The 72,089-nt window shown below is 41.8% G+C and overlaps 1 long non-coding RNA gene across 1 annotated transcript; it reads right to left on the bottom strand.

The window, feature by feature from the left end:
* Positions 1–40,093: 40,093 nt before the first annotated feature.
* LOC133375443 (uncharacterized) lies at positions 40,094–48,748 on the bottom strand. Its single transcript, XR_009760232.1, has 3 exons — positions 48,500–48,748; positions 48,010–48,052; positions 40,094–40,213 (listed from the first exon to the last, which is right to left on the bottom strand). It is a non-coding gene; the product is annotated as an uncharacterized LOC133375443 (long non-coding RNA).
* Positions 48,749–72,089: the final 23,341 nt, after the last annotated feature.

Raw genomic sequence — 72,089 nt, 5'->3', positions numbered from 1 at the left:
TGGGTGGATGAGGTAAGTTGGCCCCAAAAGCAGCCCATATCCTGCCCCTGGGCCCTAAAGCCATGACGTGCAGGCCTCCAGAGCCACCAATCACCTCCAAATGTGCCTAAGGGGGCCATCTAGCTGTCCTTACCTATGTTGATTCCCACACCTTGCTGTGCAAGTGACCAGACAGCCTAAACCATCTCAGGGAATTAACCTTAACATTGTCGAATTAGCCAAATTAGCCAAAATAACCTAGTAGCCATGACGCCCCCTAACCTGATTCCATCCAACCACCACAGTGTGGAGTAGGCAAAAAACCTGTCGGCCAACAAGGGTGGGCAAGATAAAAATTCCCACTCGGCCTCGAAGTGACCCAAATCACACCATAGCAACAGGAGGGCGGGGTGGGCGACATGCTAAGAGGAGGTTTAGGGGGCAGCACGGGCTTAAATAAGTCCCGATTCCCCACCTCCATGTGTGATGTGTGACTGCTGCCCTCCTCTAAAATGACGGCCAGCGCTTCAATCCCTGGATGAAACTATGTCCCGCCCACCCAGGCTGCGCTCAGGTGAGCACAGCGGGGCTTTGCTATCAGTCTACTTGCATATCTGTTTTTATCGTTTATAAAATTGGTGGGAGCAGAGTAATTTGCCCTGTCCAACTTTCTTACTTTCCAAGTTGCTTTTTTCACAATGGGATCTTTATTACAGAGATGCCCTGTTTGTATTTTTATGAAGAATGCAATGCCTAGGTATGAACATGTGGGCAATGTAGTAGAAATATTTCATGTGCCTGATCCAGTGCCTGCAAGGGGAAGAGGACCATCACCGCCCAGGGAGGGAGAGCCATCTGCTTGCTTTGCTGCTGCTGCTTGGTCAACATCTCTGCTCTCTCCTTCTTGGGCTCCTGCTCTGCACGTGGGCACCTTGCAGGACCAGGCCCCAGGTACTCAGCCAGCTGTGCCTGATACTGTTCCACCTGTCCCTTCTTTGGAGGTGATATATAAGCCGGCTGGCTGAGGGGGCTTGGGAGATCCAGTGCCTGCAAGGCAAGAGGACCATCACCGCCCAGGGAGGGACAGCCATCTGCCTGCTTTGCTGCTGCTGCTTGGCCAACATCTCTGCTGTCTCCTTCTTGGGCTCCTGCTCTGCACGTGGGCACCTTGCAGGACCAGGCCCCAGGTGGCGTTATACATGGGAAGAAGAACGGTCTTAGAGCTGGCGTTTGGGCGCACAGAATATGGGACTGTGTCTTCTGTGTGGGTTTGAAGTGGATGAATGGGTGTTATATGAGTGTATGTTGTGAATGAATGTGTATTTTTATGTATATGAGTTTTTTGTATTTATAGTTTATCATGTGCCTCGGGAAGAGATTTTATCATCAAGAGGGGAGACCTGAGGGGGCCCCAATTGCCGTAGTGATGGGTAGAGGGAGGTATGGTGATATGAGAGGGACGTGCCAGGTAAGGAGAACGCGGCCCAGACATGTAGTGGCTGTGCCGCATTCTGGTCCTTCTCATACCCGCAGGGTTGTTGGTTGTCCTATCAGCCAACTCTCAGATCTCCAGTTGCTGCTTTTTAATGCCAGATCGGTACATAATAAAACCTCCCTCGTCCATGATTTGATTGTGGACGAGGTGGCCGATCTGGCATGTATAACCGAGACCTGGGTGGGCAAACAGGGAGGAGTTAGTCTCTCCCAGCTCTGCCCACCGGGGTATCTGGTTCAGCATCATGGTAGATCTGAGGGTCGGGGAGGTGGGGTTGCTGTGGTCTATAAGAGTTCCATCTCACTCACCAAGCACCATGTCCATGCAATCACTGGTCTGGAGTGTTTGCACCTTGTGCTGGGCCAGAGGGACAGACTGGGAATCCTTTTGGTGTACCGCCCACCTTGCTGCCCAATGGCTTCCCTAACTGAGCTGACGGAAGTGGTCTCGGAGATACTGTTGAGATCCCCCAGACTATTAGTACTGGGAGATCTCAACATTCATGCTGAGGCTACTTTGTCTGGGGCAGCTCAGGACTTCATGGCCGCCATGACAACCATGGGGCTGTCTCAATATGTTAGTGGCCCAACACATACATCGGGGCATACTCTTGACCTGGTCTTTGCTACTGGACATGGGGATAGTGATCTGGATGTGGGGAGTTTTACATCTCTCCCGTTGTCATGGACAGATCATTGCTTGATGAAGTTTAGACTTTCAGTAGCGTTTTCCCTCTGCAAGGGTGGGGGACCTATTAAATTGGTCCGCCCCCGGAGACTAATGAATTCTGAAGGTTTTCAAAAGGCTCTGGGGGTTTTTCCAGCTGATAAGACTGGCGCTCCTGTCGAAGCCCTGGCCGATCTGTGGAATACAGAGATGACCCGGGCTGTTGACACGATCGCTGCTGCACGCCCTCTCCTATGTAGAGCTCATACAGCTCCTTGGTATACTCCGGAGCTGAGAGCGATGAAACAAGACAGGAGGCGGCTTGAGTGGAGATGGAGACGAACTCCCGACGAATGCAATTATGAGCTGGTTCGTGTTTCTACTAAGCTCTATGTAGGAGCGGTGAGGGCGGCAAAAAAACAACATTTCGCCGCCACTATTCAGTCATCTCTCTCACGCCCACGGGAGCTTTTTAAAGTGGTTCGTGGCCTACTTCATCCAGGCCTACAAGATACGGCAGATACATGGGTAGCTCGATGTAATAAATTTGCTGAACACTTCCAGCATAAGATCTCATGCATTCGCCAGGACTTAGACTCCTATTTAATAGCAGTTAATCCTACTGAGGTGTCCGGAGCACAGTCTTGTCATGTTTTGTTGGATGAGTTTCAGTTGGTTCAGTTCGAGGACGTGGACAAGGTGCTTGGACAGGTTCGTGCGACCACTTCGGTACTGGATCCTTGCCCCTCTTGGCTAATTAAAACTAGCAAAGAAGGAGCAGTTGGCTGGGCCAAGGAAGTGATTAATGCCTCTTTACGAGAGGGAGTGGTCCCTGGCTGTCTGAAAGAGGCGGCAGTGAGACCACTCCTGAAAAAACCTTCCTTGGACCCAGAGGATGTCAGCAGCTACAGACCAGTAGCCAATGTTCCGTTCCTGGGCAAGGTCCTGGAACGTGTGGTTGCTGACCAGCTCCAGTCGCTATTGGATGAAACCGATTATCTAGATCCATTTCAATCGGGGTTCAGGCCTGGTTTTGGCACTGAGACTGCCTTGGTCGCCCTGTTTGATGACCTATGTCAGGAGAGAGACAGAGGGAGTGTAACTCTGTTGATTCTCCTTGACCTCTCAGCAGCTTTTGATACCATCGACCATGGTATCCTTCTGGAGAGGCTTACGGAATTGGGAGTTGGAGGCACTGCTTGGCAGTGGTTCCGCTCCTACTTAGCGGGTCGTCTCCAGAAGATAGTGCTTGGGGAACATTGCTCGACACCGTGGGTTCTCCAATGTGGGGTCCCGCAGGGTTCGGTTCTGTCTCCCATGCTTTTTAACATTTATATGAAGCCGCTGGGGGCGGTCATCAGGAGTTTTGGAGTGCGTTGTCATCAGTATGCTGATGACACGCAGATCTACTTCTCCTTTACATCTTCTTCAGGTGAGGCAGTCGACGTGCTGAACCGTTGCCTGGCTGCGACAATGGACTGGATGAGAACTAACAAACTGAGACTCAATCCTGACAAGACTGAGATGCTGTTGGTGGATGGTTTCTCTGATCGGATGGTGGATATATACCCTGTCCTGGATGGGGTTACACTCCCCCTAAAGGAACAGGTGCGTAGTCTGGGAGTCATCTTAGACTCTTCCCTCACACTTGAGGCTCATGTAGCCTCGGTGGCCCGGAATGCGTTCTACCAACTTCGGTTGGTAGCCCAGCTACGTCCCTATCTGAGTAAGGAGGACCTCTCATCAGTGGTACATGCTATGGTAACCTCGCGTCTGGACTACTGCAATGCGCTTTACGTAGGGCTACCTTTGAAGACGATTCGGAAGCTACAGCTAGTGCAAAATGCGGCGGCCAGACTGCTAACAAGAACTAAGCGGTCTGAGCATATAACACCTGTGCTAGCCCGTTTGCACTGGCTTCCAATATGCTTCTGGGCCAGATTCAAAGTGTTGGTACTTACCTATAAAGCCTTATACGGCGCGGGACCACAATATCTGTCGGAACGCCTCTCCCGATATGAACCGGCCCGTACACTACGGTCTACTATGAAGGCCCTCCTCCGGGTTCTGACTCATAGGGAAGCCCGGAGAGTGGTGACAAGATCTAGGGCCTTCTCAGTGGTGCCCCTCGAACTATGGAATGGTCTCCCCGAGGAGGTGTGCCTGGCGCCGACACTATCATCTTTTTGGCGCCAGGTTAAAACCTTTCTCTTCTCTGAGGCATTTTAATTCCTGTTAATTCTAAATTATTATATTTTTATTTTAGACTGTACAGTTTTGTGTACAGTTTTGTGTTATTTTTATTGTATTTTTAATGTTCACCGCCCAGAGAGCTGTTGCTAGTCGGGCGGTATATAAGCTTAATTAAATAAATAAATAAATGTGCTTACAAGTTGAATTGGTAAGCAATGGTTCAATACATACATCTGATATTTGATACTTGCCTTATATAATCCAATTCTAGTTTTCTTTTCACTTTTCTTTTTGGTATAGCCACTCCTGCAGTGTTTCTATACAAAAGCACATGGGGGAAATCTAAATAAACTGACCATTTTGCAAAGCATTCTACCCAAGAACTGGCTATGTTTCAATTATGTGAGAAGTATGTATTCTCTGAGAATTTGTGCACTGCAGGCCACATTGGAAACACACTGAAAAACAAATGTGTTGACAACATTAGAATGTTTATATACTCCATTATTGTTTAAAGCCAAAAGCCTAATTGTCATCATCTCCTCTGATTCAAACCAAGAGTGACAGGCACTTGAGGAACAGGACACTGAAGGGAGATGAGACAACAAAACAGAGTCCTTTTGACAAACACCCTTCCCACCTCCAGATGCATCCGGATCTATTGATGAAGTAGGAGTCTCAGAGGCTGCCTCTCTCTCACCCACAGAGAAGAGGGAGCTGTTAGAGACTGTGGAAGCTATTTCCCTGATGAAGAACAAGGAGTGGGGCCGGCAATGTCTCCCAGGGAGAGGCAGTGCTTAAAGAGAAAAGAGGAGACTCAACTTACTAGGTGGAGCACCCCCTTCAGGCCTGGAATTCCTACAGGGACAGGAATTCTCACGTGAGTAGCTGGGCATTCTCTGCCTCTGCTTAAAAGCTGGGCAGGTGGGTGGAGAAATTCACTGAAACAACTTTGCAGTTCCTGTGCAGTCCTGAAATCCTTGTTACTGATCTTGGACACCTGAATCTTGGTCTTGATTCTGAAATGGACTCATTGTTCCTACCCCTTTGCATTGTAAGAGCACCTGGTTATAACCTGCTCTTTTCCCAACACTGAACCAGCATTGTTAGTCTGCAATAATAAACGTTTTCACTACTTTATTTATAAGAAAATGCACTTGTTTTTTGGCAGGAGCCAGGGCACTAAATCTGCAAACCGGTTTCTTTATACAGGTGCAGAGAGTGGCCTTTTCTCATATAGATCCAGCAGTATCCTGTGCCAAAATGGGGCTGAACTGCCAAGTTATGCTGCCTGTTAGGGGCAAACTACATGTGAAATAAGTCACATAACTCTTCCCTTAAGTACAAGAGGTTGTTTTAGAATAAAATAGAATAAAAAGTAGCTAGCGCAGGCAGCCTGGTATAAACTGGAACCCTAGTGTGGAATGGGAAGGCTTTAATATTTAAAGGAAGGACCTTTTGGAGAAATGCAAATTTCAGCAGGGAAAGGGAGGCTAATCTGATTTCACCTCACAGCATGTGACAAAGAATTCATTCCCTTACACTCCCTCATGCACTGGCTATGCGTAAAAAGCAAATCAACAGCCCAAACAGAGGCAATTAAGGGCAGAGCTGTATAACTAGAATCTCATCTTATTTGGCCCTTAGTTACCCTTTCATTAGGTCAAACCTTTATTCCTTATGGACTTTGCAAAAATTCAAACAAACTCAAAAATATATTATACAATAAATCACATTTGCAAAAGGCCCAACAGGAAGAGATGAGCAGCAATAGTAGCAAGCGAGTACTCATGACAGCCACCCAGAGACTCAAACAGGACTACCTGTGCATTAAAAAAAACCAGTGTCTTATATATGTGCTGAACCTCTACCATGAAATATCCTTGAATGGCATTACATCGTACAGGGACCCGAGATGACTCCATATGAAGGTAAATCACAGCTGGCATTTCAAATGCAAAATAAAATCAAACGAGACTGTGAAGTCAACAAGCCTTCCTCAAAACATTCTAACATCATGAATGCTCGCAATAGGTGCTTTTGACTTGTGTTGTTGCCAGTGTTGCTTGTTATCTAAAACATTTTTATCTCTCTCTTTGGCAAAAAATAAATAAAAAGAAAAGGCTCCCAGAGTGACTTACAATTATCAGTAGTGGAGCAATGTGTCACTCTGTTTCTTTTCTGTGTTACTACTGTTTCTACAGACAATCTAACCTATTTCTCTCATTATATTCATCCTAGAACTCTGTGTCAAATTTATTTTTATTAATTTCAAAGCCTTTTTATCGGTCAATGTCATATGATGATGAAGACAGCCTTTTGTGTTTCAAACTGGAGGTTATGCTCTATTTCTATTTTGGGTGCATTAACAGTTGAATCTGAAATTGCAGTTTGATATAAAATCAGACTGGTTACAATATGTTGCTACTTAAGCAATGACTCTAGCTGTTGGGGGGGAACTGTTTCATGTTTTCAGCCTGCTATGCTTAAACCACTCTACTTAAGGAAAGATGGGCATGGTCAATTAAAAGCAAAAAGCACACCTATAATTTTGCTTAAATATATTTCACTTCCCACTGTTTTATCTTGTGCAAACCGAGACACTCCTCATGTCCATTGGAAACTATTCTGCCGAACAGTCAGTGCCATTATTCCACAATTGTTTTTGGAGCTTTTTTTTAGTGTTGCAAAGTGTTGCTGTACTTCACATATTCACAGAATCAGAAGCAAAACAGAATGATTTACTATAGGAAACTTCACTAAAATTGTGAAGTAAATAAAACATATTTAAAGTAATTATCTAAACTATATCAACTGTTTTAATATTGTTGCTTCCTCCCTGGAACAAGATCAACACAGCATATGTCTTGTTTCTGTTACTTAGGCTGACTGCAGGTGTTGCCACCACTCACCATATGCTCAGAGGCACATGTTACCAAATTCTTACAAGCTACACAGAAAGTAGATTGGACGGTGAAAGACCAACCCAAATTGTGTTTGCATTTTGACAAAGTTGCAGGGCAGTACAATATCTCAGAGAGGAGGCCAGGTCTCCTGCTCCCCTGTTGCATTCACTATAGCTGCCCAATTTCCCTGCTTTTTAAAGTTTGATAGAAATATCTGTGGGCTATAGGTACACTCTTAAACCACAAGGTTTTTTGCCTACTAGTGAATTTCTCTGCTTTTTAATCCAGGAGGTAAGAAATAGGATCCTTGGCAAGTTAGCTGAGAATGGATTGATCATTTGCATGCCTATTGAATCCAGTGGGATTTACTCCCCTGCAATCATGCTTCTAATAGGTGAAACTAACCTCAGGGGATGGGGAGGGGAAGTAGGCAGGAGGGGGAGGGCAGGTTTAATCATTTGCATGTTTATTGAATTCAGTGGGATTTACTCCTGTGCAATCATGCTTAGGATAGGTAATACTGACCATGGGGAGGGAAGCCTGGAGTGAGCAGGGGAGGAGGAAGGAGGAAGAGGGGAATAGAGGAAGAAGAGAGGAGGGAGAGGAGAGGGAAAAAAGGGAAAGGCAGGTCTGATCAGTTGCATGCTTATTGAGTTCAATAGGATTTGCTCCTGTGCAATAATGGCTAGGATAGGTAAAACTGACCATGCAGGAGGAGGAGGGGGAAGGGAAAGTAGAGGGAAGGAAGAAAGGGGGAGACAGAAGCAGAAGGAGGGGTAAGGAGGGGATTGGAAGGTGAGGGGTAAGGAGGGATTAGAAGGTGGAGGGAAGGGGCAAAAGGGAGGTGATGGGAGGAGGAGGAGGGGAGGGCAGGTTTGATCATTTGCATGCTTATTGAATTCAATGGGATTTACTCCCGTGCAATCACGCTTGAAAATGAAATGGACAGCCTTCAAGTCGATTCCAACTTATGGCGACCCTATGAATAGGGTTTTCATGATAAGCGGTAATCAGAGGTGGTTTACCATTGCCTTCCTCTGTCTCTCAGGACTGTCTCTCAGAGGACTGGCCCAAAGTCATCCAGTGAGCTTCATGGTTGTGTGGGGATTTACACCCTGGTCTCCCAGGTTGTAGTCCTAGGATAGGTAAAATTGACCATGGGGAAGGAGGGGGAGGGCGAGGAGGAGGAGGAGAAGGGGGAAGCAGGGGATTAGAAGGGGATGGGGAGGTGAAGGAGGAGTGAAGGAAGGGGAGGGAAGGGTCAAGAGGGAGGGGATAAGAGGGAGGAAGGGAGGGCAGATTTGAGTTCAGTGCTTTTTGAGTTCAGCGGGATTTACTCCTGTGCAATCATGCTTACGATAGGTGAAACTGACCTGGGGGAGGGGTGGGGGATGAGGAGGGCAGGAATGGGAGGGAGGAAGGGGGAGCATTTTGCGTGGGTATGCACTGGGCAGAGGGAAAGACCCTTTCCTTTCCAAAAGGAAAACATTGTGAACAGTATCATTCTTTTTCAGGGTTTCCCCCACCTTTTTATTCTACAGCAGGCATATGTGGCCTCCCACCCAAATTTAAACCAAAGCTGTCCCTGGCCACATCCGCATCAGAAATTTATTTCACTTTAGACAGTCATGACTTCTCCTAAAGAATCCTGGGAAGGGTAGTTAGTGAAGGGTGCTGAGAGTTGCTAGGAGATGCCCTGTTCCCCTCACAGAGCTTCAGTCAGAGTGGCTGACTGTTAAATCAATCTGGCCACTGGAGCTTTCTCAGTGGAATAGGAGTCTCCTCTCAGCACCCTTCACAAACTACACTTCCCAGGATTCTTGGGGGAAGCCATGACTGTCTCAAGTGAAATCAAGGTCCGGTGTGGGTGTGGCCCCCTGGTTAGGCAAGCCCAGCAGCTGTGAGTCTGGCTTTTAGAACACTTGCAGTTGGTTCTTACTGAGCATGCCCGACATTATCATTCAGTTCAACACTAAATTTCTTATATTAATTAAAATTTCAGCCAGGCATTTTTTTACCTTTTAAACTGCAGAAGATGAAGGTCAGAGTATGGGGCAAAGTCAGTAATAGGATTACAGGTACTCTATGAACATGGCTGGTTTTTAATGAATTTCAACAGATTATGAGAACTCTAACAGAAAAAAAGTGCAAAGGGGTCTGTTTTTCTCTCTTTTTACACTTTAATCTCTCGATTCACTCTGACTGTTTTTTGTATCACCATGAAAATTGAGAGGGTTGTTAAGCAAGTGTTTCTGAGTTCAGGATTATATGTTTTGTAAGGTTTTGTTTTGAAATGAGTTTATGGGAAGCATCAGAATGGATTGGGGTATTTTCAATTTAACATTGCGGAATGTGAAAAATCCATGCTGACTATAGCATACAGCCACATATAGAAATGTACTATGGGGTTCCAGGTACATCTTATAGGGATCTACTGAAGGGAACTTCATTAGAAATGTTTATTATTAAATATTAAGAACATAAGAAGAGCCTGCTGGATCAGGCCAGTGGCCCATCTAGTCCAGCATCCTGTTCTCACAGTGGCCAACCAGGTGCCTGGGGGAAGCCCGCAAGCAGGACCCGAGTGCAAGAACACTCTCCCCTCCTGAGGCTTCCGGCAACTGGTTTCCAGAAGCATGCTGCCTCTGACTAGGGTGGCAGAGCACAGCCATCATGGCTAGTAGCCATTGATAGCCCTGTCCTCCATGAATTTGTCTAATCTTCTTTTAAAGCCGTCCAAGCTGGTGGCCATTACTGCATCTTGTGGGAGCAAATTCCATAGTTTAACTATGCGCTGAGTAAAGAAGTACTTCCTTTTGTCTGTCCTGAATCTTCCAACATTCAGCTTCTTTGAATGTCCACGAGTTCTAGTATTATGAGAGAGGGAGAAGAACTTTTCTCTATCCACTTTCTCAATGCCATGCATAATTTTATACACTTCTATCATGTCTCCTCTGACCCGCCTTTTCTCTAAACTAAAAAGCCCCAAATGCTGCAACCTTTCCTCGTAAGGGAGTCGCTCCATCCCCTTGATCATTCTGGTTGCCCTCTTCTGAACCTTTTCCAACTCTATAATATCCTTTCTGAGATGAGACGACCAGAACTGTACACAGTATTCCAAATGCGGCCGCACCATAGATTTATACAATGGCATTATGATATCGGCTGTTTTATTTTCAATACCTTTCCTAATTATCGCTAGCATGGAATTTGCCTTTTTCACAGCTGCCGCACACTGGGTCGACATTTTCATCGTGCTGTCCACTACAACCCCAAGGTCTCTCTCCTGGTCGGTCACCGCCAGTTCAGACCCCATGAGTGTATATGTGAAATTAAGATTTTTTGCTCCAATATGCATAATTTTACACTTGTTTATATTGAATTGCATTTGCCATTTTTCTGCCCATTCACTCAGTTTGGAGAGGTCTTTTTGGAGCTCTTCGCAATCCCTTTTTGTTTTAATAACCCTGAACAATTTAGTGTCATCAGCAAACTTGGCCACTTCACTGCTCACTCCTAATTCTAGGTCATTAATGAACAAGTTGAAAAGTACAGGTCCCAATACCGATCCTTGAGGGACTCCACTTTCTACAGCCCTCCATTGGGAGAACTGTCCGTTTATTCCTACTCTCTGCTTTCTGCTTCTTAACCAATTTCTTATCCACAAGATAAGAATATTAGCCACATCATTTCAGTTAAAGCAGTGCAGCTTGAGAGGTATGGTCACATGTATAACCAACATGGCGGTCAGTATTCTCTGGAGACTATCTGTCTAAAACAAGCAGCATTCCTCAAGTGCTGTCCCATTAACACCTACTAATCCATCCCAATCAGTGGTAGCAAAGGTCTTTTATGCTGATCATGTTATGTACATTTTCTCTGGCTGACATTCAAGCCTTGATCGGGCTCACACAATGTCTCACCAGGTCAAAAGTTCATACCACATTTTATAAATAGTTGAATCTGATGTTCCCTAAATGTTCTCTAAATGATGAATATAATATTGTGGGGATCTGGGGCGGGGAAGGAAGAATGACTACAATATTTTTCTCTTAACTTGCAGGATACTGTATGTAAATTCACAGTCACCATTGTCTTTTTTTTTTAAAAAAAACAACCCAATGACCACTGCTAAAATATATAGCTGGTGGGGAGGAATTCTGCAGATGAAGTATCAATGTTAATATCAAATGCCATTTTATTACTTTAACCATGACAGGATATACCATATGGGAGTACTTACTCATAGAGCATTCCCTTCTCTTTTTCTTTTACAAATAATAATAATAATAAAATTTTATTTCTAAGTCGCCTATCTGGCCGAATTAACGGCCACTCTAGGTGACGTACAGAAAATTAAAATATAACATATAAATACAAATACAACATCAGACTCTACTTAATCTAAACCCACCCACATCTTTACAGAAGAAGACTAAATTACCCAAAAGTCCCGTAGGCCCGCCTAAACAACCAGGTTTTCAATTCTCGGCGGAAACCTACCAGGGAGGGGGCATGGCGAAGGTCACATGGCAGAGAATTCCAGAGGGTGGGGGCCACAATCGAAAATGCCCTCTCTCTGGTCCACACCAGCCTAGCTGTTTTAACTGGCGGGACTGAGAGAAGGTCTTGTGAGGCTGATCTCGTCAGGCGGCATATTTGATGATGCTGGAGGCGCTCCTTTAGATAAACTGGACCGAAACCATGTAGAGCTTTAAAGGTTAACACCAACACCTTGAATTGGGCCCGGTAAACAACTGGTAACCAGTGCAGGTCTTCTAGCAGTGGAGTGATATGATCACGGTGGCGGCTGTTCTTAATCAACCGTGCCGCCACATTCTGTACCAGCTGTAGTTTCCGGACCGTCCTCAAGGGTAGCCCAACGTAGAGTGCATTACAGTAGCCTAAGCGAGAGGAGACCAGGGCATGTACCACGCGTGGGAGCAGATGGACAGGAAGGTAGGGTCGCAGCCTCTGTATTAGATGTAATCGATACCAAGCTGCCCGGCTCACTGCCAACACCTGAGCCTCCATGGACAGCTGGGAGTCAAGAATGACCCCGAGGCTGCGAACCTGGTCCTTCAGGGGCAATCTTACCCCATTTAACACCAGGTCAATATCACCCAACCTCCTCTTGTCTCCCACAAGCAGTACCTCGGTCTTGTCGGGGTTCAGTTTCAGCCTATTACCTCCCATCCATTCACTTACGGACTCCAGGCACTTGGAAATGGTATCCACAGCCAACTCTGGTGAGGACTTAAATGAGAGATAGAGCTGAGTGTCATCCGCATATTGGTGGCACTGCAACCCAAATCTCCTGATGATGGCTCCCAGCGGCTTTACATAGATGTTAAATAGCATGGGAGAGAGGATAGAACCCTGTGGCACACCACAATTGAGAGGCCAAGGGTCTGAAACCTCATCTCCCAATGCCACCCGTTGGTGCCTGTCTGAGAGATAGGAACGGAACCATCGTAAAACCGTGCCCCCTATTCCCATTCCCTCCAGGTGATCCAGGAGGATACCATGGTCAACGGTATTGAAAGCCGCTGAGAGATCCAGGAGGACAAGGAAGGCATGTTCTCCCCTATCCAACGCCCTCCTCAAATCATCCACCAGAGCGACCAAGGCTGTTTCAGTTCCGTGTCCAGTCCTGAAGCCCGACTGGAATGGATCTAAATAATCTGCTTCATCCAAGTGTGACTGTAACTGTGTGGCCATCACTCACTCGATCACCTTGCCCAGAAATGGTAGATTAGAGACTGGGCGAAAGTTATTCAACTCTTGGGGATCCAAGGAGGACTTTTTCAGAATGGGCTTTATTACTGCCTCCTTGAGGGCTAATGGCAGTGCACCCTCTTCCAAGGAAGCATTCACCACTGCCTTGATCCCTTCGCTCAGTCTCTCTTTGCAGCCCACAATGAGCCACGTAGGGCAAGGGTCAAACAGACAGGTGGTCGGCCTCACAGTAGAGAGCACCTTGTCCACTTCCTCAGAGGGAAGAGGCCGAAACCGATCCCACCGGACCGGGTTGCAACTGGCCAACTCTGGCCCACTTCCTGTGTTCACGGCGTACGGAATCGTGTTCTTCAGGCGCTCGATTTTATCAGCAAAGTGTTTGGCAAATGAGTCACAGGAGGCTTTAGAACGCTCCAAGGGTTCCTGCGCAACCAGACCAACCAGGCTTCGGACCACTTGGAACAACCTCCTGGGACAGCACTCTGCGGATGCAATAGAGGCAGCAAAGAAATCCTTCTTTGTTGCCTTAGTTGCCACTTGATAGGCAGCTATTGCTGCTCTAACCAGTGTCCGATCATCTTTGGAGCGAGATTTCCACCACCGGCGCTCTAGTCGTCTCACCTCCTGCCTCAGACCCCGTAAGCGTGGTGTATACCAGGGTGCAATCTGAGTTCTATTCAGGGGGAGAGGACGTTTCAGAGCCATAGTTATCATTAGATCACATTCTGTATATAATTTTATGGTCATTATGTCAACATGCTAATGTCATGGGGCAGAATAATGTCACTTTTTATTAAAATGTTATTAATATCCATTCATATAATGTCTTCATAGGAAGAACCCAAGAATATTAATAGCACTCTATTTCTCTGCCTGCTGCATACTCTAAGGCAGCCTTTGCCAACCAGTGTGCCTCCAGATGTTGTTGGACCACAACTCCCATATTCCTGACCATTGGCAATGCTGGCTGAGGCTGATGGGAGTTGTGGTCCAACAACATCTGGAGGCACACTGGTTGGGAAAGGGTGCTCTAAGGAATACAGTGACATATGTGAATGAGACATGAAAAAATCATTTTCCATGTAAGGAATATTATTATTATTAACATTTATTACCCGCCCTTCACTCAGTAGTCCCTTAGTTACAGCAATTATCAGCTGGGTGATAAATAAGTAATTCAACTTAAACTGAGAGGCTCATATTACTGAGTAGGATACATATTTATATGTTATAATATATACGTCATATTCATGACAGTCAACATCTAATAATTATTCATATTGTCACCTGAAGAAGACCTGATAAAAGTCGAAATGCATGTGGCTAGACTTTTCACAGTATTTGTTTTTGCAAACATAATTTGTTTGCAAAGGTTTTGAGCTTGTTTGGGGTTTTTTTTGTAATGGCCTTCTGCCATAAGGAATAAATGTCTGACCTAATGAAGTGGCTGCTAGGGACCAAATAACATGGGACATGCATTACACAGCTCGGCCTTAAGTGCATTTAAAAAAAACACAAATTAATAGCCAGCATGGGAATCAGTGTGGTGCCATTGACCGTTGTTTTCCCACCCTGCATGCCATTTTTCCACATGAGTGCCATGAGTGCTGGAGCCACTGCTGAGCCAGGCTACATCAGAATGCCTCAATTCATGGGGTTAATGGATATGCTCATTCACACCAAAGGTACTTTCATGTGCAGGTGCTCAACAGTGTCTTTAACAGAGATTTTGCCAGTGATGATAGCCCCTCTGACAGACTGACTAGCATATAACCAACCAAGGCATAAACTATTAAATAATGCTGTAGTTCCTATACTGAATTTTTCATTGGTTTGGATGCCTAAATGAATGTAAATGTTCATTGAGAAGGATTCATAACCATGTCAGGGATACTGAAATGGAGGGAATAGGCATGCAGCTCACATCTGTGCATGAGGTTCCCTATCCAGAAAGGGATATTTCCACATATATGTGACCCCTAGTTGAATCAGGGTGTCAGTCTTTTTTGTGTGTGGACAGTACATGTGACCACATGTTTATTTATTATTAGATTTATATTCCACCCTTCTTCCCAGTAGGAGCCCAGGGCGACATGTTAACATACAGGCATTGTAAAGAAACCCTAACCATATATATCTTATCATTTAAGTATAGCAATTTGCATCTAACAAAAAATGCCAAGCTAATTAGCATATTTAATTTTAAAATAGACTATAAACACATTTTAAAATGGTGCATATAATAAACAACTATCTCAAACTTATTTTCATTATTAGAAAAGTTCAGAACATTGTTGTTGTTATGTGCCTTCAAGTCGATCACAACTTATGGCAACCCTATGAATCAGCGACCTCCAATAGCATCTGTCATGAACCACCCTGTTCAGATCTTGTAAGTTCAGGTCTGTGGCTTCCTTTATGGAATCAACCCGTAGCTTGTTTGGTCTTCCTCTTTTTCTACTCCCTTCTGCTTTTCCCAGAATTATTGTCTTTTCTAATGAATCATGTCTTCTCATTATGTGTCCAAAATATGATAACCTCAATTTCATCATTTTAGCGTCTAATGATAGTTCTGGTTTAATTTGTTCTAACACCCAATTATTTATCTTTTTTTGCAGTCCATAAGCACATCAGAAAGTTTGTTCTGCACAATATAGGAAACAGACCTTTAGTGTGGTGGCACCAACCCTGTGGAATTCCCTCCCTTTGAACATTAGGCAGGCGCCAACTCTGCTTTTAGGCGCCTTTTGGAGGCTTTCCTCTTTCAACAAGCCTTTTAAGTTGAGACCTATCCCAGTCTGCATCTGTGTCATAATTGTTTAATATGTTTTTAACAATTTTTTTAACCCTCTTTTAAGGTTGTTTTTTAAAATGTTTTTAATGCTGTTTTGTTTTGTTTTAATGTATTTTAAGATCTGTTTTATGATGTTTTAAAGTGTTTTAGTGCTTTGTTTGCCAGCCTGGGCTCCTGCTGGGAGGAAGGGCAGGATACAAATTAAATAAATAAATAAATCACAATTTATTTGTATGCTGTCACCTACAGGAGTCTCAGAGTATCAAGTGGCAGTAATTATAGCATTGCCAGAAAGACTTTGCAACATGAATTTCCTCTTTAATACTTACACAATTATATATATATATTAATCTGTGGCAAAATAGTGTCCACTATGGTATCATCAACCTAAGAGAAGAGCAGCAAAATACTAGCAGTATAATCTTATGCATATCTTTTGAGAATTAAATTTCACTATGTGCGATAGGGCATGCACCTGAGTAGACATGTATAGGATTGCAGCACTAATCTATTCAAGATACATTTATAAAATAGTAAGTTGCTAAAAATGTTTGCCATTGCTTTCCAGCATACCACCCTTATCCAAAGGTGGCGTATTAATGCTGAGCATATATTTATAATGTCTGATTTCCCACAAACATTATTGAAAACATTTCACAGAAAGCCCATTATTATATGGTAAAGAATGATAATTCATATTCTTTGTTTCTTCATAATAGAATAAAAATTAACTCATAACTGGAAGAAAATACTGACAATAAGGTGGATTTTCTCCCACCCCTGGTTCTACTATTTTATTCTCTCCATTGCCACCTCTCTTGAAGACTCTAAAAAGGGGATTCAGCAATATCCATTCATAATACTCCCAATCAATACTGTTTGACAGATAATTTCCAGTTGAAACACAATGAATTGTAAGTAGTCAACCTCTATTATGTATGTGACTGATAGTGTAACAGCAAAAATTAATAGTTTTCTTTCCGTGATAGGAAGAGACTAGGAAACCCACACTATCTCTATAGGTTTCTTGTTTAGATGTCCTTGACTGGTAACAAAGAGCACAACATCTCAAAAGACTCAGAAGTCCACTGAACAGCTGATTTATTATATGATTATAGTGCTGTTTCATGAAATTGCTGATTAGGTTATTATATTGTCAGTCTTCTGAAAGAGATATACAAAATTCCTGCTTGATCATCTTATTTCTGGATGACTTCATCTTGCCGAATCTTTAAATATATGTAGCAAAAAGGTGGGTAGACCAGGCTATTTTGATATTCGCTAACAAGCAAAAAAAAAAAACACCCTTGTGGTTTAAGAACTTACCTATAGCCAACAGATATTTCTTTCAAATTTTAAAAAGCAGGGAAATTGGACAGCTATAGTGAATGCACCAGGGGAGCAGCAGACCTGACCTCCTCTCTGAGATATTGTACCGCCCTACAAATTTGTCAAAATGCAAACACCATTTGGGTTGGTCTTTCACAGTCCAATCCACTTCCTGTGTAGCTTGTAAGAATTTGGTAACATGTGCCTCTGAGCATATGGTGAGTGGTGGCAACACCTGCCATTTCCAAAGATGGAGAATTACGTTTTTGTATGTTTGTGGATGTGTCCAGGGACAGCTTTGGTTTAAATTTGGGTGGGAGATGACATGTGTCTGCTGTAGATTCTGTATGCTGGATTCTCTCTGAGTGTTTTGTGTATCACCATGACAACTTAGAGGGTTGTTAAGCAAGTGTTTCTGAGTTTAGGACTATATGTTTTGTAAGAGTTTGTTTTGAAATGAGCTTATAAGAAGCAGCAGAATGGCATGCGGGTATGTTCAATTTAACACGGCGGAATGCAAAAAATCCATGCTGGCTATGGTATTCAGCCATTTTTGTTGTTGTATAATAAAATCTTGGGGAACTATTAGAAGGCAGTTGTTTCTAAGAACTAGTAAAAACCAGAAAGGAATTCCATCATGGTCCACATGGTCCAGATTTCTGTGGGAAATCACATCTCCCCAATCTATCCCACTTGCATTGTCATTCTTTCTATATGAGCCATTTCTTTCTTGAATGATAGACCTGAAATGTTTTCAAACATGTGTAGTTAATTCCTAGTCACTCTGCTTTCTGGGTTTTGTATCCTTAAGGCAAATAACCATTTCACATGGTAAATATCCTAACAGCAATGCACACTGTGGTAGGTCTCACCAAATTTTCTAATTATATCCAACAAGAAAAGAACCCCATATTTTGACTTGAACTTAATTTTAGGCAACCCACTTTTATATATTTTCTTGCAATATACCCAGGTATGTATCAATATGTATTGTTACTGTTTTAAAATGTTCTGGTTTAAAATTGCTTTTATGTGTTGTGTTTTATTTTGTCAAGTTGCTTTGAGATATTTTATTGTATAAAGCAACTGATAAATGAAATTATTATTATTATTATTAATAATAATAATAATAATTGTGGCTATCTAAATCTAAATAATAATAATGATAGTATAGTACCTGCTTGCAGTACAAATGCAATGTGGCACACAGCAGCAGCACTGGCTGCCACCATTTTCATTGGCGATCACTCGTGGCCGAGTAAGATTGTCTTCCAGGATAAGGTCTTTAACAGTGGGTCCATAAGTGACTGTGGAGGCCAATTCTGGATCCACACAGCCTCCCACAGTGAGGATATAGGTTTCAGATGGAAGATGGTCATGATGAGGATTTGTTTGATGTGCCTTCTACTTAGCTCGTTTGTCCCGTTCGCCCTGTATTCGTGCTTACAAGCACATGATGGCATTCATAATGCTTATAGTAGCCTTAGCCAGTAGCTCTCTTTTATATTCTAACCCTGGCTCTTCTCAAGGCTAAATATGCCCATTTTTTTTTCAATCACTCCTTATAGGGCTCTGTTTCCTGACCATCCTCACTGCCCTCCTCTGAACCTGTTCCAGTTTGTCTGCATCCTTCTTAAAGTGTGGCATCCAGAACTGGATGCAGTACTAAAGATGAGGCCTCATTGGCGATCACTCATGTCTGAGTAAGATTGTCTTCCAAGATAAGGTCTTTAACAGTGGGTCCGTAAGTGACTGTGGAGGCCAATTCTGGATCCACACAGCCTCCCACACAGCTTAGCTCATTTGTCCCTTTCACCCTGTACTCATGCTTCCATAGCATCTTTGAAAATGGCCGACCTCCAATTGGGACCCTCATGGGCCAAAGCTTCCCAGTTCTCGATGCTCATGTTACATTTTTTTAGATTAGCTTTAACAACATCTTTAAACCTCTTTTGCTGTCCACCAATATTCCGTTTTCCATCCTTAAGTTGGGAGTAAAGTATAATCCCAATAGCAGAGTTCTCTGTTGCATGGTTTTTGACTGAATAGAAGCCACTGTGTACATACTGATGTATGCACATAGAGGTCTTTTTAATGCATTCAGCCATAGCCAGAAGCACATCCCAGCATAACTATCTAGTACACCCCTCTCTTGTCTCCACATACTCAAGGAATGCATGTAGGGGAATGACTAAAAAGGGGTAGAGTGTTACATACAAGTACATACCTTTGTTGGTTTGATTTTATTGTATTATTGTATTTATATATTTTGATTGCTTTATTGTATGTACACCACCCAGAGAGCCCTTGGGCTTAGGGCGGTATATAAATTAAATTAAATAAAAATAAATAAATAAATAAGTGGTATTTTTTTTTTGTTTAAAACAATGAATTGTGAGCCTGCTGCAGTAAGAATTCCATTCCTAGTTAATAAAGACCATTTTTGCTATTTAGCAATAATGTTTTTGTTACAGCATTATTGGTTCATATTCTGAATGATGGTGAAATTATTGCAATGCCCATAGAATCATAGTTCTCTGTGTTCCTAAAGTAGTTTGTGATATGGTGGAGGGGGAACCTTTTTCAACCCAAGGTCTGCATTTCCTAATGGGCAAGTGTCCAGGGGCCACATGCCAATCGTGAGTGGGGCCAGAAGCAATGGAGGTGACCCTTACTTTAGTACAGTAGGCTAAATTCCACGCACACAAAGTCTCTCTGCACCCACGTCCCCATCTTCCATCCAGGAAAGCAAGAGACATTCTGACACAGTCCAAGGACAGTTCAAGGACACAGTCCAGTCAGGCAAAAGCAATTGCAGTGGGTGTGGCACAGGGAAGTGGTGTGTGTGGGAGGAGTGGTCACAGCCCAGGGAGAGTCCGTAAGTCCAGATAGGGAAGCCTAGAGGTTTCCTCACTCCTGTGGGATGGCATGGAAAGGGAAAAAACAAGTTAAAAACATGCACCCAAGCCTTTGAGTGTGCCAGTGCAACTTTCAATTCTAGAGAATTTCTCTTTTTCATTTGTTTCCTTCATTTGCTTTAATAATAATATCTACAGTGCTGCATAATTATATGACTGACAGGTTGTTGTTGTTGTTTGTACTGCCAATTCTTGCTTGCATTTACAACATCTTATCTGTTGTTCTAATAACATGTTATTGTTGATGCAAGCAAGAACTGACAACTTTAAAAAATACGCTGCTTATGCAAATTTATAGTCAAGGATACTCTGGTTGAGATCTCTTTGTACTCATATGGTATGTTTTGCTTGGTGTCCTTTAATCAAGTACATCTTTCATTGATATTTTTGTAAGTACACATTACATTGCTGTTTACTTTATATAATCATTCCTATCTACTTCAAGGATTTTAATGGATTACAACACTTAAGAGATAGAGCCAGGGATATAAAATATTTACCAAATGGAGATTACTCACTGCATCAAATACTTGATAGAAAAACTATTATGGAAAAACTATTATATAAATACTGTTTATACAGACTGCCTTGGGAGGTGATGGACTCTCCTTCACTGGAGATGTTGAAGCATGGTTATCTGTCAGGTGTGCAGTAGTTGCAAGATCTTCACTGAACAGGAGGTTGAATGACATTACTTCAAAAGTCCCTTCTAACTCTTAACTTCTATGATTCTTCAATATTCTGTACATTCCCTGTAAGTGTGGGGAATCTATGGATCTCTAATCCATAGTTGGATGTAGTTGTTGGACTTCAACTCCCATCATCCTTGACTGCTTGACCACACTGGCTGTGGCTGATTGGAGATTTATTTATTTATTATATTTATTGTATTTAGATGGAGTACAACACCATTCAGGGTGCCACATAAGAAGAGTCCTGTTAGGTCAAGCCAAAAGTCCATCTAATCCAACATCAGTGGAGACTGGTGGTTCCAATATCAGTGGGGTAGTGAATCTACTTTGAGTTTTAGTCCAACATTCAAGGAGCTGTCCAAAATGCAAAAACCTATTTCCAAAATAGGTTCAGCACCCTGGACAGCTGCTTGAGAGTTTGGACTAAAACCCAGAGTGTATTCACTGCCACACTGACATTGGAGCTACCAGTCTCCGCTGCCAGCATCCTGTTCTCACAGTGGTAAACTAGATGCCTATGGAAAGCCTGCAGGCAGGCTCTTAGTGCAACAGCACTCTCCCCATTCATGATTCTCAGCAACTAGTATTTAGGGACAGTAGAGGTAGAACATAGCCATCATGGCTACTTGCCACTAAGAACCTTATTCTCCAGGAATTTGTCTAATAATCTTTTAAAGTTATTCAGGTTGGTGGCCATGATTACATCTTGAGGGAGTGAATTCCTTACATGCTGTGCAAAGAAGTACTTTCTTTTGTCTGTCCTGAATCTTCAGCCCATTGAAGTTTCATTGGATGGCCCTGTCATGACCTGTGAATCCAGCAGCAGTACAGACACACACCCTACTAAACACCCATCTAGCTTCAGAGATTTAACTAGAAAGGGTCAATAAAATTAACTCCTATAAAATTGATCATAAAAAATTAAGACTCTTCAGCTTACCTTTGCAGACACAAGGGCTTGAAATATGCTTCTTTAAGGAAGGAAGGAGAGGTTCCCAGGTTGCTGAATACTGCACCAAATGCCAAATTCCCCACTTTTTCTGCACTCATATGAAATCACAGGATCACACAATCCCCAGTAGATAAATGAAAAGTAAATATTTAAAAGCTTGCTACTGTTGCAGATGATAACTGCATAACCAATTGGTTCCCAATCGGAAACAGTGTGTATTTTATCACCCTAGTTGTTTAATCTGTATGCAGAACATATCGTACGGAAAGCGAGATTGGACCAAGATGAAGGAGGTGTGAAAACTGGAGGGAGAAATACCAATAATTTAAAATATGCAGACGATACCATATTACTAGAAGAAACCAGGAATGATTTAAAACAAATGCTGTTGAAAGTTAAAGAGGAAAGCACAAAAGCAGGACTACAGCTGAACGTCAAGAAGACTAAAGTAATGACAACAGAAGTTTTATGTAACTTTAAAGTTGACAATGAGGACATTGAACTTGTCAAAGATTATCAATACCTTGGTACAGTCATTAACCAAAATGGAGACAATAGTCAAGAAATCAGAAGAAGGCTAGGACTGATGAGGGCAGCTATGCGAGAACTAGAAAAGATCCTCAAATGCAAAGATGTATCACTGAACACTAAAGTCAGGATCATTCAGACCCTGGTATTCCCGATCTCTAAGTATGGATATGAAAGTTGGACAGTGAAAAATGTGGATAAGAGAAAAATCAACTCATTTGAAATGTAGTGTTGGAGGAGAGCTTTGCAGATTCCAGGGACTGCAAAAAAGACAAATAATTGGGTGTTAGAACAAATTAAACCAGAAATATAACTAGAAGCTAAAAGGATAAAACTGAGGTTATCATACTTTGGACACATAATGAGAAGACATGATTCACTAGAAAAGACAACAATGCTGGGATAAACAGAAGGGAGTAGAAAAAGAGGAAGACCAAACAAGAGATGAATTGATTCCATAAAAAAAGCCACAGACCTGAACTTACAAGATCTGAAAAAGGTGGTTTATAACAGATGCTGTTGGAGGTTGCTGATTCATAGGGTCTCTCTATACATTGTAATCAACCTGAAGGCATATAAGAACAACAATATTTTTCAGTCAATAACCTCCCCTTTGTATGTTACTCATATGAAGGGCAGTGTGGGTAGGGGTGACCAGTTGTGCACTGCCAAAGAGAGAGAGAGTTTCAACATGAAAAAAGGGCCAAAACAAGGATATCAATTTGCATGAATTTGCATATGACAATTTATATGTATAAGCAGAAATTTAAAAATAATAATTATAATTTAAATAGAAATCTATATAGCTCACCATCGTGGAGAAGGCATCAGGTGACTTCTGTGCCTCCTCAGTCTACTGACCAGATGCTGCTAATTCTTGATGGGCAACTTCAAGCCTCCCCACCGCTGTCCCAACTTATGGCATCTTTAAACCACAGTTGAACCGGACAGCCTCAAGTAGAGGACTGTCCTCTGACAGCTGTTCAAAATCAAGGGCTGTCCTCTGTAAAGTAGGACATATGGCCACCCTAAGTGCCAGAGTGATGTTAAGGCTGCACCTGACATCTTGAGGCTTCCATTGGATCAGCCATCCACCTATTATGTGTGAACATTTGACCCAGGGAGGTCTCCATGTGTGTAGACTTCTACAGTAGTTGAAACCTTGCACAATCAGGTTGCCAGTTCCTAGGGGAACTAACATATGTAGTAGTATTTATTTATTTATTAGATTTGTTAGTCGCCCATCTGGCTGGTTGTCCAGTCACTCTGAGCAATGTACAGAAAAAGCATACAGATACATTAAAACAGTAAAATCTCAACCAAGAATAATAAAAACCTAACCTAGTATTGTGTGTCTTAACTGTGCTTTATTATTCCCTTATAATAATTTTCATGATATTATATTAGCTTTTTGCTAATGTATTTTTATGGTTGTACCCTATCATGGAATCATTATGATGAAGGGTGGGCTAAAAATATTTTAAATAAATGAATGAAAGAATAAAAGAATATTATATGCCATTCTTGCCCAACCTGGTGCCCGCCAGATGATTTGTACTATATTTCTTGCGCTAGCTGGGACTGACGGGACCTGTAGCCCCAAACACCAGAAGGCACCGGGCTGGGAAAGGTGTTATACACACATAGGCTTCTTCAGTGAAGACATTCACATGGATGTCAAAGGCAAGGCTTGGGCCAGGGGGAAACTATTGTTAGGATTCAACCATTACCTTCTTTCCCCCAGAGACTTTGAACGGTTATCAGTGGCTACTAGCCATGATAGCTGTGCGCTGCCTCCAATATCAAAAGTGGTATGCCTCTGAAAATTGGTTGCTGGGAGAGTGCTCATGCACTCATGCACTGCTTGCGGTCTTCCCATAGGCATCTGTTTAGCAACTATGAGAACAGGATGCTGGACTAGACAGGCGTTTAGCAGCAGTGCTCTTATTTATTTATTTATTTATTTATTACATTTGTTAGACATCCATCTGGCAGGGGTTATGCTGCCACTCTGGGCGATGTACAATAAAATACAAATACATTCCATAAAAAAAAGTTCTAGTGACTTTTCATTTTTACATATGGTCCACCTTCATGTGAATAACCTGTGAAGGGCCTTTAAGAAGTTAAGTGTTTGCTGTAACATGTTTTGATTCCTAAAATGTTTTCCTCTTCTGCAACCAAGGCTGTTTCCTTTTTAATTTTAAGAGGAACTTTTTCTAACCTCCCCCCCCCCCGAGATTCATTGCCTGTGCAGATTTTTGCTTGGCAGGCTGGGATGAAATTATTCTCGTATATTATTTGCTTTCTCCCAAGAGCTCTGCATTGAATTAGTGGCTTAAGCAAGGCACTGACTGTAAGCCTTCAGTTGATTCTCCTTTTATGCCTTCTTGGCAGTCACTCTAAAATATTATAAGTTCAATACAATGGGAATCATCACTGCATCAAATTCCATTCTTGCCTAATTGAATATAGCCCGAAGCCCTTTTGTCTCAATAAAGAAACTAAATGCAACTGTTTTAACAATAAATACACAATGCTAAAGAGACAAAAGTTGCATCTTTGTAGGTCTGTGTATAGGGGATCAGGTGAGCTTTGAGAGGTAGAAAAAGCCCAATGGTTCCATCAGCTCAGCCTGCAATCATTTCTTCTATCTGTATATCAGACAGAAGCCACAGTATCTTTGACATGGTTAAAAAAATGTTTGGAGTACTATAGAATGATATTGTCTCCACCTGGGAAGTAACTTCTGGATTCCACAGCATTTTATCCTGTCATTAATATTTTTGATGGTTCAAAGATTTAGACTGCAGTTTCATCAATGTGTTGATAGTGTTGTGGGCTGGCCTCATGTTTAATATGTGTATTTCCCATCTAAGAGTCTTTACAATGCATGTTTTAAGATAATGCATATGATATGTCCAGATATGCAGACCTCCTTATAGCTTGTTAAAAGGTAAAAAGGGATACATTTTTCTGCTCCCCCCTCCTTTGTCTAGTTCTGGGCAGTCAGCCAGTGTACTGATAAATGGCACATAGCTTCCAGCTGCAGCTGCCTGTGGGCACATAGGAGCCAGAGGAGAAAACTCCTTATATAGTGTGGACAACACCTGTTTCTGGTAAAACTAAGTAGCTGTTATGATAAGGTCCCATTTGTCATCCCTGGTAGGCGGCAGAAAAGGTGAAGGCAGATGGCAAGGAGATAAGAATTCTTCTAAAAGGGAGAGAAGTTCCTGCATTCAGTATCAGTCTTACAGACTGATCTAACATACTGCTATACTGATAGCTGAGAGTTTCAAGATGTGCCTTCTACAAGGTTGAGATTATTCCATTTCTTTAAAGATTGAAATGTATTGAAATGTAAATTGAAAGATGTTGATATCTTGCAATATGTTGATTCTTTGCAACATAACTTCACATGTATTGCTATGTAACTTGAATAATGTCTAACTCTGAATTAATAGCACATTATACTGTAAGATTTGTTCAATGTCTACTAAATTTGGAAGCCTAATATTATATAAGACTGATATAGGACTGAGGCTGCTTTCACACATGGGGCTGATTGCATTAGTTTAACAGATTAAAAAGGTAGCGCTTCAGTCACGATTTCTATAATCCCTTTCACACTGCAGTACCTGTTGCATTAAGGAACAGCAGCTTTTTCAGCCAATATACCGGCATTTTGTGCAACTGTCTTCCACACGGCTTGTTTTCGTCCCTCACGCATGCACACTGTTCCTCACTGTGTAGGAGGTCTAAGATCTTGTCCCATTGTCATGAAAGCCCTCTCCCTTTAGGATCTGACTTTTTAAATTGTTTTACTTGTATCAAGACAGGGGTATCTGTGGAAAATGCTGCTGCTATCAGCACTGATGCTGGAATACCGGGACAATGTTCATCAGGCAAAAAAAACACAACACCTGCATGACTAAAGGGCAGGAACACACTGCATGTTGGGATGCCTGTCACATGAACGGCTGCAGCTAACAATAAACTCCTGCAATCTTCCGGGTTCCCAGACTTGCTAACGGATTATTTCTGGTATCATTTATCATGGAAATTAGCAGTAAACTTCAACTACATTCCACTAGAATTCTGGAGCTAGCTTGTGCGTTGTGTGTAAGATCAAATATAATGTGCAATTTACCAGATAAGAAATCGTCAGAATAACGGAATAAAGTGCAGTGTGAAAGCAGTCAGGGTTAGAATATAAAAGAGAGCTACTGGTTAAAGCTACTATAAGCATTATGAATGCCATTATGTGCTTGTAAGCACGAATACAGGGCGAACGGGACAAACAAGCTAAGCGGAAGGCACATCAAACAAATCCTCATCGCGACCATCTTCCATCTGGAAACCTATGTCCTCACTGTGGGAGGCTGTGTGGATCCAGAATTGGCCTCCACAGTCACTTACAGACCCACTGTTAAAGACCTTCTCTTGGAAGACAATCTTACTTGGCCACAAGTGATCACCAATGAATGAATGAATGTAACCAGTCAGGACCTTGACCCTGGCCTATATGATTCTGTGGCCAGAGACTTACATATGACTTATATATCTATATAGCCTACTGTGCAATCAATAAAAATTATAACATTCATCCACTGTTGAATTCCCATTATTTTTCCTGAGATAACCTTAAACCTTATTATGCTGTTTGGTGGGACTTTGGCCATAGTTTGCCTAGACAGACCTAACTGCTGGCAAAAACCATGGAAGCTCAGATGACTACAGCATTCGTCATGTAAGTTGTCTGTGTAGATACAGACTAGAAGAGTACGCAAGAACCCTCAATCCTATGTTTGTACAAGAAAGTGATGGTTTGAGGACATTTCAATAGGAACCAACTCTCTTTTATTCCTTTTTTCAGATCCAGAGTCTTGGCCATGAAACAGTGTTTTGCTTGCTGTAATTAATTAAAATTTGGATTTTGTTCTATTCAGAGATAGGCCTAGTAATCACAATTGGGAAGGGGCTCATAATGTGAGTGCACCCTGACTAGGGACAGGGGAGAAATTCAATTCAGTTCACATTTCAACCTGAATTTATCAAATTCACACTTTACAAATCAACAAAGGAACCAAAACAGATCCATCCTCCTAAATTTACTCAGCAGAGTTTTGCCATGCAGTTCTCCAACTAAGCAATTTTTGCAAAAATGCATGTATTAGGGGCGTGAATAAAAATGAATATATTTGTGAAAATAACATACAAACATGCATTATATTAGGATAAATTGCTTGCAAAAATGTGTATGTTAGTCAAAACTGCATACAAAAACGTGTTTAGTAGAAGAAATTTTCACCAAAATGCTAGAGAATTTCCATGAGAAGTTTTTTTTAAAAAAAAATCACAAATTGCTGCAGAAATGTGGAGAACCAAATTTAAGACTGGAAAAATGAGAAACGGAGAGAACTGAAATTGACAGCTCCTTCCATCCCTATCCCGGCTCATAAGAATTTCCCATTACAGCTTTGGCCCTTTGAGCTGCACCAAACGTAAATGGCACACATATGTTGAGGAGCCTGTGTGCAACACCTCATGTGAGGTTGGCTAATTGCCACACCATCTTTTTTTCTACTTTCTGCCACCACTCTGCATTTACTCCCTGGTCAGTGAGGAACAGAGACCATGTCTCCCCTGGTTTCCTTGATGCAATTCACATAACTCAAAGTCTGTAGTGTGCAACCTGGGCCACTGGTTCATGAGAGATATACCTTAGGCTAAATGAGGAGACCTTGTGGGCCTAATGTGGTCCATGGACTAGAGGTTCCACAGCTCTGCCATAGGTTTATTTATTTATTTATTATTTTATTTATACCCCACCCTTCCTTCCAGCAGGAGGCAAACAGAAACACTAAAAACACTTTAAAACATCATAAAAAGACCTTAAAATACATTAAAACAAAACAACGTTAAAAACATAAAGAAAACACTTTAAAAACATATTTTTAAAAAAGGGTTACAAATATTAAAAGACATATTAAAAGCAATTCTAACACAGATGCAGACTGGGATAGGTCTCAGCTTAAAAGGCTTGTTGGAAGAGGAAAGTCTTCAAAAGGCGCCGAAAAGATAGCAGAGATGGCGCCTGCCTAATATTTAAGGGGAGGGAATTCCACAGGGTAGGTGCCGCCACAGTAAAGGTCCGTTTCCTATATTGTACAGAATGAACCTCCTGATAAGATGGTATCTGCAGAAGGCCCACACCTGCAGAGCGCAGTGATTGACTGGGTATATAAGGGGTAAGACGGTCTTTCAGGTATCCTGGTCCCAAGCTGTACATATAGGACTTTGTACACCAAAACTAGAACCTTGAACTTGGCCTGGTAGCAAATGGGCAGCCAGTGCAGTTCTTTCAGCAGCGGGGTGACATGTTGGCAATACCCTGCCCCAGTGAGCAGTCTTGCCACCACATTTTGCACCAGCTGCAGCTTCTGGACCAACCTCAAGGGCAGCCCCACACAGAGCGCATTACAGTAATCCAGCCTGGAGGTTACCAGTGCATGGACAACAGTGGTCAGGCTATCCCAGTCCAGAAATGGCCGCAGCTGTCTTATCAGCCAAAGCTGGTAAAAGGCACTCCTAGCCACAGAGGTCACCTGGGCCTCTAGCGACAAAGATGGATCCAGGAGCACCCCCAGACTATGGACCTGCTCTTTCAGAGGGAGGACAACCCCATCCAAAGCAGGCAACTGACCCATTATCCAAACTCGGGAACCACCAACCCACAGCGCCTCCGTCTTGCTAGGATTCAGACTCAGTTTATTGGCCCTCATCCAGCCCACCACCAAGTCCAAGCACTGGTCCAGGGCTTGCACGGCCTCTCCTGATTCAGATGTTATGGAGAAATAGAGCTGGGTATCGTCAGCATACTGCTGACACCTTGCCCCAAATCTCCTGATGTCTGCTCCCAAGGTCTTCATATGTTAAACAGCATGGGGGACAAGATGGTACCCTGCGGCACACCACAGCACAACTGCCAGGGGGCCGAAAGACAGTCACCCAATGCTATTCTCTGAGAGCGACCTTGGAGATAGGATTGGAACCACTGTAAAACAGTTCCTCCGTTACCCATCTCACCAAGTTGGCCCAGAAGGATACCATGGTCAATGGTATCAAAAGCCGCTGACAGATCAAGTAAGAATAACAGGGTTGCACTCCCCCTGTCCTTCTCCTGATAAAGGTCATCCATCAGGGCAACAATATATATGTATTTTTTTCTTTTTGTATTGTATTAGTTATTGATTTGTGTTGGTTTTTTTTGTATTATTTTGGTTTTGAAAATTAGAATAAAAATTAATTGAAAAAAAAATCCATCAGGGCAACCAAGGCCAATTCACTCCCATAACTAGGCCTGAACCCAGACTGGGATGGGTCAAGATAATCTGTTTCATCCAAGAGTACTTGCAATTGCTGCGCCACAACCCTCTCATTCACCTTCCCTAAAAAGGGGGTATTTGCAACCGGCCGGTAGTTGTCATAAACCAATGGGTCCAGGGTGGGCTTTTTCAGGAGTGGTTGGATCACCTCCTCCTTCAAGGCGCCCGGAACCACTCCCTCCCGCAATGATGCATTGACCACACTCTGGACAGGGCTGGATTATCCATTAGGTTTAGTAGGGTGAAGTCTAGGGGCCCAGAGCTCTTGGGGGCCCATGCATAAGCTAAAAAAAATTATAATATAGATTTTTCATTATGTGCAAAAAGAAAATGTTTGCACTTTGCAATCACATTCATAACGTTCTGAAAGGATGGCTTAAAAGACATAATGCACACCAGCCAAATAAAAACGGTCCATTAAACATTTTATTTCCCATAATTTTACTGCGCCTGTGCACTGCGCCAATATTTATTATTGATTGCTATTAATCTTCGCGGTTTGTGGCATGCATACTGTATGTATAGGCAGGGTTCATTGTAAGTGGTTTGAGAAAAATATTACCTAAGAGGAGAAGGGGGACTCAAACACCAATCAGCCTAGGGGCCCTCCTCAGCTTAATCCGGCCCTGACTCTGGATCCACTTGGTCAAACCCCCTCAGCAAGCTTTAATAAGCCAAGAAGGGCAAGGGTTGAGAGGACACGTTGCTGGCTGCATCATCGCAAGCACCTTGTCCTCGTCATCAGGCCGCATCAACTGAAACTGTTCCCAAGAAGTTGCAGCAGACTTTGCATTGGACACCTCATTGGGGACTACAGTAGATGTGGATGAGGCATCAAGACTGCTATGGAGGTGAGAAACGTTATCCTCAAAGTGCCTAGCAAACAATTCACAGTGGGCCTCTGAAGGGTCTAAAACTCCGTTTCCTGAAGCTGATGTCAACAGACTCCTGACAATACAGAAAAGCTCCACTGGACGGCTACTTGAGGATGCAATGGAGGCAGAGAAGTGGGCCTTCGTCGCCGCCCTCACTGCCACACAGTAGGCATGGTTATGATGTTTACTCGTGCCCAATCAGCCTCACAGCATGTCTTTTGCCACTTGCGCTCTAGCCGTTGTCCAGCCTGTTTCATTGCCCTTAGCTCACTGGTGTACCAAGGGGCAGATGGGGCTCCACAATGCTGGAGAGGGCACTCGGGGGCAACCGTGTCAAGAGCCCGACACGCCTCACTGTTCTATAATGTGACAAGGGCTTCAACAGGGTCACCTGCTCTATCTACTGGGAACTCCCCCAGGGCATTCAGGAATCCAGTGGATTCCATTAGGCTCTGGGGCTGGACCATCCTAATCTGTCCACCACCTCTGCAGGGAAGGATCAGAGCCATAAGTCTAAACTTCACCAGGAAGTGATCTGACCATGACAATGGGGTGACATCCACCCCCCCTATCTCCAGACCACCCCTTCCTCTATCTGGAGCAAAAACCAAGTTGAGGGTGTGTCCTGCCCTATGCGTCGGGCCAGTGACAACTTGAGACAACCCCCTGGTCGTCATGGAGGCCATGAAGTCCCAAGCCAGAACACTAGAGACAGCCTCAGCATGGACATTGAAGTCACCCAGCACTATCGTTCTGGGCTCCTCCAACACCACAGCCGAGATGGCCTCCGCCAGCTCAGTCAGAGAAGCTGCTGGGCAGCAGGGTGGACGGTACACCAGCAGCAACCCTAGTTTACTGTCTCCTTGGCCCGACACCAGGTGCAAGCCCTCACAGCCAGCTCCAAGACAGAGTGGTTTCCTGGTGACAGAGATGGAAGTTCTGTAGACTACAGCAACTCCCCCCCCGTCCCTGTAGCCTGTGCTGGTGTTGCACTGAGTATGCAGGTGGGCAAAGCTGGGTCAGATCAACTCCTCCCAGCTCACCCACCCAGGTCTCAGTAATGCACACCAAATCGGCACCCTCATCCACAATCAAATCATGGATGAGAGTGGTCTTATTGTGTTGTTACCCAGGTTGTTACCTAGTGAGCAACCAGTCTCCAGTATTTCAATTTTTAAAGGTTTTTTTCCAAGAATGATAAGGAGGAAAGGTGGTGGAAATAAACAGAAATAGACTACAAAGTTTTTTTTTAAAAATAATAGCAAACAATTATGATTGATGGATTCATTGAATAGTAGAATTGGAAAGGGCCTATAAGGCCATAGAGTCCAACCCCCTGCTCAATGCAGGAATTCAACTTTATTTATCATTTATTACATTTACATCCCATCCTTCCTCCCAGAAGGAGCCCAGGGCACCAAACAAAAACACTTAAAAACACTAAAACATCTTAAAAACAAAAGACTTTAAAACACATGAAAACAAAACATCTTTAAAAACATCTTAAAAAGTAATTCCAACACCGATGCAGACTGGGACAAGGTCTCTTCTTAAAAGGCTTGTTGAAAGAGGACAGGTGGCTGTCCAGCTGCCTCTTGAATGCCCCCATTTAGTCAGTCTAAGTTTGAGCATGCTAAAATTATATTAAGATTTTTTTTCATTCTTTTAATTGACAAAAGGTACCATAATTAATTGTTCAACCATTGTTCTTCCAAAAATCATTATTATTTATACAATTACTTTTATTTTACCAAATGTAATAAGCGCCTTTTTTAAAAAAAAAGTCAGCCTTGCTTTTCTGTCTCATAAAGTGAGGGGGGCAGCCTTTTCTAAGGCAATGCCTGCCATGGCAAATTTGTGCATCATCTAAAGTCAAACATATGCAAATATAATTAATTAATCAACAAAAGCCCATGCCATACATTGACCAAGCTTTCTTTAATTGGGCAACAAAGTCCTAAGAAGCAATTGATTGATCAGCAAAGATTTTGATTGAAATCCAAACCAGGCCTGTGAGAAACATTTGTGCAGAAATGCTCTAAAGAAGGACAGGAAGAAAAAGGAAAAGGGGGGAAAGCACATTTTTGTTCATGCCAGAAAGAATGACAAAACATGCTACCCCATCCCACTCCCCCATTGACTTATCTGCTCCTTAAGCATTACAATTGTTCAGCCACTCTGAAGCCAGTCCTGATCATCACTAGAGTTCTGTCAGAGACAAACAATCCTTGCTAAGATTTTCCGAAATCTCTTCAGCTTGCTTGTTATCTTCACAGCAATGAATGAATGAGGCCAGAGTCTGACAAATGAGAATGAAAAACAGAGCTAAAAGATACAGTGAAAAGTCTGCTTTATAAAAGCCTCCCAAGCTGACATCTTCCCAACTGCCCTAATTAGCTTTGTCATGCGGGATGTTAACCTGGCCTTATTGTTAAAGCCTATCTCTCATGCAGTTCTGCTTATCTGTTTGAGAGGATAGGGAACCTAGTATTGACTCTAAGCCATATATGGTTTTGTAGTGTTTGATTTTGGCCTAAGGAGCTGGCTCTTCAGGTGACTCCCATAAATTATTTTATCAAAGAAGATTAGTCAAAATGACATTTATAAGATGGCTGGGAGCAGCAAGGCAACAGGAGGATGCTTCATTTTGTCAATGAAGTGTGTAATTCTGCTCAAGGTCATCATTCCTGCTGATATGTTAGCTATTTAATGTACTCCTCTATTAAGAAATAAATCACAGTTATATACATTTAAAGCTGAGGAGTTTGCTGCCCCATGACAACATAAAGGGCTTGCTTGTTCATTGCTGGATTCATTTCTTTATTCTTCTCTGCTCAGTTCTGATGGCCAAGGGAATTATTTCTATATAAGCTTGAGCAGTGCAAGTTAACTATGTAAAGGACACACCAACAAAAGCATTCATGTGGCTGAATTGCTAAAACTAATGGGATTGGATCCAAAAGTTTCCTTCATCAGACAGAAGTCTTCTCCTTCAACAGAAGGATTGGGGGAGGGCAAGCAAAAAAGGGGGTAGAAAGAAATTGGGGGGATTTTTTGGAGGTTATCTGAGCCAGTGGCAATGGCATTGGTTCATCTTGGTTTTCCTCTTGTTCCCCCCCGAATGCTCCTGGAATGATGCTGCATTGTGTTGTAGTTTTATTGTGAAAGGACTTCAAGGTGAAGTAGGGCTCTACCATGTTGTCACTTCTCAGTCTTCAACATGAGTCAGAGGTGAGGCAGGAGGCAGGGACCAAGAACCATGGGACAAAGCCAAATATCAAGACTAAAAGACAAAGCAGGAGGCAGAATCAAGCTAGGAGGCAAGCCTGAAGGACAAACAAAGGGAAACAGAAACACAGCAGAGTGTCTGTAAACATTGTTGCTTAAGCAAAGCTTAACTGCAACAGGAAATCCTCTTATCGTCCTTCCTGTCCCGGGGGATCCAATGGCTAGCCTGGGTGGGCACAGCAGTCCAGAGCCTGAGGATACTAAACTGCCCAGACAGATGCTGCACAATGCAACTCAGTGGCTTACCACACAGAATAGCCACACACAAAGGCCGCAGGTCAAGCCCCAACAGATCCTGTAATGTATTACCTCAGAAGCCCTCTCAGAATGATGCTACATCACAAAGTATTGCCATTCCAGGAGTACCCTGGAGGGAGGAAAAAGGTGACTGGGGGCCTCAAGTCATTAGGAAGAGCACTGCCACCACAGGTAACAGCAAGAATAATATTTTAAAAAAGAAATAATAAAAGGAACATCTGCCTTTGACAAAGTTAACCCCCCCCCGAAACCTTCAGAGGATTTCTCTTCCTCTGAGTTAGCCAAAAAGCATTCTTCCCTCCCCATTTTCACTATACCTGTGAATAGGTTGGTGAATTGAGGGGCTGACTTATCATTTCAGCATGTAACAAGATCAGAAGCAGTTCTTGGGCTTGATTATCTCCTTTCTCCAGCACCCGCCAAGTTCAGAATGTAATATCTGAAGTTGGCAAAACCTTCAGACGAACACCTTTTGTTTACTCAGGCCTTTAGTAATTAAGTTATCTCCTGCATGGTGCTCAGCTTTTAGTAGGGTGGGTAGGACTTGTCCTCATTAAAAATGTTACAGGATGAGCATTTCATTTATTTTGTCTTGTTCATATGTTTAACTTTTTCTGATTTTTAAAGTCTGTAATTTATTGTATTTTTATCTTGTCAAGTCAAGTTGAGACTTTTTCTTTGGAATAAAGCAAATCATCATCATCATCATCATCATCCTGTAATTTCCAACCCTGTCAGCTAGTTCAAGCATTATATTCTGCATGTTTTGTTTGGAGCAGGAAGATGAGGGTGGAGATACACAAAGGAAGACCTTCTCTGATTTGCGTGATGCTCAAAGGTTCCAGGTACTGAGTAAAGGTTTATAGAATGAAGTAGGGACAAATCAATGTACAGTCTGCACTTCGGCTGACATTTCCTCTGAGACTCCATTGTATTTCTGCAGAGTTCACCATTTTGTAAGTGCCCATAAATGTCCATAAAAGTCACAGTAAATTCTTAGTGGTTGGAAAATATGTTCCACTTAACAATGTTAAATGTGACAAGATAATATATATATATTAAAAATGTCCCAGTTTGGTGTGCAAGGGAAATTGAGCAGGGTGACTCCTGTTAAAAATGCAGATTGCTAAACCAATAAGTTCATTCTGTACTTTCACACAACACATCATGTAAATTCATATTTATGGACTTCCATGCTGCAGCATGTAAGTCTTCTACTTCCTTTTGTAAGCAGATTTTGGACATAGTGAAGAATAACAGGCAGTTTAGGTGTATTTATAACTTAATTAGGTCACTTATCATTGATATGGTCTATCATTATGGGTCCCAAATGTGTCTGCAGTTGGGACTACTGGCCTGTTAACAGTTTATTACACATAGTGGTCAACATTTACTGTGAATGTATTTTCTAAGTTTCCTTCCCTTCAGGAATGTTTAATGAAAAATTAGCATGCAACACCTACGAAAAACATTGTTTTGAAATTAAGTAACCATATGCTCAGTGCAGGAACTATCACATTAAAAGGGATTTAGAACTGATTAAACAAATCAATGGTTATCATATCTGTTCCTCACAGACTTAAATATACCTTTGCTCCTGCTCATATTAATATGTCTCAGTTAGCATCCTTCTAAGATTTGCAAACATTGGCACTCTGCCTTTTAGCAAAGCTACCTTATACCAAGTCAGACCATTGATCCTTCTACAGCAGCAGCTCTGCAGAGTTTCAATCCTACCTGGAGATGCTGGTGACTGAACCCGGAATCTTCTGCATGCAAAGCAGATGCTCTACCACTTCTGAATAGAAAGACTTTTGACAGGGCTTCTTTGGAGGTACTTGGCCCTTAGCCAAGTCAGGTTGAGATAGCCCTGGATCTCTACGGGTTGGGTATGGTGGTCCAGAGTGATCCAGGGCTGAACAGGGGGCAGGGAGTAGGGCAGAAAGAAGAGGCAGGCATGCACAGGAAGGAAGAGAATCATGGAAAAGGAGGCATCTCTTTGCAGGAGAAAGTAGTTGGTGCCTTTCCTGACCAACTTCTCCTCCTTCTCGCCAGACCTCTCCAAGGCCTGTGCACCAACTCCCCTTAGTGAGCAGCTTCCCTGAATGCAAAGAAGCTGTTCACAAAGGAGCAGCACCCCGAAGTAGGAATCTTTCTGCTTATCAACTGATAAGCGGTAAGTTTCATTCAATGTGGTATCGGTCACTGCTCATTCCCAGTTTTCAGGCAACCACTGGAAATGCCTTTCTACCTGATGTCCCATCTTATTTATTTTATTTTATTTTATTGTACTTTTAGACCGCCCTATAGCAAAAAGCTCTCAGGGCGGTGTACAGCAGAATAAAACCACATTAAAATACAGGTGAGTGTGGGTACAATGCAACTATAAAAACATTTTAAAAACACAGTTAAGACAAAAATTACATCTTGCCTCACAGTTAGTATTATTAAGGGAAGAAAATGATGTTCTAAGGTAATTTGTGATGTCACAATGGGGTTCCTGTTGTGGGATCTCTAACACATTGTGGTCCAACCCTTTAAGACTGAAAGAGAAAACATCCCCCCCTTATATAAAAGTGGCACAAAAGTACCATTACTAGATTTTTAACATACAGTTGTTGTTTAAACAAATTCCTTTAAAAAAAGACATTAAATGAGACCAGTGGGGTTATACTATTATTCTATTGGTAAAATGTGGATTTATTTGTTTATTTTATTTATTGAATTTCTTAGTCATCCATCTGGCTGGCTATCCTGGGTGACGTACAAAATAGGATTCATGTTAAAGGATCTTTGCTACAATTTTTCTTCTCACTTTTAGAAATTGTAGCACAACGATGCCTGTCATACCTGAGAGAGCTGCACAAAGCATTTTTTTAAAAAAATACAGATCTGTTGGCAACACTAAAAGACAGATTGAGGCTGCAATCCTATATACACTTACCTGGGTGTAAGTCCCACTGAAATCAGTGGGACTGACTTCTGAGCAGTTAAACATAAACTTGCATTGTTAATCTTTGAAAGGTTTAATCTTTGTAAGTTAAATGCTTGTTCAAGTAATACTTATAGAACTATATGCTAAGGGAATAGGGATTTTTTTTACCCTTTTGTTTTTCTTGGTTTGAAATCTACTCTTGAGTTATAAATCTTCATATGATTGATGTAAGATGGAAACAGTTTGGGCAGATGTGAACAACATCTCTATAGTTTTCTTTGATTCTCTCCCAGTGGGCTTACAGAGCAATCTTGTGCATGTTTATTTTGTATTTTATTGTATTTATAAAAGTATTGACATACCTCCCTCTTATAAAATATCTAGACAGTGTACAACAATATGTATATAGTAAAACAGTGGAGGCTGGTCCACTGGGACTAGTAGGGCACTGCCCCACCAGCCTGAGCCTGCTTTTACTCAGCCCCCTCACCTGCCTGCCTTCTTCCTTACAGCCAGGCCAGGGATGGCCCTGGTTGTCAGTTGCCTCCTCCTTAGTCTCAGTGTTGCCCTTGTAGAACTCAGCAGGGAGGAGGGACAAAACTAGATGGTGCATTTGGCACCTTTGCAACACAGTTTTTGGCAAATGCTAAAAACACACCTCTTTAGCCTGGCCTTTGGCTCCTGAGATATATATTTTCAGAACCCATCCCATTCTTGTGACTGAAATGTGTTTTGATTCTTTTTAATATTGTATTTTAGATTTAGTGACTCGCCCTGGCACCTGTTGGTGAAGGGAAGGCTATTAAAAAAAAAAACACAACAACAACAACAATAGGCTTTTCCTGTCATTGGCTGTGGCTCCATGTACTGTTGTTCTCTCTGCCTTCCACCCCACCATCACCAATGGACCCCAGCCACCACCACAGTAAAGTATACAAAACATTAAAAACAGAAAAAAGTAATCATTAAAGTAACTGGTTAATCAAAATGTTTTAAACAGCTGCATAGGCCTGTCGGTATGAGAAAATCTTCAAGAAAGAAAGTCAAAAAACAAGTGTGCCTGCTGAATCTCTGATGGAAGAGTGTTCCACAGCATTGGACCAGTTGCACTCCATGCCCGGCTTCTGGCTGAGGTCAGTTGACACAGAAATATGCCCCACTAGGTGGGATTAACCATTGCACATGTGGAATTTCTCTTCTCCCCTCTGCTGACCCACCCCCTCCAAATGTTCTCTGAAGAGTAACCTAACCCTCTGGAGAAGATTTTGGGGGGTGAGTGGAGGGAGGAGCATAAGGGGAAGTCTCATTGTGCGGCCAGAAGTCTGTTCTGTTCCTGCACAAGTACCACTATTGGATTCAATCCACTGTATTCATTGGCGCTAACATCAAGGTGACTGAGCACTGGACTGTTTTAGTATAATAGTTTTAGTATAATAATATAATATACTCAAGTTAACCGACTTCATTTGGATGTAGTATGAGACAAGGAAAGGCCAGCAGCCATTTTAGAATAGAAATAAAACAAAACTGTCATCCGACAGGAATACTTTCGTTTATTTCTGTCTTCCTGCCACTCGCTGATTCTCTCTGGGAATCATTAAAAGCCAGAAACTCTGATTGCAGAAACACTCCAGTTGCTGGCAATCAGCAAGTGGGAGGTGCTATTGCATTTGTGTGCTGATTGTGAATTTCCCACGTTCGATCCTCAGCATCTTCAGGTAGGGCTGGGACAGAACCCTACCTGAAACCCAGGAGAGCCACTGATAATACTGAACAAGATGGACAGATGGTCTGACTGAGTATAAGGCAGCTTGCTTTGTTCCTATGAACAAGATACTGGACTAGATAGGCCTTTGGTCTGATCCAGAAGAGCTCTTCTTATACTGTGTTCTGATCCTTCTGCACTGAGGAGCATGCATGCCAAACCTCTCCCAGAACCCATGTGAGATTGTAGCTCCAATTAGCTTTAGATTAGGCTAAATATTTTACTAAAAATGATTATTCTATTTCTGAGACCGAACTCCTTCACTAGAAAACAAAAAGACAAATGCACTGATAATTTTGCTAGGCCATCAAATGAACTTCCACCACAACATTTTCAATCATTATCTGCAAGGAATGGTTCAAGCTGGTGGCCTCGGGTTGAAAGCCTTTGTATGCGTCACTTCAACTGCCCTCAGTTGTACAGGCACTCTTTTAACAACTGTTTAAATTGCAAACTTCATGTGAAATGCTATTTATTAGCTCTGCAGCTATTATGTATCTTAAGTGTTAGTTCAAATAAAATGTAGCAAGCTGATCATTAAAGCTGATTTTCTGTGTGCTCTTTCACATGTCTGTCCCATCAAGGTTTACTTGCTGATCTGTGAGGCTGGCAGTTCTGTCTGTCAACTTTCCCCGTTCAGCTGCCAGACTCTGAAAGAGCTCTGGGGGCAGCAGGTTTTGCAGTTGGGCCAGGACAAAACCTGGCATGGTTTCGGTCATGTAGCATGCTTAGCATGCTTGCTATGTCACTTGTGGGGCGGGGTGGGTTGCAGACATTTTTAAGCGCACCCTTTCCAGCCTCTTTCATCTCTCAGCACCCTCCCTCCCTCCCTCCCTCCCTCTACACAGTGCAAGTTTCACTGGTTGCCTATAGGGGGCCCAGTAGGAGTTTTTTTGCTGGTCGGCCACCTTGGTGACCGGTTTGTTTTGCCTACTCTTCACTGTGTCTTTCCAATTTGGCTCATTCGGCCCCTTATTTTGCTTTGTTTAATCTGGCTCTGATTCAGGTTGGGTTTTAGCTTTTTTGTAAATAGGTTAAGCTGGTCACATTTAGGCGGGTATGTATGGAAACTGGCACAGTTGTGGGTATTGGTGAGCACCCTTGACTTGGGGGATACACCGGGTTCACCTTTAGGGCTAACGTGGGCTACCACTCAGAGTTGTGCAGCTCCGGGAGAGGGTGAGGCAGGAAGGCCTCCCTAATCACCCTTTTGGGTAGTGCTGGGGAAAAGGGGTGGAGTTAAGGCCACCCACTTTTCACGCAGCAGGGTGAGTCTTGCCCAAGGATTTAGACTGAGTGTTCCCACACGGTCACACTGCAAATGGTTGTTTGTTTGAATAAAGTTTATTAAAGTTTATTAAGTTTAATAAGTTTAATAAATGTGGTCTTCACACATCCAGGAAAAATGAGTGCAAAGGGAAACTGACTTCAAGCAAGATTCATTTCTGATTTGTAACTTTCCTTATTGCAGACTTGGGCCATGCCCCATTACTTCACATACTCTTTGCAGCATCTGGATGTCAGAGAAAAATAGAGAGAAACAGACATTTTCTAGTTATAGGTTCAGTGCAGCCAAACAGGGAACATATTCATTTCTGTTACTGCTTCACCTATGAATGTCAAAACAAAGCCCTAGCTATTTCCTTAGAAACCACAGAATATTTGTTGTACTTTTTAAATTAAACATCATGCTAAGAATTTTTATTTACATACATTTCAAATCCCATATGGGGTCACCTTCATTATCAAATGGTTTCCTTTCAACTTCTGCCATGTGCCACACCACAAACTACTGTGTCAGGGGCTGGCAGTGAATGGACTCATTCATCATGCTGCTCTACCTCCACGCCAGCTGGAAGTAGACACAGCTGGGCTGCATATGGAATCTGATGGTGATGCATGGGGCAAGTGAATGCCTCCACTTCTCCCACCAGAATATAAGGAGTCAGATGAGGAGAGAGGCAGCAGCTTACTTATCGGAGTGGAACTTATTTACTTTTGAGGTAACAGGAGAGAAAGTGAAGGAGATTCCCAAGGAGATATGCTGCCAAGGAAATACAGCTAAGTACTGTAAATGGCTCTGAGTGGAGAAACAGCAGGACCCTTCTGAGAATAACAGTGGGTTAAGCACTTTAAAACTGGATCTTTATTTATTGCCAGGTTTCCTTATGATGAGAGGAGTTCCAGACTTCCTAAATAAAGAAGTAAGGGACCCACCAGTTCTCCCCTAAAGTACTGATTTAGGACTTTGAAGGTATTGTTGCGTGCCTCCCCAATCTCTGAGCAGTGAGATTTCAGGGGTCCCTGCGCTCATCCAGGGTTTGGTTTCCTTTGGGAAGAAGGTCAGCGAAGACTGTGGTGTCTTTATGAAATATGGTTTGTTTATTTACACACATTCCAACCTGAGCTTAGGATGGAGGGGTTCAAGGCATCAGCAGTCCAATATCCAGCTTTTCCGTCAGTGTTACAGGAGGCATCCTAAAGCCATCATGCAGAGAGATAGCCTCTCTCTGCCTCCAGTTCCTAGCCTTTCTCCAGACCACTCTAAAACACTCAAAGCACAAACCACTGCTAGCCGCCAGGAGGGGGGGAAGGCTCTCCTGAAGAGTTTCAATGACAAAAGGATCTTCCTGGCCCATTCACCAGTTGCTGGGCACTTAAAAGACCCATTAGCAAACTGGCCACTCTATTAGCTTAACAAAAGAAACTCATCTAGCCAGCAGAGCCAGCCCCTCCCCCAAGGCACAGGATTCCAAATCAGAGGCTGGAAGGGGACTCACAGGGATCATCCATTCCAACCCCCAAATTCACAATAGTATTCTAAAAGCTGCTGTTTTCAGACCTTCCTCCACATACTTTGTGTACAGGTGACACTCCTATTATAGGAAGAAGCAATGTAAAATCTCCCCTCCTCTTCAACCCTTCCCCTGAATAACTAATCCTCAGATTAGATGCTACATGGCAGCATTGTTAGAAAAAAGTTGACCCAGATGTGGTCCACAAGAATGAAACTCTGACATTATACAAATCCTCCTTTTATTGTACTTGTGCCCCTTAAAAATAGCCCCAGGACATCAGAAAAATGTTGTATACTTATATAATCTTTTAGCTGGAAGCCCAGTTGGAGAACTCATTGAAGTTCATTAAACCTTTAGTATTTTGACATCAGGCAGACACCTTTACTGTATTCCTTTTGGCGCCTGCTTAAAACTTTTCTGTTTAGGTATTCCAGACACATAGATGCTGATCTGTTTAATCTTTTTAGTTAGTAGCTGTTTTAAATGTTTTAAATATGTTTTTAATTACTTGTTTTTGATTGTTTTATTGATAATTTTAATGTTTTTGTAAACCATTTAGAGGCCTTCACATTCAAGCTGTATATAAATTTTGTTAAATAAAATAAATAAATAGTGTAAAAGCAAAATAAATTGATTACACAGTAATACACTAGCCATTTTGGGGTGTTCAGTTCCCCTATGTGATTAGAATCATGTGAGGGAAAGCAAGAAGGAACTTCCTAATCCCATCCCCTCCATCATGTCTCCATGCTTGGAGCCCACTAATCTCCATGCCTCCAAGCTGGAGTTGGGCTGAGGTACTTCATCCAGTCGACTCTTAAGTTCTGTTCCCACCTGAAGAGTGTGATTTCTCAAAGGATCAAGCCCTCCTTTCTGTGGTCTCCCACCTAATGTGTGGCCTGTACCATTGTGCAGACATGATGGGTTGATGGGTACTTGGCCTCACAGGTGAAACAGGCTTTTGGAAAGATAATGGCAAGGGACCAAATGTGCATGGAATTAGAAGGTAGGAAAAGGGGTTGAGTTGGGAATCATTAGGAAAATATTCTAATCTCCTTTGAGAAATCTTAATACTGTGCACAATTTGATACTGAATACAAATATTAACATTGGGTGCTTCCAAATGGTTTATTGTGGATTTGGTGTGGCTCCTGCTCAGAAAGTTTTCAGAGTGTCCACACAATACCATCTTTGTCAAAACATCAGCCTGTTCTTTTTCTTTCTTTAACCCAGATTTCCCTTTACCACAGAAAAACTGATAAGTAAAAATGACCCATTATGTACCTGCACTCACTGCTGCCATGAAAACACTTAAGGTGTGTGGTGCTATTTCAATGGCCAGCCTCTGTTGCCACATCCCTACTTCTGTTTGCCCCTCACATGAGTAGTTTTGTGCAAGATCTATAATAATAAAAATAAATGTTTGGGTCTGCTTACTGCTCTTTAGTGGAAGAGGGTATATTTGTCAAGCTTTCTGTAAATTAAGGTAATTTCTTCTTTCCCAGTCTTCTTCAACTGATGTTTGACTTCATCCTTAAAGCACCTCAGGATTAAGGATGGGGTTTGCTGCCTAGTTGTGATCTGCTTTTATCCCAATAGTCCATTGTTTGATCCCAATCCTCCTTTATTTTTGTTCCCACTTACTTTGGCACTTGCCAATTTGATCTGCTGTGTTATTGTTGTTGTTATGTGCCTTCAGGTAGATTACAACTTATGGAGACCCTATGAATCAGTGACCTCCAAAAGCATCTGTCATGAACCACCCTGTTCAGATCTTGTACATTCAGGTCTGTGGTTTCCTTTATGGAATCAATCTATCCCTTGTTTGGCCTTCCTCTTTTTAAACTCCCCTCTGTTTTTCCCAGCATTATTGTCTTTTCTAGTGAATCATGTTTTCTCATGATGTGTCCAAAGTATGATAACCTCAGTTTCATCATTTTGGCTTGTAGTGACAGTTCTGGTTTAATTTGTTCTAACACCCAATTATTTGTCTTTTTCACAAAGCTCTCCTCCAACACTACATTTCAGATGAGTTGATTATTCTCTTATCCACATTTTTCACTGTCCAACTTTCACATCCAGACATAGAAATTGGGAATACCATGGTCTGAATGATCCTGACTTTAGTGTTCAGTGATACATCTTTGCATTTGAGGACCTTTTCTAGTTCTCTCATAGTGGCACTCACCAGTCCTAGACTTCTTCTGATTTCTTGACTATTATCTCCATTTTGGTTAATGACTGTGCCGAGGTATTGATAATCTTTGACAAGTTCAATGTCCTCATTGTCAACTTTAAAGTTACATAAATCTTCTCTTGTCATTACTTTAGTCTTTTTGACATTCAGCTGTAGTCCTGCTTTTGTGCTTTCCTCCTTAACGTTCATCAGCATTCATTTCAAATCATTATTGGTTTCTGCTAGTAGTATGGTATCATCTGCCTATCTTAAATTATTGATATTTCTCCCTCCAGTGTTCACACCTCCTTCATCTTGGTCCAATCCCGCTTTCCGTATTATATGTTCTGCGTATAGATTAAACAAATAGTGTGATAAAATATACCCGTCTCACACCCTTTCCGAATGAGAACCAATTGGTTTCTCCATATTCTGTCCTTACAGTAGCCTCTTGTCCAGAGTATAGGTTGCGCATCAGAACAATCAGATGCTGTGGCACCCCCATTTCTTTTAATGCATTCCATAGTTTTTCATGATCTACACAGTCAAAGGCTTTGCTGTAATCTATAAAGCACAGGGTGATTTTCTTCTGAAATTCCTTGATCCGTTCCATTATCCAACATATGTTTGCAATATGATCTCTGATGCCTCTTCCCTTTCTAAATACAGCTTGGACGTCTGGCATTTCTTGCTCCATATATGGTAAGAGCCTTTTTTGTAGAATCTTGAGCATTACTTTACTTGCAAGGTATGTTAAGGCAATAGTTTGATAATGACTGCATTCCCTGGGATCCCCTTTCTTTGAAATTGGGATGTATATTGAACGTTTCCAGTCTGTGGGCCATTGTTTAGTTTTCCATATTTCTTGACAATTTTTTGTCACAATTTGGACAGATTCAGTCTCAATAGCTTGTAGCAACTCTGTTGGTATGCCATCTATACCTGGTGATTTGTTTCTTCCAAGTATTTTAAGAGCAGCTTTCACCTCGCATTCTAAAATTTCTGGTTCTTCATCATACGGTTCCTCCATGAATGAATCTGTCATCCTGGCATCTCTTTTATAGAGCTCTTCAGTGTATGGCTTCCATCTTCCTTTTATTTCATCTCAGTCAGTCAGTGTGTTCCCCTGTTGATTATTCAACATGCCTATTCTTGGTTTAAATTTCCCTTTCATTTCTCTAATCTTTTGGAATAGGGCTCTTGTTCTACCCTTTTTGTTGTCCTGTTCTATTTCTATACAACAAATATTGTAATAGTTCTCTTTGTCCCTACGTAGTAGTCTCTGTATTGTTGCATTTAGGGTTCTGACTGTGTTTCTATCTCCTCTTGCTTTTGCTTTCCTTCTCTCTTTAACCATTTTAAGAGTTTCTTCAGTCATCCATTGAGGTCTTTCTCTCTTTTTAATTAGAGGTATTGTCGTTTTGCATTCTTCCCTGATCACGTCTCTGACTTCACTCCATAGTTCTTCTGGTTCTCTGTCAACTAAGTTTAAAGCCTCAAATCTGTTCCTTATTTGATCTTTATATTCTTCTGGGATGTTATTTAAATTGTATTTTGGCATTATGATTGCTTTGTTGTTCTTCTTTAGCTTTACTCTGATTTTCAATATGACCAGATTATAATCTGTACCACAGTCTGCTCCTGGTCTTGTTTTTGCAGAAAATATGGAACTTCTCCATCTTCTGTTCCAATTATATAATCAATTTGATTCCTATATTGACCATTTGGTGATGTCCACATGTACAGTCGTGTTTTTGGTTGCTCAAAAAATGTGTTTGCAAGAAACAAATCCTTGGCTTCACAGAATTCAGTAAGTCTTTCTCCTGCTTCATTTCTATCTCCTAAGCCCAATTTCCCCACAATTCCTAGTTCTTCTGTTCCCTACTTTTGCATTCCAGTCCCCCATGATTATCAGCATATCTTGTTTTGGTGTGTGATCAATTTCTTCCTGTACTTCTGCGTAAAATCTCTCCAATTCCTCTCCTTCTGCGTTTGCTGTTGGAGCGTAGACTTGGATGATGTTTATGTTAATAGGTTTCTCGTTTAATCTCATTGATATAACTCACTCAGACTTTTTGTTATAGCTCCTAATTGCTTTTGCTACATCACTTTTCACTATTAAAGCAACCCCATTTCTTCTTATTTTCTCATTTCCTGCATAAAATATTTTGTAGTTGCCTGATTGAAAATGTCCCATTCCTGTTCATTTTAATTCACTCACGCCAAGTATTGTAATGTTGATACGTTCCATTTCTTGCTTGACAATTTCTAACTTTCCCTGGTTCATGCTTCTCAAATTCCATGTTCCTATTGTGTGCATCGTACTACTCCAGACTCTCCTTTTGCATCTGTGCGCTTCAGCCTCTGGGCTTCCTTTCAGCTTTGATCCAGCTGTGTCATTAGTCACAGTGCTACTTGTCCTTTGTCCTTCCCCAGGAGCTCGGTGAGTGCCTTCTGACCTGGGGGTCTCATCTTCCAGCACTATCTCATGTTGCATTTTGGATACTCTGTTTGTAGGGTTTTCGTTGTAAGAGATATTCAGAGGTGGTTTACCATTGCCTTCCTCTGAGTTTGGATGCAACTTAGTCTGGTGTCTCAACTTTGACCATTCCGCCTTGGGTGCCCCTGCTAGGAGTCTATCCTCTTGGTCTAGACTCCTGACGCCATTGTTCTCAGCTTCTTCAACACTCTCAAACCCCCTCACCACGTTAAGGTGTGCATCCTAGAGGGGGTGATCCGCTGTAGGGTTTGTTTATGTTTTCGGTGATTCGATCTGTGGCGGGGGGGGGTGTTGGTGATTTTTTTGGTAATTTTTAAGGTAGATGCTTATGTACATTCTCACAGTGTTCCATGTAGTTTCCCCCCTATTTACATATCAATGAGGCAGATAATCACCTTTGAGTCAGTCTCTTGCCTCAGGCTAACTAATGTGCTGCTTAATGATTCCCGTCCCTTTCACTATTCACTATTCTTGAATTAGTTTGTCAGCAGCACAGCAGCAACATCACCACCACCACTAGTACCACCTTGTATTTTTATTCACACATACACTTAGCGCGTACTCGCGCGCATAGACACACACACACACCGACCCTGATGAGCTGAGGGCAGCAGCAATGAAAGCCTCATTGCTGGGGCGGGGCGGGTTGCATGGGTCAGTCTCTCTCATCATCATCATGTGTCCCATGCAAGAGGATGGAGATCCAGAATACTTTCAGCTGTCTTGTTTGAAAAACATGAAATTGCAGGATGATTTGACAATTAACATTGACAACATAAAGTATATAGCCTAGGCCAGGGCAGGCAGCTAATATTTCCTGCATTATATGGCAATAATAACACATTTTTTCCTAGTATATAATGGACAAATGGTGATCGTTATCACACCTACAGTGTTATGAATGCAGCAACTTTGAGCATATTACAAAGATAATTATGTAAAATAGGAGGAAAATTTCAGGGGGGAAAACCCGTGCTGATTGCAGCTGCAAAATCCATACCGATTACAGCCGCGGCCCACTGCAAGAAATCAGTGCCAGCTGAAAAAAAGGGCGAATTGTCGAATTCAGCCAGAATCTGCTACTAAGCTTGATTTAGTGGATACTGTCCCCCATCCCTACTCAGGATCCGATGTCCTGAGAGGGAGGAGGGGAAACCTACCAGTCCTGAGCTGCTTCATGTTTTCTTTCTCAAGCCTCTCCAGAGAAAGCCTTGCTGCATGAAGCCATCAGAGACATTTTGGAGGTGGGGGGAACAGCAGGAAGAGGCAATATCTCCATACAGTAGGAAGTCCTCTTGCTGTTTCCCCCCCCAAAAAAACCTCTCTGATGCTATACGAGACACTTGGAGTGGTTTGAAAAAGAAGAGGCTCAGGACTGATTTTATTGCCCTCCCTCTAGGGATAGGGATGAAATTTGATTCAGTTTGCATTTCAAGGCAGACCCACTTAATTTGCACTTTCTGAAACAGTATGTGAACCAAAAGATAGCCATCCTTCAGACTCCACACTTCTCTGTACTTTGCAGTGCAGTTCTCTAACCAAGTGATGTGTACCAAAAGGCATATGCTAGGGTAAAGTGTGCATAAAGGTGCATATGTTACTGAAAATAGCATACAATAATACATTATTTTAAGCAACATTGATCTGCAAAATTGTGTGTAATAGCCAAAATTGCATACAAAGTATGTATAAAAGGAGAAATTCATATTAAAATGCAGGAGAATTTTATGGGCTTTTTAAAATGCAAATTAATGTGGAAATGTGGACAACTGGAGAGTGGAAAGATGAGAAAATGAGTAAAGCCAAAATTGACAGATTCGCCCATCCCTACTTACCCCCACCTCTCAGCAACATGATTGGATCTGTGGGTCTTTTTACCTGAAATTAAACACCAATTGAAGGCAGCCAGGAGAAGGGAATTATCTTAATTTACAGAAAGCTCAGCACACATACATGCATATGCATGCACACACCCCACTTAGAGAACTGAACAGCTCTGTTTGTTTTTATTGTAATAGATAATTACAGTTGCACAGTTCTGTTAAATTAGAAATGAATAACAACAGCTAAACAAACTGCTGATTAATCCTGTAAGCTAACTGGGAAGGGGGGAGGGATTGAGAGAAGGGATGCTTTCTGTCAAGCTCTGCCCACTGGTGTGAATGGCAAGCAGTGAAATGCCAACATATAAATATGGGAGTGTGTGGATGCTGGACCCTCATGTGACAGTTGCACATAGAAAATTGGGTCTGAACCACCCACTTGCAAACTAAGGCTTCCATCTGGACACAGCCATTGAATTCATATACAGCACCACTCACTTACCTTGGAAAAGTCAATGGAGCTCTTTCAACATCAACCTTAGGGAAGGAACCTCCAGCCCATGGGCTTAATTAGGCCTACCAAGCCTCCCCATTTGGTCCATGAGGTCATTTTGAGCAATCCACACCCACCTGTTCTACAGGGGTTGGCTGAAATGATGTATGCAGGTACTGTCAATCAGCTGATCAGCAGGACCTACAAAACCACTTTAAAAGTCCAAGGTAAGACAGTGCTTCAAGAGGGGCTTCTGAATATGTCTTCAGAAGCCTTTCTCAAAGTTTGCTTTGTGCAGTTCTTTGACTGGGGCTTCTGAAGGTCTGGCAATCAGCTGAACCCTGCAAGCAATAAAGCTCACCTGACATCATTGTGAGGTCAGGTGACTGACAGGTGGACAGCTCCATCCACCTGGTAAACTTGGCACATGAGTGGTGGTGAAGAAAACAACCTGGCCTGCTGGACTGGCAAGGTTCCCCATTAGATAAGACCTTAGTGTAATATTTTATTTTAAATATTGGTAACATTAGTATGTGATTCACTATCTTTCCATTATATGTTACAATTCCCACATGTTCTCAAAAAATCTCTTTTAGTAAAGTAGCGAGCAGCTGCTATTCACTGGTGCTTGATAAAATTGATGTGGCAATGAAATGAGTACCCGTCCTTTCTGCCTAATTGAGAGTAAAGCATACTAAGATGACAATATCTCTCCTCCTAGCTACTTAAGTGAAGGAACTGCAAAAATAAAAGGTGATATTAAGAAAGTTAAAATCAGTGATAATGCATCAGAACCCAGCTTCCTAAACACACACCTGCAGAATCAGTGTTGAAGAGGTTACACAGGTCTACAAAATATGCAGAGAATGCTGCTAAGTTTACTACACAGGGCTGGCGCCAGCAGGAGGCCAGGCTGGGCCTTGGCCAAGGGCCCTAATGGGCCCCTCCTTAGGGTGGGAGAATAGAACCTCCACTCTGTGATTGTGTTGTGTGACCTGATGCTGATGTGGATCGCAGAGTGGTCCTCCTAGGAAACCTCTCCTCATATAGGCAGTGCTGGCTTAAATAAGCCTGCCTGCCTCACTTACCCGTTGTGTTAGTACACCAGTGTGAATGCTCCATATGCTGCATGTGGAAACCTGCCATCACTCAAGATGGTGGCAGGGGCACCCTAAGTGGCTGACACCACAGCTGGGTATTCCAAAGTAAGAATAAAAAACAGAGGCTGTTACATATTAAACTCCTTTGCCAAATGCAGACATACAGAGAAACCATTTTAAAGCCCAGTTGAACGATACCAAGGAAAGAGTTGATCACATATCTCAGGGGAGAAAGTTCCATAGGCATCAGGCTACCACTGAGAAGACCATGTCCCATGTACCTGCTAGCCTAACATGCCTCCCTGGTGGGCATACACATAGGGTTTCTATAGCTGATCTCAAATTTCTGGGACGGTCATACAAGCATGTCTAGGGTATAGTATCTTTTTCAGCTGAGGGCCAAATTACCTTTTGGGGCCACATGCCAATGTTAGGCAGGACCAGAGGCAAAACTGGATGGAGTGACCAATGTAAATTTTACCTGGGTACATGTTTCTACACACATTTATCAGAATGCAAGGATGCATTACAGCCAGGCAAAAACACTCAAGGAAGGTGCAAAGCAAAGGCAATGAGGGGCGTGGCCTGAGGAGAGGAGGCACAGCTTGAGAGGGGGTGTGGTGTGATGTGGGGAGAGTCCCAAGGGTCATATAAAAAGGCTTTGACGGCCTCATTTGGTCTCCAGCCTAAGCATAGGCAAAGGACTGCTGCTTCAGTATATTGTTGCAGATACACTTGTGTCTCCTTGCTTCAGCTGGCAGGGCTCCTTTCAAATCTGAGTCACTGTTTCCGAAGGCATTCTGAAAATGAGGTATTGCATTTAACGTAACTAGTCTTTTAAAACAAAGAAAAACTGCCCATGTGTGAGTGTGTGATGACCAGGATTGGGACAGCAGCAGATGCGGAGAAAGAATTTAACCCCTCTCCCACACAAGGTGACAATGAAAGTCATCTTTCCTGTTTGTGTCAGGAGTGCAACAATGGCTTTCCTGAGAATTTCCACACACCGAATGTCAACTCTAGGAGTTGGGAGGATTTGCATGTCAGGAATCCATGGCCATGCCCTGGCCTATTCAGACAAAATATTCTGCTACCTGATGTGAGGTAAAACAGTTCAATCATTCCTTGAGCCTGATTAGAGGCCCCAGTAGTTGCCATCACTCTGTCTATGGCTCAGAACGCTTACACCCCTTCAACCGCTGGGCAATGTGGGATCTCATCTCCTGCAACTCTGCAGCTACCGGCTATCATTTGGGGTCTTGTTTCTTCCGACCCTCCTCTCACAATGTTGGTTCTTGGCCTGGACACAACTGGCTGGAGTCTCTTCAATTCTCCATGAGCATTCCGCTCATGGGCTCGAGGGCTGTGCCTTTAGTTTGCTAGCACTTCCTCTCTCGCTTGCCCTTCATGTTCTTTCTCTTCCTCATTTCCCACAGACCCCCTTTCTGTTATATTCTGAGTCCTCAGTCCCCACCTCCCATCCGGGCTGGTTTCTAACCCCAGTCTCTGTTTCCTTCCAGCATTAATCTCCATGGCAGAATATCTGGCTTCCCCTAAGGTATCTTGGCCATCTTCCAACCTTTTTGAATCCAGTTCAGCAGCCCTCCTCCTCATTTATTTAATTTGTTTCTGAGATTTCTTATCTGCTCTTCACCATAAGGTCTCAGGGGAAGGGTTACAACAATAGAATATACACTTATAAAAACAAATAGAACTATTACAATTATAGAACACATAAAACCATAAGAATACATTAAAAATGGCATAGAACATTCACGTGGAAGAAATCTTGTTTTATGAAGAGCACTGCCATTATACTTTTATGGCTGGAAAAACATCAACCTAGCAGTATTTAAATTTTCTCAAGAAGGGCAATATGGTCCTGTTCTGCTTTGTCACAGATAAGGGGGATAGCCACCATTTTGTGAATTGGTGGGTATTTCCAGAGAGAAAACGTGTTTTGCAGTTTTTGAAAAAGTACTCTGAGATGTACTAATTACACTGTAGCTAAACTGAAGTATAGCTGTGTTGCCTACTAAGATGAATCTGATCCAGCATCTGAAAAAACACTCCCACCACTTTTTTAAGGTTATGACACAATTCAAGGACTCTGGTAAAGCACAAATGTATGAATACTAATAAAAATAGTATGAATATCAAAATACCAAAAATTACTAATTTTAACAATAATTACAAATGTTAGAAAGCATGCCAGTGTAGAGGAAGACCCATTTGCTGAGCTATACTGTTGTAGAGCTCAATACAGTGTTCTCATTGTAGTACTTTTCTCTATATATCCTTTGCCCTTCATTATTTTAGTGAAGAGAAATTGTGGATATGAAATATTAGAAACAATATCCTCTCTTTAAAATGCGTATCATTATTTGTTTTTTGGTTAGTGTGCTGGACTGGGACCTGAGCAGTAGTGTAGTGGCAAATTCAGAAGTGCAGGGTCCCTTCATAATAGTCACACCACGCCCCCTCACACCCATGTCCTCTTCTAAGGTTATGCAACCTTCTAAGATTATTTTTTTGATTGAATTTATATCCTGCCCTTACTCCCAGAAGAAGCCCAGGGTGGCAATACAATTAAATTTTATTTTATTCAATAAAAATAAGCTTTCAGTCTTTGTGATTGACAAACAAGTTGTTTGGACACCAGGGATCCCTGTGGCCTTAAAGAGCTGCTGTTTTCCTCATCCTTGCACTTAGCTAGTGGCTTCTCTCTTCTTGTAATCTCCTTTTGAGATCAGGTACACCTTATAAGTTATTTTCTTGAATGGCTGTAGAGACAGAGGGACTCTGGGCGGGGGCGGGGCGAGGACAGTCTGCAAAAAAAGTAACGGGACTGTGTTCCAAGGCGTCCCATTACAAAACCACACCTGGACTTGAGAGATGAAGTTATAATGTTTACCTAGGAACAAAAGAAGATCACATCACAGGCTTTTTGCCATTCTTCATTCTATTTTTCACAGTCATTTACCTGTTGCAAACCTATCCTCTGACCCAGTATGATTTCTTTGAACTTTTTTAGCCATAGATTAAATTACTTAGTGACCTAATTGCCCACCACCTCCCAGCTCAGAAAGGACCTGCCTCCTGTACACTGAATTGTGGGATACTAGTATACTGATTCAGAAGTTGTAAGTTCTGAATCCTACACTTTGAAACTATATGTTGCTATGTGAACGTAGTAGACATTTGTACCCCATTGCTAGAACAAGGCTACAATTTATGACCTTGCATTAATGCTAGCACTTTTAAAGCAGCAGCAGTTGCTGTCAGTGTTATTCCACTTGCAAAGGTTCCCTTAACTTATTTATAAATATATTTGTATATTGCTAAGTCATTTAAAAAACATGAACGCAGTTTACAATGAATAACAACCTTAAAGTAAAAGCCATTAAAAATAAAGTAAAAACCAAGGTCAATTAATGCAAAAAGACATGTTCTTAATTGCCTGCATAAGCCTGGTGGAACAGAAAGATTTCCAGCAGGCCTTTAAAGGTTTTTCCCACCTATGAACAGACCCTGAGGGCTCTGTCAATGGCAGGCCTTTGCAGCCATGCTGGGGAAGACCTGGCATGGCTTCAACCCCCCCTCATTGTGGTGTGGCTACGCACACTGCATCATGCAGGGGACAGGGCAGGGGGGCTATCTAAGCCCTGCTCCGCTCTCCTTTGGCCTCTTTCTGGCCTTGTCAGACACTCACCCACCCTCCCTTAGGGCAGTACAAGGATAACTGGGTGCCTCGGCACCAGATAGGAATTTTTAGCTCATTGGCCTTCCATTGCTGACAAGCTTTTTGCCTACCCTGTACTGTTCTTCTAATTTGGCTGACTGGCTCATCTTTATTCGGCTAATTTGGCTTAACTTGATTTCACTGATTTGTTTCATGGCCAAGTAATTTAATCCTATAAATTAATTTGGTCAAGTTTGGCAGATATATGCAGAATTTCACAGGGTAGGGTTTGGAAAGCATCCTTAGGCACCCTTTAAGGTGAAAGGTGTGATCTGAGCTTTGTCTTCTGGGTTGTGAGGCCCGTTGGCAGGATAAGGTTAGGATTTCCAGGTCTCCAGCTTTTGGCCGGAGTCTCTGGTTTTTAGGGGTCCCCTCTGGTTCTCCGGCTAGCACCCCTTAATCTCCAGACTCTCAGCTTCAATTTTAAAAAAATTAAGTTTCTAGGTGGTCTGGTTCCCAAGATATACACCAAAATGTCAACCGCCCCTGTGCGACTGTTAAATCTGTTTTACAGATCTTTATAACAGCTCCTAGCTCTAACTACAACTCCCATTAGCCAAATCCAGTGGCCATGCTGGCTGAGGCTGATGGGAGTTTAAAAAAGTAACTTTTCCAAGCTCTGGCTCTAACCCAGCCCTTTCAGGATTGTAGCCAATAAATGAAGCCAGGGTTGTGATTTATTGATCCAGGCATGCCTAGGCTTAATTTCAACGTCAGAAAATGGTGGCTTTGAGATCTTGCAGTTTGCGTAAGTAATATGGCTTAAAGTTTTTTTTCCTCTTGTGTGCAAGAGTCAGATCCTGGGCTATGAAATATGAAAGTATTTAATCCAATACTTGTTTTCCATGTACCTGGAGTAAACCCCATTGAACTCCATTAGGACTTACTTTTATTTATTTATTTATTTATTTACAGATTTATATCCCGCTCTAGTTCAGAGAATCCAAATTCAGAGCGGTGAACAAAGTAAAATAATTCATTACTACAGAATCAAACAAAGTATAACAATAATTACTAAAAAGTCAGAGACATTTCCCTTTAACAATTAAAAGCTTGATAAAATAAAAAAGTTTTGGTCCGACGACGAAAGTCCATAAGGGAGGGAGAGAGCCGTATCTCAAGTGGTAGATTGTTCCAAAAGGTAGGTGCTGTGACAGAAAAAGCTTGTTTTCTAACGCCCATTTGGCGGATGGTAAAAGATGATGGAACCCTAAGGGTGTATTCGGCACTTGATCTCATCGGTCGATGGGTTTTAAATTTAAAGAGACGGTTCGCTAAATACGCCGGTGCTAACCCATGTAGGGCTTTAAACGTTAGAACCAGTAACTTAAACTGGTGTCGAAGTTCTATGGGGAGCCAGTGTAGATGATATAGAAGAGGCGTGGTATGGGTCCGAGGGCCAGTTCTTGTGATCATCCTTGCTGCTGCTCTTTGTACCAATTTGAGCGGTCGAAGCGATCTAATCGGGAGTCCAACATACAAGGAATTACAATAATCCAGCCGCGAAGTTACCAAGGCTTGGGTTACTTTTCTTAGATCAGCCATTCCTAAAAATGGTTGCAGTTGGCGGACCAGCTTTAATTTGGCAAATGCAGCTCTTGAGACAGCCGCAACTTGAGGTTCTAAGGTCAAATTTGAGTCCAGAATTATGCCCAAGCTACGGACTTGAGTCTTCAGCGGGAGTAGTATTCCATTCAGTGATGGTAAAAATTCAGTTTCTTGAGGAGAACTTTTTCCAATCAGGATGACCTCTGTCTTTTCTGGATTTAACTTCAATTTGTTTCTGGTCATCCAATTCTGAATTGCCGTGAGACATAAGTTAAGATGAAGAATAGCCTCTTTGTCATTTGGTGAAAAAGAGCAATAAAGCTGTGTATCGTCCGCATACTGATGGTAATGAATTCCAAATTTTTGAATGATCTTGCCTAGAGGCCTCATATAAATGTTAAATAACATCGGGGATAGGACAGAGCCCTGCGGAACGCCATATCTTAAAGGCCAGGGTTCTGAACAATAATCCCCAAGGGCAACTTTTTGAAGTCTGCCTTCTAAGAAGGAGCGGAGCCACTGTAGGGTCATGCCTTTAAGTCCAATTTCCGAGAGATGATCTAGCAAGATGTCATGATTGATAGTGTCGAAAGCGGCTGATAAATCTAATAGAACTAGTAGTGACAGATTACCCTTATCTAATTCTAGCCGAAGGTCGTCAATTAATGCGACTAAGGCTGTTTCTGTCCCATGATTTGGCCTGAAACCTGATTGTAAGGAGTCGTAGCAGTCGATGGTGTCAATGAACGTTTGTAGCTGTGTAGCTACGGCTCTTTCGATGACTTTACTCAGGAAGGGCAAGTTGGACACCGGTCGGAAATTATTAAGCACTGTGGGATCAAGAGAGGGTTTTTTTTATAGTGGTATAACAATAGCTTCTTTCAGGCACTCAGGTAAGCGGCCTTGTTGTAAAGAAGAATTAACAATTATACTAAGCCAATTTGCCAATTCAGCTTTTGATGTTTTTATAAGCCAGGAGGGGCATGGATCAAGTAAACAGGTAGTTGGATTCATTCTGCTGAGAAACTGAGGAATGTCATCCGGGAGAACAGGTTGGAATGTGGAAAAGATGGAAGGGCAGACCGTTTCTGATATGACAGTATTTGCGTCTGTCACCTCCGTATGATCTAAGGTAGATCGGATCTGTTCAACCTTTGCCTCAAAGAATGTGGCAAATTCCTGGCAATGGGCCTGGGAATAAACTGAGTGGGAAGCAGATTGAGGCGGATGCAGAAGACCATTTACTATGCGATAAAGTTCTTTTGGTTGGTTTCCCGCTGAGGCAATTGCTGTCGAATAAAAGCGTCTTTGGGCTGTCAGTCTGGCCGAGGCGTAGAATTTGGCAAATTTCTTTGCTTGTATTCGATCAGATGGACTTTTTGTCTTTTGCCAACGCCTTTCTAGACATCGATAGGAACGTTTTATTTTCAAAAGATCACTCGAAAACCAAGGGGCGGATTTAGATCTGGTTGTTTTCAGTGGATGGAGAGGAGCTATTGCATCCACTATCTCAGTCATCATATTGTTCCATGAGTTGGTCACGATATCAATGTGCACTCCCATAGACGGGCTTGTATAATTTTTAAGCTTGGTTATAAACGTATCAGGGTCTAATAATCTTTTAGGGCGGTATAGTTTAGTAGGAGGCGTAATCCTGGGAGATGAAAATGATGCTGATAATTTAAATCGAATCAGATGATGATCAGACCATAGTAGTGGAGAGATCGTAATGTTATCTATACGAAAATCGTTTAAGTCTAGGTGTGATTGAAAAATGAGATCAAGAGTATGGCCTGCAGTGTGAGTTGAGGCCTGTACTAATTGCTGTAACCCCAGAGTGGACATCATAGTCAAGAAATCTTGTACTGATCGAAGAGAAGGGGAGTCTACATGAATGTTGAAATCTCCCAATATTAAAAGTTTGGGGGATTCCAACATCAGTCCTGAGATTAAATCAAACAGTTCTGACATTGAATCAGTTGGGGAGTGAGGATGATGATAAATTAATAAGATTACAATAGGATCCTGATGACCAAGCTTTAGGCCAAGGAGTTCAAAACCTGGATAATTTTTGTAAGGTAATCTAGATAACAAGATGGATTTGCGATAAATAAAGGCTACACCCCCCCCTCGATTGTCTAGTCTCGGTTGATGAAGAGCAGCGTATCCCGGGGGGCAGAGGCCGTTTAGATTAGCTCCACCTGAGTCTTCAAGCCAAGTTTCGGTTATACATGCGAAATCAGCGCATTCATCTTTAATCAGATCACAGATGAAAGCCATCTTGTTATTTACTGATCTCGCATTAAAAAGTAACGTTGAATAATTCCTATGTATTGGTATGTTCAAAACGGAGTTTTCGGTTCTTTGTGAGACTCGAGTAGGAGTTACTAGGCAATGTGACAAACAAAAATTCTTAAAGTGATGAGGAGTGTTTGAACGATTATATTTTCCTTGTCCTAAAATTGTTGATATTGGAGTGACGATCATATTATTGGCCTGTTCATTCTTGGATCCATTTGGTGCTAAAGGGGTTCCATAAATATTAGGCCGCCATTGCTCAATGGTTCAGTGTTGAGATTGAGATGCCTCAGCAATTGGACTAATAGACTTAAGGTATTCTGCATCTACAAGCTCCATGGTTGAGGAAGGAAATGCTGGGGAGATAGTCAACATAGTATCTGCAACAACCATCTCAGGATTAGAGATGGGAAGCTTATTCTGGAGAGTTAAGAGAAGGTTCTGTAAATTATCAATGATCTCACTTTGGATATCAACAGAAAAATTGGGAAATTTAGATATTAAATCATCAATGTTTTTATTCAAAAAAGTGGAAGATTGCAGTTGTTTATCATCAAAGTTCACTGATGTCTTATAGGCCGTAGTCTTTTGCAGTTGAAAGGTTGTCTTATTTATTTGGGAATCAGAGATTAAAGCAGTATATCCTGGGATGGCAGTGTCCGATATCTCTGGCGCCATAGCCAAGTGGTTGACTGGAGATGTTTGCGAATTAAAAGCAGGATGTTCCGGTATTAGAGAATATGGGGCGGCTACATTAATAAAATGTCTGTGGAGCCCTATATACAAATTGCTAAAACAGCGTCTTCTCTTTAAAAGTAAGGTAACGGTTTCGCTGGTATTGAATGTGAGTAGAACTGACATACCTGAGTGTGCTTTAGACAGGATTTCTGCTTTAATTAGATCTCTGGAATTAAATAAATTTAAATTCTGAATTCACAGAAAATGCTGGATATATGTCTTGATGTTAGAGAGTTTATGGTTATTAAAACGGTTTAGTTGACAAGGATATGGCACTTGAGATAAGATTAATGACTTGGAGCTAAGTTGTAGTTTCCAATGTGTGCAATCATCCTTCTTTTCATCAGAGGAAGAACAATTTGATGATCGGCTAAGGGAATAAGAGACATCAGGAGCCAAAGTTAGAGTTTTAAGAGTTGTCTGCTGTGTAGGGCCTTGTGAGACAGGTTCATTTGCCTTTAAATCGTGTAACCGACAGTCTGTAAATCGATCAGGAGAAGTAGCATTAGAAGCTGCAGTTGAAGTTTGAGAGGCTGTCTGCTGCACAGAAGCCTGAGATATATGTATATCTACTTTAGATTCTTCAGACATATCAGATCGGTTTAAGGTTCCCCTGTTTCGTTCAATGGTAAGCAATTCGTCTAACAGTTTAAAAAGTCTATGAAAATTCATCTTCCTGTATCTGGGGAATTTTGAATTTTTTATATTTTTTGGCTTAATTGTCTTTTGCAGCTTCCTGAAATGCTTTTTCTTCAGCTTATACTTGGGAGGGGTAACTTTGGAAGGAATCTTATCAACAGTAGTAGTAGAACTCGCCAGAAGGAGGAGCTTCAAAAATTCTTCCGTTAAGGTTCTTAGCAAATTATTTGTCTCTGAAATGAAGTTCTTAATCGCCTTTTGTTGCTCTGAAAATAATGTCAATTGTAGTAATAAAAAAGAAATTTCAGGAGCGATAGGGAACATATCCACAGGATCAGTGCAGTAGGAGGGATTTAAATCCTCTTGAAATTCTTCAGTTCTCGTTGAAGACGTCTCTGTTAAAGTAGTAGAATTGATCAGAGCTGACTTCGTTTTCTTGGAGGGTGATGTATCTGCTTGTGTTAGCTCAGTCGCCAAATTTGGAGTAGTTGACGAAGGGAAATCCTGCAGCTGATGAAGTACCTTAGAATCCAAGGTCCAGTCCGAAATCTCATAAGAGGAAATCCTAGGTTGAAGTTTCAGTTGAGCTTGATCATAATTAACCAAAGTCAATGGGTCCTTTAAATCATTTGAATCTGAGGTAATACGTAATGGAGGTGAGGCAAATACAGATTCTTGTGTACTGTTCTTTTGGGTACAAAATTGAGTAATTTTTAGTTGTTTATAAATTTTTAGTTGTGTTTGTTTTGTGGCGGCCAAGTCTGACGTCTGAGAAGACTTAATTAACACCTTGGGCTTACTTTCGTTCTCCCTTATGCCTTCGCGGGCCTTACACATGTTTCTGGTAAGGACCATCCTTAAGCGGCTATTTTAAAACAGTAGAAACACTGGTTGTAAAAAATGTAGAAAGTGTGTTAGGTACTATTTCAAAAGACAATGACACGTTGTTAGGTTATAAAACAGTTCTGTTTACAACTGTCAGTAATCTGTTTCGTCTTTGTGTTAACTGTTCAAGCAGCTGCTCGAGATTGTTTTGGCTGGCTAGTAGAAATAAGCCACTCCCCGGCTGCTATCTGATCTTCAAGGCCATTCAGCAGCGTTTTTAAACTCCTCAAAATAGAGTGTGGTTAAGATAGAAAGTTCTCACTCACAAACTCCTGGCAATGTTCTTCATTGAAGGATCTGAGAAATTTGTTGCAAAGTTTGTTGAAAAAGTTTGTTGAAAGGCAATTGCAGTCAAACAGCTTTCTGGAGACCTGGAGCAGCTCCTTCACACAGCCATTCTATGAAGCAGCTTAAACTTTTGAGTAGACATGGTTAGGATTGTGCTGTAAATTAATGGGACTTTTGAGTAAACATAGCACAGACATGTTTGTGTTGTAAATCTTTCTCTCCCCCCTCCAATCCTATTTTTAAAGCAATTAGGCAGGGTTTACCTAGTTATCACAGTTTTTATTATGTAGGAAACTAATACTGATTTAAAAAAAATGTTCCTCAATGACCAACTGGTTTGACAATAAACTATTATATGGGGTGCATTTTTACACCTGCAAGTATGTGTGTGTGTGTGTGTATGGAGCCTTTCCAACAACCCTGTGAGGTAGGGTTGGTGATTGGAAACCAAGGCAGCTCTCAATAAGAAATAAATCCCTTTAAAAACCAATGACCATAAAACAAGTATAAACAGTTGCAAAACAGCTTAAAGTGGCATGATTCCAAATTTTGGGTTGGGTCAATGAAGTTTATTTATTTATTTTTATTTATATATTATTTGAGTTATATCCCACTCTTCCTCCCAGTAGGAGCCCAGGACAGCAAACAAAAGCACTAAAAACACTTTAAAAATAATAAAAACAGACTTTAAAAACATTTTTTTAAAGAAAAGGTTTAAAAACATATTAAAAAGCAATTCCAACACAGACACAGACTGGGATAAGGTCTCAACTTAAAAGGCTTGTTAAAAGAACAAGTTCCTTATCACTTGAGGGTACAGTTTTCCCTGGTTGAGTAAGCCCCATTGAATACATTGGGACTTGCTTCTGAGTAAACAAACATAGGATTGCACTATAAATATCTTTACAGGTTGTGTAAATAATGAACATATTTTATAGTCATGCTTATATAAATATCTCGTCATACTGTATCCCAATAAGTATCCGATTTCACACTATGGTTGTACAATATTTCCTCTACATTTTAAGTATGCCTTGGGGTGGTCATGGTTTTCCATTGTTTTCATTCTGAGGGGCAGATAGGCTGAGAGATGGTGAGTAGCCCATGGTCACCCACTACAGTTTATAGCTCATTTCCATTTTGAAAAATTAATTAAAACAATTTACATGCAGGCAAAATTTATTAAGTGGATTCACACAATACATTTAAAGCACATCCAATTCGCATTTAAAGCGCACGACTTCCCCTAAAGAATCCTGGGAAGTGTCATTTCCCCCTCACAGTTATCGTTCTCACCACTCTTAACAAATTGCAGTTCCCATGATTCTGTGGTGGGATTCCTGTGCTTCAAATGGGTGTTGAATGTGCTTTAAATGAATGGTGTGGATCTGCCCTAGGTGTGATGTGCATTCAAGAGTGAATTGAAAAGAACAATTTTAAAAGATACTTCTTACTCTTACTCATTTCTCAGACCTCGTTCTGAAGTGAAGGGTCAAATCTGTAAAGATGTTTGGAGCAGCCACGTTAAAAGATAAAGGTAAGGCATTCCAGGCAGGGGGTTGCCAACCCTGCTTGGAGATGGATGTCTTTGCAGAGGATCCTTAGCACAATCCAAACTATATCTACTCAGAAGTCAGTCCTGTTGAGTTCTATGGGGCTTAATCCCTTAGTAAGTGTGTTTAGAATTGTAGCCTTCAGGAGCATCCATCTTTACTCCCCAATGCTCCCATCTAACATTTCCACAACACTAGGCTCCTTTGTCCCTACAGTGGCCTTCTGGTGACTGGCCTGGCCTGAAGGCACTTAAACCCTTCTTGCTGAAAGCAAGTAGGCTAGATTAAATGTTCCCTACCCAGGCTCCATCTTTTAGCTAAGATTTCTATTTTAATTTCCAATCAGATTTTTTTTTAATTGTATGCTCCAAGCAACTGTGATTGATGCTTAATGTATCATGCTTAATGACATGACTGGGGCCCGCCCTGTGACATCACTCGGGCCCACCCCATGACATCATTCAGCCCCGCCCCATGACATCACTCAGGCCCGCCTCCATGACATCACTAGGGCCTGCCCCTCAAATCTCAGGTTTTGGGATGCTTCTGACCTGGCAACCCTAGATAAGGTTCACCTTACACCAGAGTTGTGTGGCCCTGGGGGGGGGATGGAGTAGGAAGGCGGGGATGGGACTCAGAGAAGGGGATTGGGCTTGGACCACCCCGTTTTCCATGGCAGGGTGTCCTTGCCCAATTGGGTAAGAGTTTGGTCCCACACTTTTCTCTGCACACCATTTGTTATACAGTCAGCACTTAATTGGCTTTATTTAAATAAACGTGGCCCTTGTCTTGCCTCTTTACTTCCTGGCTATGGGCTGCAAAAACAGAAGCACCTATAGGCAGAACATTTCAGAGAACTGGGCCAATAATAATGAAGACTCAATTTCATGTTGATGTTAAATGAGCCTCTCCAATTCAGGGTACAACCAATGCCACTCCAGATGATCTCGGTGATTGAACTATGATATAAGGGTCCAGGCAATCCCAAAGATACCTGTCTTCAGTATAGGGTAGCTATTCCCTTCTGTTTGTTCCCTCTGTCAGTAACAGTATCCTTGGTGCCATCAGCTTGCTCTGGAATTTAGTTGCAGCATTCACTCATTAATTGCACTCATTAATTGCAGTGATAAAATGGAGTGTCTTAATGCTTTAATTATAACATATCCTTAGATGCTAAGCAATGATAGTTGGTAGGAAACTGACTATAACCCATAAAAACTGAAAACACCAAAGTAGCATTTCAAGAATATTCTTGAACTGTGTTTGAAATGCAGCAGCCATGTTGCTTCTATGTAATGTTGTTATCCTGGTCAGATAAATTGGTTTTGTGCTATTTCCTTAATATGATGTCCTGTAGCCCTATGTTCCAGCTGCTTTCTAATACTTGTATCGATTTTGAGAGTTTGCCAGTGATTTGGGCTTCTGTTGCTATGCAAAGAGTTAAGCATTAACCTTTAAAATTGATTTTTTAGTGTGTGTGGAAAAACAGAAAAAATTCAGTTTCAAGATTAACATTCATTGTTTAGATACACCATCTGTAGCCCATCATTGTTTAAAAAGATGTATACATGAATTTTCATTTCATTTCATTTTAATCTTATCATAAAGGATGATGTTGTCTTGATCTGCTTTCTTTTATTAATAATATTGCAGGGAATAATTATGAAAGCATCTATGAACACTATAAAGAAAATAGACATATGGTGTGTTACATATGGTGAATAGAACTTTTTTGTGTACATTCATAACATATAGACAAAGGCCACCAAGTATGTCTTGACGCAACCCCCTCCCCCAACCCTCCAGCATTCTTTAAGAAATTGAGCTAAGGGAACCACAATGATATCACTAAAACCAATGGAGCATTTTGAGAAATTACATCCAATTAGTTGTTCTAAGATGTAGATGAGCTTCCTATTAATCAAAATCAGGCAGAATGTGTAATAAGATGTGGGACAAGATTCACAAACTACAAATACTAGATCTCAAGGCCATCCAATGAAACTGAATAGGGAGATATTCAAGAAAGACAAGAGGAAGATAAACTATGGAATTTGATACTGGAAGATGTGGTGATGGCCCACAACTTGGATGACTTTTAAAAGGAGATTTGACCATTCATGAAGGATAAGGTTATCAATGGTAACAAGTCATGATGTCTAAATGTACCACCTCCAGGATCAGATACAACATTCAGTGGGGAAAAACAATAAGACAAGGCTATTGCTCTTACTGTATGTCCTGCTTGTAGGCTTCTCAGAGGTGGGTGTTTGCCCACGGTGGGAAATGTGATGCTGGACTAGACAGGTCTTAGGTCTGGTCTGACTTTTCTTATGTTCTTATGCAAAGGTTGTGCTTGATATGAGAAGCCCAGTCTGCTGATTTTATGACGTACTTTTTAAAATCAAAATATTCATCCTGGATGTCGTTTCTGATTTTGATCCACCTCTGTGTTTGTTGTTTGGGCTTTTGTTGTGTAGTATCAGTGCAAACTGATTTTCAGTTCTATCAGACACACCTTAAAATATATGTTTAATATATGAAATAGACCAGAGTGCTGAACAATCAGCTGAGGCAGGTAATATACATAATGGTTGATGTGTGGCCAACAATGAAACCAGCTGCGCTGTGTCTTTTCCTTCTCTTTTTTTTTTGCAATATTTAGTATGACAAAACCCATGACATGACAACATTGGACTTTCAGTTTCTCTGCTCCCATTACACTTCAATATCTGCTGCTTGTGGTGCAGAAAATTCACAATGCAATGACTTCATACATTTTGTTTAACTAAAGTTGAAGAGTGATGAGGTTCAGATGTGGCATTACTGGTTTTGGTGCATATAATTTTGGTTACAAAATTATCTGACAATCACAATATTATATTCTTATGCAATTTACATGAAAATGACCATAGAACTGGAAGTGACTAAAAAACCAACTTTTCCAAACTTGTGATGAAGAATGTGTAAAATTTCTTGTGTAAAATGACAGGCCTATGCAACCACAACCACATTATGCAACAATTAGAAAGCAAGCGCACCATTAGAAAGGGCTTCTACAGCATACAGCTCCAGATGAAGTGGACAAAGCCACACACTAGATTAGTATACTGAAATGTTGCCACAGACCTCCAGTCCCTTATTCTATTTAGAGAGTATTCCCAAGATTTCATTTAGTGTATGGATGAAGCCCACAATTAGTTCTATGCCTGTATAAAAAGTATATACGCAAATTTTAAAAAGTGAAAAAACAAGACTGAGAGGAATTGCCTATAATTTAACTTTCACTGAAGCTCTAAAATTGCATAAAATACCAGAATTAGGCAGTAGCAGCTAATGGGGTAGTAAAGGTGGGGCTGCATTGCTTTCTCAGTTTCCCAACACTGTGGCTCACTGCTACGTACCAAGAGGGAGAGGTGGAGGGTCAGACGTGGGCAGCTTGGAGTGGTGTGGTGTGTGGTGGCAGCAGTGTCGGATTAGGCCTGCCACACCAAGTTCGCTATGCCTTACCCTTTCCCGTCTCCCTCTCAGTAAGTGGCAGTGATGAGCAGTGTTGGGAAGCCAGGAGGCTGATGCAGCCTACTGAAATTAGGTATGTATTTTATATTCCTCTAATGGTAACCTGTATGGACTTTTTCATTACTAGGATGGTGAGACTTAAATATGGGCAAACATACAAAAATTCTTGGTTTCTGGCAATGATACAGAATTACTTTTGTTTGGAGCAAATCTATGATGTTAACTTCAGAGTAATTCCCTTCTTGGACCAGAAATTCAACTTAACAGGATATAGTCACTTTACATCAATAGGCCATACAATTCATTTGATTTATAAACATGTCTGAATTATTCTGGAAGGTACCAAAGCAAAAAGGCTTGCATTTGCTTGTACACCAATTATTTACTGTTATGCTTATTTGATGTCTCAGGAAATGCTGAAGTACTAGATGATGCTTCACAGTTATCAGGCTATCTCTGTCTTAATAGGCCATCATCTTTGCAGCCTGTTAAACTGGTTTTTCCTTTGTAGGAATCTCAACTCATATGTTTGTGTACCCATCACTTCTCAGTCTACTTCATTCATCTGATGGAGTAGATTGTCAGCAACAAAAGCTTAAGCCGCAATATATCAGTTCCTCTCAACGGTCTCCCAGCACTCCTTGGTTTATTGCTGAATTATTCTGTAAGCGATATTACATCTGAAAACCTAATACACTTAAACCTGTGTGGAATCATGAAAAATAACATTGCCCTTGTTCAAAGTGCTTTACTTTCATTGGAAGTGAAATGGAGTGCATTACGTATGTCTGACATCTTCCATGAACGTTGTTTGGAATATATCTCAGACGTTGCTTTGCATGGTATCCGCACCTTAGCACTATGAGTCAGGCTCCTGTGCCTTGAACTGAGGTGTAAATTCCCATCCTGGAAATATAAGATCAGCTGTCCTGCCAAAACGTGTCTTTTATGAAACCAATGCAATTTACAGTAACAAAGACCCTGTCTTCTAAATATGCCACGAGTCAAAAGAAAGTGGTAGTAGAGCATGTGCTTTGCATGTCAAAAGTCCCAGGTTCAGCAACTTCAGTCAGAGGAGCCACAAAAGGTTCTCAGTCCAGTCCCTGATCAGCAAAATCAGCCAAAGTACAACATAAAAAGAGCTCTGCTGGACCAGACCAATGGTCCATCTAGGCCAGCATCCTATTTTCACAGAGATGAAACAGGTGCCTATGGGAAGCTTCCAAGCAGGACCTGCAACTGTTCCCACTTGTGATTCCTAGCAACTGGCATTCAGAGGCATCTAGCCTCTGACAGTGGAGGTAGCACACAGTCATCAGGGGCTAGATAAAAACAATAGAAAATCCTGCTCATGTAGTAGCTTCATATGTATTTCACCACTAAGATTTTAACTTACATCTTTTAATTTACTTTGTTGTTTTCCAGCAGTTTTGAATACTGTTTGGCTTTTAGTGAAAATAACAACCAAGAAAGAATAATAGAACTCAATGTATCGCTCGCACTATTCAGGGGAATGCAACCAACCAGTGTATCCCTTGAGAAGTCCTCTCTTTGTTTGGAGATTTATAAAGCCCTTGATGGGATTCCATAAATGGCTGAGGGGCAGACATTCAACTGGTGGGCTAGAAGTTATGCTGGCTTGTTTTAATGCTGCTGCATTCAAACTATCAGCAACAGTTAAAATAAAGGTGTCTTCCAAACATTCTTCAATGTTACATTTCAAGAGAAATTTGAAAAACAAATGAAATTCAGAAAGTCAGAACTCAAATTCAAAATTGTGAAAGTTTGCTGAATTTCAAATGGATGAAAATTTAATTTCACTTCTTAAAATATTAATTCAACTTGGAGAGGATGTTTCCACTCAGTAACAAGGTAAGATTACAACAGCTGTTATTGGAGGGGGAGATGTTACAGATTTTAATACAATGTTAAGGTTTAATAGCTTATTTTAATATTTTAAGTGGCAATGTCATTTACTCTGATAGCATGCTATTAATTTCACATTAGAGTATAATCTTCAAAACTTCAGAAGGAAGCCAATTTTGTGTTTGCAATATTATTAGATTTCCCCCCCATAGACTTTTGCTAATGTATCTGTACTGTTACCTTGACATGAATTTCTCCATCAACTTGACATGCGGCATTGCCTCCATGAATGTGTGAATGTGTATGTGTTCTGACACTGAACGACTGAAGGATCAGCACTGAAGCAAAATGACTTAGGCTGCACAATTTTGTTGTCAAAATACTGCAGTCTATTTTAGTATCAACTTTTGATTTCTGATGGTCATTTCTAGTCTACAGAGTATGCGCATTTATTTACCTTTGGCTTTATGGTTTTACATGTCAGTAACAGAAGATAGTAGATAATTTGAAATAGACTCCTCCATGAAAGGCCCTGGACAGAGAAGTTGTTTATTATATTTGCATTTTCATTAGAAGAGTGAACCTTCTATACTACTTTCATACCCTGAATGAAATTATTACCAAATCTCATCAATTCCAGCTTTGCTAGTGTATGCTGTGGCAGAATCTCTACTCCAATTTCTCAAAAGTTTTCTTTCTCTGCATTGTGCATCTTCATTCTCAGAATTGGGTGTTTCTTTAGAATTTCTGACTGTGTGGGGTTTTGAACTTACCTTATCATTGTGAGGTGGCCAAAAGTGGTTCATGTGTTTTTCTATCCCAACAACATTTCTTTTGCACACCTTTAGCCACTCTGCCTGCTCATGTTTCATGATCTGAAAAAGCCCCTTAGGAGGAGTTCTCATGATGTGATAAATGCCTCTTTACGAGAGGGAGTGGTCCCGGGCTGTCTGAAAGAGGCAGTGGTGAGACCACTCCTGAAAAAGCCTTCCTTGGACCCAGACAATTTTAACAGCTACAGGCCAGTGGCGAATGTTCCATTCCTGGGCAAGGTCTTGGAACGGGTGGTTGCTGGCCAGCTCCAGGCGCTATTGGATGAAACCGATTATCTAGATCCATTTCAATCGGGTTTTAGGCCCGGTTTTGGCACTGAGACAGCCTTGGTCGCCCTGTACGATGACCTATGTCGGGAAAGAGACAGAGGGAGTGTAACTCTGTTGATTCTCCTTGATCTCTCAGGGGCTTTTGATACCATCGACCATGGTATCCTTCTGCAGAGGCTCGCAGAGTTGGGAGTTGGAGGCACTGCTTGGCAGTGGTTCCGCTCCTACTTAGCGGGTCGTCTCCAGAAGGTAGTGCTTGGGGAACATTGCTCGACACCGCGGGCTCTCCAATATGGGGTCCCGCAGGGGTCAGTTTTGTCCCCCCTGCTTTTTAATATCTACATGAAGCCGTTGGGAGAGGTCATCAGGAGTTTTGGAGTGCGTTGTCATCAGTATGCTGATGACACGCAGCTCTACTTCTCCTTTTCATCTTCTTCAGGTGAGGCTGTCGATTTGCTGAACCGTTGCCTGGCCTCGACAATGGACTGGATGAGAGTTAACAAACTGAAGCTCAATCCAGACAAGACTGAGATGCTGTTGGTGGACGGGTTCTCTGATCAGATGGTGGATATATACCCTGTCCTGGACGGGGTTACACTCCCCCTAAAGGACCGGGTTCGTAGTCTGGGAGTCTTTTTAGACTCTTCCCTCTCACTTGAGGCTCAAGTAGCCTCGGTGGTTAGGAATGCGTTTTACCAACTTCGGTTGGTAGCCCAGCTACGTCCCTATTTGAGTAAAGAGGACCTTACATCAGTGGTACATGCTCTGGTAACCTCACGTTTGGACTACTGTAATGCGCTTTACGTAGGGCTACCTTTGAAGACAGTTCGGAAGCTACAACTAGTGCAAAATGCGGCGGCCAGATTGCTGACAAGGACCAAGCGGTCCGAGCATGTAACACCTGTTCTGGCCAGCTTGCACTGGTTGCCAATATGTTTCCGGGCTAGATTCAAAGTGTTGGTATTAACCTATAAAGCCTTATACGGTGCGGGACCACGATACCTTGCGGAACGCCTCTTCCGATATGAACCGGCCCGTGCACTACGTTCTGCTACGAAGGCCCTCCACCAGGTTCCAACTCACAGGGAGGCCCGGAGGGTGATGACAAGATCTAGGGCCTTCTCAGTGGTGGCCCCCGAACTATGGAACAGTCTCCCTGAGGAAGTACGCCTGGCGCTGACTCTGCTCTCCTTCCGGCGCCAGGTCAAAACCTTCCTATTCTCTGAAGCATTTTAAGTTATACTGATTTAATTTTTAAAATGTTTACTGTGTTGGATTGTTGCTTGTATTTTAGTATTGTTTTGTTATTTATTGTATTTTTATGTTGTTTTATGTTCACCGCCCAGAGAGCTATTGCTAGTCGGGCGGTATATAAATTTAATAAATAAATAAATAAATAAATAAATGTCTTCCCCTGAGTTTTGACTGAATCATGGACACCAGGAAGGCTGCAGAATGCCGACCACTGATGAGCTGATTTGTAGAATAAAGACACTCCCCCCAAAACCTTTGACCACCTCAAAAATAAGCTAAGTGCATCAAAAAACCCTGTAGTCCACCCATGAGCATATCACCAAAATTTTCTCTCTCTTTTAATAATATTCAAATACTTTTTCTGCAAAGAATCCAAGTAAAATAGCAGATTTCTTCCACTTCCAATGGGCCACACCTATTGATTACTAGATCTTATTATATAATTGGTATTATTGATTGAATTGTTGTGCTGTTTTTAAAATGTGTTTTTTATTTATCTATTATATGCATTGGATATTTTGTATTTTTCCCCAATATGTTTTATAATTTGTTGTTCACCACTTTGGGGACCTTTTGACCAAGAAGAAATATATAAATAAACAACAACAACACTTTTTTTCTCATTAAAAGTATAGGATATTTTTTTGGCACAGCACTAGCATATGCATGTTAAACTGGCAAAGTAGGAAGGCTGAGCTTGTATTGTTTCCTGAGCTTCTGTAGTCTCAAACACTAACATCTATTGCAGGGTTGGCTCAGGACATGTTGCTGCATTTGGGGCAAAGGACAAGATGATGACCCTTCCACTCCACATACAGGAGCTGACTGGACTGAGTCTTATTTCCCTACTGGTGACGGGATAGTATCTTCTAGGGATAGGATCTGCATTTTGATTGTGAATTCAATTTTTGCTCCATCTAACTTCCTTCCAATACCGCTTCATAGGGTATCAGTCTTCACTATTTGCAATAAATACTGATTTGGGTTTTCTCCCCACAAAAAATCAATATTTTTAAATATTTTTTTCATAGTTTTTTAATTTAAAAATTTATATTTTCCTCAAATAACAATATTAATATCTATTTTTGAGGAAAATATGAATATGAATATCTATTTTGAGGAAAATATGAATATTAATATCAATATTTTTGAGGCTAATTAAAAAATCCACCTCAGCCACAGAAAACCGCTAGGAAAAAACCAGATCCATGAGGACAAAAAAAAGTGAATAAATAGGAAATCCAGTGTCAAAGTTGCATTCTGCAAAATTTTAGCATATTTCTAGTAGATTGTGTGACACACACAGCTTTGTCCTCCAACTGAGGGAAATAGGTAGCAGTAAATATCTGTGGATGCAAGACTTTGTTTCACTGAATGGCATTGGAACTGCTGCTTATGATCCACACCCTATTGTAGCAGAATTCTTACAAAAAAAGATGCAGAGAACCAAACATCATGGTGTATAGGGAGAGAGATTTTGTTATGAAGTTTTTCAGAAAGACTGTTGCTTTGCAAGAACCCTAAGAATTATCGTGTCACTAAAAATGCATACCTCTAGTCAGTGTTTCAGTGGCTTCCAATCTAAATTTGTGTTCTTGGTTCAGTGATTAAATTTTATGCGTCCATTTGTGTCCATTGGATGTCCATTTGGACTAGGGATGGGTGAGAACCAGTGTTTACAAAATGCACGTGTTAGGGAAAGTGTGCATAAAAAAATATATGATTAAAAAAATAAAAAATGCATTCTATGATGAGAAATTGCTTGCGAAAATGTGTACATTAGTCAAAACTGCCTAAAAATGTGTCGAATAGGAGGAATTCGCACATGGTGGTCAATGGGGAGCACTTATTCCTCGGTAGGGGTATTCATGGGAGCCTATTTTTGCTTTTCTGGCCCAAGTGCATGGCTCCTGACTGAACCGGTGTTTTGCTGGCTCAGCAGTTCCCAAACAGCGAGTGAATGCTGCAGAGCTTTCCCCAGGCTCCTCTTCTGCCAGTCCCCCTCCCACTGGCTTCCCAGGAGTTAGATTGCTCTGCAGCAATAACAAATTATTATTTTTTCTTGAAAGCTGAACAGAATTAGTGATGATGAGTAAACTCCCTTTTGCTCAGTTTGGTAATGAGCTCACAAACCAAGTCTTTTCCTCCTGAAATCAAAAAACAACTCAGTTTTCTCTGAAACTAATCATGAAATTCACACCTTGCGTGACGTACTTGGGAGTGGGAGCTCTTCCCCTACCTTCATTGCCACAAGTCCCCAACCATTCCTTGAGCCTGTCATAGCAATCATAGAATAGAATAGTAGAGTTGAAAAGGGACTTGAAGACCATTAAATCCAACCCTCTGCTCAATGCAGGAATCCAACTTAAAGCATACCCGACTGGAGCTGTCCAGCTGCCTCTTGAATGCCTCCAGTGTTGCAGAGCCCATCGCTTCCCTTGGTAATTGGCTCCATTGTTGTACCATCTCATTGTTGTATTCTTTCCCATTAGCTGGAAGAAGCAATGGCAAGGGGATTTCACTAGAGGTCTCTGTGAGTTATTTCTCCCTGGTGCCCCAGGCACCAGCAGCACTGGGAAATTTAATATTCCTAGGTCACCTGAGTCCCTGGTAGGGCTGTCATGTATCCTAGAAACTACATGTCATGGCGTTCTTTGTGCCTAGAAATCTACTAAGTATTATTAAATATACAAGACAGGAGTTTCACCTGAACTCATCTGTCTGTTATCCTGTGTGCCTTTGTTACACCAGAATTATGGTTCGTTCCCGCTGGTTGAGGTCCAATATCAAACAACGGAGACTCAGAATTGCCAACCAAGGCCTTTTATTAACTATACGTTTGCAAAGTGGAGAGCTCACAGTAGGCTCGTGTCAGTCTGTGAGGTCTGAAGCATTCATGTTCTTACAGGCAGTTATACACTCTGAGTTTCAAGCAGTTGGCAATACATGGACATTCCAAAGGTGGGAGGGAGTTCTACTCAGTTCCACTGTGCTTCACAGTAAAGATAAGGAACACTCCCTTACTCCCTGAATTATAATGTGTTCTTCTTACTGACTGCTTTTGCT

Source organism: Rhineura floridana, chromosome 1, assembly GCF_030035675.1.
Source record: "Rhineura floridana isolate rRhiFlo1 chromosome 1, rRhiFlo1.hap2, whole genome shotgun sequence".
Lineage (NCBI taxonomy): Eukaryota > Metazoa > Chordata > Lepidosauria > Squamata > Rhineuridae > Rhineura > Rhineura floridana.
This window is presented reverse-complemented; position numbering and strand designations above follow the sequence as displayed.